Below are 60,184 nucleotides of genomic sequence, written 5' to 3'. Positions count from 1 at the left end.
CCTCAACATGTTTTTGGACTGTGTGGGAGGAAGCAGGAGAACCCGGAGAGAACCCACGCTGCACGGGGAGAACATGCAAACTCCACACAGAAAGATCCTGGGTGTCCTCACCGGGATGCAAACCGGTGACCTTCTTGCTGTGAGGCAACAGTGCTGACCACTGCTCCACCTTACAGCCCCTCAAAAAACCATGTTTTTACATTTTTTTTGGAAATATATTAAAAATCCTAAACTGAAGTAAATTATTGAAGTATTCCAACTTGTTGCTGTGGCTCCAAACTGTGCTCAGTTTCATGTTGTTTGTTTTAACCCTCTGACCTCCAAACAGTTCCTGGGTGTTTCTTTTTATTTGCTCCTGACACAGTTTTACTCACTGTGGCCTCATCTTTTGTTGCCTTGTGTCTCTATGAAAACAGCACAACCATGACTAGAAGGAAAGAGAACTCAAACATCTCCTTTGACACAAGTACGACGCCATAAAACAGGAAAATCTAAATGAAAGTTGGATTTCTTTGATTGTTAATTTCACACAAAAAAGAGAAAAACCCTGAGATTAACATGTAAAAGGTTAAACTAAAACAAAAAGTGACTCTACATACGACAGACGTTTTAACATTTCTTTTTCCATATTTGCCTCCGATCTGCTCTGTGTAAACACAGTTCAGCCAAAAAGTCCCAGAATCTTTGTCACTTGACTGTTGATGACAGCTGATTCACTCAAGGGGCTGCATCATTTTTTATTGTCTTGACAAAGCTGGTTAGAGCAAATGGTATATTTTAGGTAAAATGTTTTATTTGAGATGTGGAGAATAAAGTCATTTTAATGAGTAGTTCAAGTACCGCTGGGAACTTTCGTTGATGAAAATGCTTTATGGGTTTGTTACTCCAAACATCCCTTTTGCACAAAGTCGATTAAAAAGAAACGTTGACAATAAAGTTTGAAATTGTTCATTGTGCCAAAGAACAACTCACTTTAAGAGCTGACAAGAAAAGCTTTAATGTGAAAGCATAAAATTTAACACCTTATAAAAGCTCTTCTTGTCTTCCCGGATCTTCACTTGTCCTTTCAGTTAGACATTGAAATGAGCTTTTGTTGGTTTCTACGTACACAAAATGTGCATTGAAATAATGAATCCATTTTAAAAACTGACCAAAAGCTTGAACTTATATATATTTTACTTTCCATTTAGCCTTTATTTACCCAAGAAAAGCCTCACTGAGATAAAGAATCTCTTTAAAATGGTTTAAAGTTCTGACAGAAAGCCAGATGCTCTTTTTTCCTCCGGATCCCTCCGTTATCTGTTGGACTCTCATGGTCTTGAACTTCCTTTATTCTGCCGCTGTTTAGTTTTAGATAACAGGCAGGTTAGTCATACTTCACATTATCAGCTCACCTTTAATGTGACTCACCTGCGCTGCGACCGCTGCTGTGTGATCAGGAGTCGTAACAGTTTTCATGCTCAGTGTTTCCTTAACTGTTTAACTGCTGCAGTAACAAGGTGTGAGTCACACAACGTCATAAAATGTCCCCATACTTGTATAAGCAGTGTTAAATTTTAATGTTAGACTCTTAAACTGCAGTAAAGGAAATCGTTCAGGAAGTCTCTGCCCATAAAGATTCAGATGTTAGCTCTTGTTTCTGCCATTTTATGTATTATCTTATCAACTGGCTGCCTGGAAAACTGCACACCTGTCCCTACAAGCACAGAGAAACACATCCATACCCTCCTAATGGAAACAAAACAAGGTAATATTCTTTTTCATGTGCTATGTGATTAACCAGACAGCTTGTGGCTTTAGTCTCTGAAACCAGCAGCACAAGGTGTTACTGGGCTCACATTTTACATTGAAGCATCTTTCAGAACAAATAACCACTGGTCGGCCGGTTTGATTCCACTTAAAGAGATGTTGTGGAGTTCGCTGAAATCACATAAAGATCCCTTTCTCTGTCAAAAATATCAAACATTTGGTAAAAGAGTGTTTTGAAAAATTCCTTTAATCACGGTGGATGGGATGAAAGGTTTGCTACAGCTGACTCATTCACTAGCTTGCTGATATAAGCAATGCTTTTTTTTCTGTCACTAGATTTTTTTTGGGTCACTTGTTAAACATTTGCAGCGGTGGGAGAAGCATTTGTGACGGCCCAATGTCAGCTGCTACCACTGAGGCCTAGAATTCCGTTTACCTGTTGGTCCCTGAAGGCATCAGGACGGCCCATAAAGTTGCTCTCTCGCTCATTGATTCTGACCCGGCTCCGTTGGTGGTGACACGTCTTTCTCTGTTACCTTTTTGCTTTGTTTCTGCCCCACAACACCTCACATCCCATCATGTTCACTCATTCACACCAACACTACTGATACTACTGATAGCCACACGCCATGCTTATTATCATTTGTTAAATGGTTTGCTTTTGGTTATAATAAATGTCCTTATTTTGAGTTAAAGCTGTGTTCCTTGCCTTATTTGTTCTCACCCACGAGCCAGGTTATGACACATTCAAGGCCACTTCTGTCACTGTTGTACTATCACACATACTATTTTTTTGTTTGTTCTATTGTTGTTGTTGTTTGTTTGTTTGTTTCGTTGTTTTTCTTGGTTTGCAGATGTTTTGGTCATAGTGGAACATTTTCTTCACAATAACCACAGTGCCCAAAGTGAACATCTACACAATATTTCTTTTGTTTAACCAACAGTCTAAACCTCCAAAATGTAAGAAAAAAAAAAAAAAAAAAGCAGCTGAAATGTTTACAAAAAACAAGAAGCAAATCCTCACATTTAGAACAATGAAATATTTGGTGTCCTGACACGGACGTGAGTGACTGTGTGAGATCAGAACTTTCTATTACTTCTAAATTTCCTTCTTCCAAATTAAATTTTCCACCATTTTTGAACGTCCAACAATTCCCACAGAGCTCTGAACTGTGGCGATACCATTAAAGCTAATGGTGACGTTAGCCGCATTAGCTGCACAACACTAAGTCCAGCTGCTGTAGTGATGTTTCAATCCCAAAAAAAGTACCGTAATTTCTGGACTATAAGCTGCTACTGTTTTCACACGCTTTGAACACTGCAGTTAAAACAATGATGTGGCTAATTTATGGACTTTTACAATTTTTATGAATTTGCCTCAAGATGAAAGTGACATTGAGAGCGACAGCGAAAGAGAGACTGAGGAAGTGTGTGACGAAGTGATTCTGAGGCTGTTCAATTCTGACACTGAAGAAGACGACTTTAGCGATCAATGACTTTTTCTATTAGGCTACTGTATTTTATTTATTTTTTTTATGTTACAGGCACTGTTCGGGGGGAAAAAAAAGCATTTACTGTATGTATTTGTGTATGTTACTGGTAGCTATTTAATTAAAAGTTTAAAAAATCTTTCTGTGTAACATCTTTCTGCGTAAATATCTCATGTTGCAACGTGGACACCTGCGGCTTAATGTGCGACCTATATATGTACAATTATTTTCTTTTTAAAGTTAGTGGGTGCTGCTTATATTCAGGTGTGCTCATAGTCCGAAAATGACGGTAATCCACTGAGTCTTCAGTTCCTCACATGCCGAGAGTGCATGGAGACTCTTGTGACCACTCTTACAAGCAACATTTTGTGAGCTTTGAGATATTTTAGAGTTGAGTAGAAGCAGCTTGAATAGCAAATAAACCTGATGGACTGAGAGTGAGCTTTTCATTCTGAATGGCCAACAGAGAGAACAAACACCTCCCACCTCATCAAGAAGAACTTGTACTGCTGCACAATAAAGAGTGGGCTGACTTACAGTGTACATTCTGGTACTCAAGCTCTACAGAAAAGAAGCAGCACGTCATCGAGACGGCTCAGTGGATTGTTGGCTCGTCAGTGCAAAAACTGGGTCACATTTAGTCGAGCAGATTCTGCAGATGAACCGTCAACATGAGGAAAGAGCCCGGTCACCCCCAGTTCACCTCCCTCCCCTCAGGCAGACTCACACCCGGTCAAACCAGATATTATAACATTTTTTAATCTTAAGGAAATGTTTGTTTTCCTGGATGATGCAAAGGAACATTTTACTGCCTTAGAAGGACAATAAAGTTGATTGTTTTTATTCCCAAGTATGATAATGTGATTAATAGAGAAAAAGGAAAAACAGCCCTCTGATTACATGAGCTCCTCAGTAATCTGATAAAACACTGTAGTAGAGAAACAGTCTGCTGGACTGATTTACATTAAATTACAGTAACTGTGGCTGAACTCTGAGGTTCAGTGTGATGCTCATGTCACGGTGATCAGACCTCAGTAGCTTCACTGTTTCTGAAAGAGAAGGAATCATCTCAGCAGATATTTGTCTCAGTGAAATGAACAGAAGCTGTTAAAAACCAGAGAACAGAGACATGAACTGAACTGAGCTTCATTCATTGAACTGAGAGATTAACATCAATCAGTATCAGTGTTCTGTGGTATATGGTTAGCTTGGTTTAGTTTCTATCTGCTGATCAGTACTATCTGCAGAAACCATACCAACGGGTGACGTCACGGTAGCTACGTCCATCTTTCTTATACAGTCTGTGGGTCAAACAGACTGAGGAACAGCTTCTTCCCCAGCAGAGAGCCTGAACTCATCACTCTAAAATAAATAACTGAACAATGGACACTTTATAAATGCACCTTACTGCTCATTACATTACTGCTGCTATTGTGTACATACTCCTGTAAGTATTAGAGTTTATATATAGAGAGAGATATGTATAAATATAATGAGACATTTTCCAAACAGGGTCCACTATGATTCATACTGCCACTGTAAGAGATTGCCAACAGAGTTTCATTGCATTTTCATGTACATTGATGATGAAGGCATCTTTAATCTCTAATCCTTAGTGTTTCCCACCACTGCAGCATGTGTCAATCGCATCATAACAGAGTTTAAAATTATCTCAAGGCAGTTTACAGTCCAGTTTGAGCTCAACTCAGCTGAAATCATCACAAGCTAATGTCCTGCTCACCACACACACACACACACACACACACGCATATGCAGGTAGGATGTGTCATCGTGCTAAAATTAGCCACTTACCTCGGAATGCTAAATCACTTTCAGGAACAGAGAAAGACACGCTGCCTGTGTGTGTGTGTGTGTGTGTGTGTGTGTGTGTGTGTGTGTGTGTGTGTGTGTGTCCAATCAGATCAGTAATTGTCCCGGTGACATCACAGTGATGCAGAGCCAGGGACAAATGACGGTGCAGATGACACCCTCATCTATCACAGACACACATTTTATTTCTGTCTCAAGTGGCAACATCACAGATGTTTTCTTACACATCTGCAGCAAAACCTTGTGACTCATATGAAGTCATTTCAACACATTAACCCAAAACGAGAAAGCAACTAAAATTAGCAGTAAATCTAAACACAATTCCTTCTTTATAGATAAAAATATTTGAAGACATTAAGAATAATACATTGAGTTACAAATTAAAAGACAAACAAACATCATCTGTTAAATGTTCACCAAAAATAAAAATGCACAAAATAAACTAAAATGACCGACAGCAGAATTAATATGATAGGATCATCAGTGGAGGGTCACATGTTTGGCTGAGGTGTTCTTCTGTCACCTGTCTGCTTTAGCACACACATTGTTTTAGCATTTTCAACCAAATTAATGTAAGAAGCACATTGCAATGTTTCTGTGCTGTCTAACAACTCTAATCTGAATAGCTATCATCATCATCTTTATCCTCATCATTCTCATCTTCATCCTCATCATCCTCATTATCATCATCATCACTGGCATCAGTGTTGTCACTGTCACCATTATCGTCATCACCATCATCCCCATCATCATCATCATCGTCATCATCATCATCATCGTCATCATCATCGTCATCATCATCATCATCATCATAATCATCTGGCAAAATCTTTATTGGGACTTTATCTCTATTGTTGATGTATGGAAACAGCTTCCCATTGAAGTCATACCTGATTGAGCGTATGCGTATGTCAGTGTAAGGATCAGAGAAGGACAGCTTCTGTTTGTCACAGTCCAAACTGACTCTGATCTGCTCAAGTTTCTCCTCCACTACGAGAACTTTTGACTTTGCTGGCAGAGAGACAGTTTTATATTCATCGTTAGCAAATTCGATTCCCAATAGCTTAGATTGGATTTTTCCTTTCCTCTTGACAGACTTTGCTGTCACTCCCAGAGACCAGTTTGAACTGTCTCCAACATCAACATCCCAGCTGTGAGTCCCTGAAATAAAGCCCTCAGAGCCCAGAACAGCGGTGAAAGAATCAAACCTCTCTGGGTTTTCAGGAAGCTGCTGTTTCTCACCATGAGTCACGCTGGTCAGATCTTCAGACAGGATTAGTCTGCAATAAGCAGTGTTTGGATCCAGAGTCACAGGAGTGTTGGAGACCATCCTCTTCATCTTGTTCCAGATGTTGAAGCTCAGGTTGCCCAGATGTTTGGCCACATCTATCAGAGCTCCTGAGTGCAGCTGTGGATCATCCAGCAGGGGGCGCTGCTGGACTCTTTCCACTGCAGCCTTGTAGTTCTGCAGGAATGAGACGTCTTCAGCTCTCAGCTCCTCCTCTGTGGCTCTGATTGTATCTGACAGAGATGCTATCTCTCTGCTCAGAGCTTCAGTCTTGTCCTTCATCCTCTGACTCTTCTGCTCCTCTTCCTCCCTCAGAGCAGTGATCCTGGCCTCCTCTTCCTCTTGTAGAAACTGTTGAAGCTTCTTAAACTGCTCCTTTATCTGCCGCTCTGTGTGTAGAGCCTGGCCTTTAATGTGTTCTGCTGTTTGATCATAGTTTCCTTTAACTTTTTTAAATAGCTTTAGTTTCTCCTTTATGGGTTTCAGAGATTTCTGGAGCTCCTCTCTGTGATCCTGAGCAGCTTCATCAGTGGGTCTGAATTTGTGCTTGTTGTGTATTTTTGAGTCTCTGCAGACGACGCACACCGGCTGCTGATGATCCAGACAGAAGAGTTTCAGTTTCTCAGAGTGCAGACTGCAGAGAGCCTCGGATCCTGCAGCAGCTCTCTGATCTTGTTTCAGTGAAAAAGCCTCACACAGGTTCTTTAAAGCCAAGTTACGAGGTGGATTGCTCCTTGATGATCTTCTCTTACAAATTGCACACTGCTGTGTTTGCTTCTCTCTCCACCATGTCTGCAGACAGGCTTTACAGAAGCTGTGGCTGCACGTCAGGACGACAGGATCTTTGAAGATGTCGTGGCAGATGGGACAGGAAAAATCCTCTTCAGATTGAGAAGCCATTTTCAAAATGAGTGAAGCTGAAAACAAACCAGGCAAAGCACAAAAATAAAAAAAATAATTTAAAAAAAGTCAGTATGAATCCAATCCGCACTCTCATGAAGACTTTGATTTTGTTTGTCCTTAAATCTGTTTGAATTGGCAGCTGCTATTCCAGAGTTTCTGTATTCTGTCTTGCAGCTGCTGTCTTTCAGTAGCAGTCTGAAGGTTAGTCTAAAGGTGAATCACATAACATGCGCTTCTGCTGTCTCCTCCCAAAGGAGCAATGTTCATTTCCTGCATGACATGTCAATAAAACTTTTTCTGGTGTATGCTCTGTCTTTCCTGTAATACCCGTTTTCCACCAAACCAGTTCCAGTGCTAGTTGTGTGCTAGTGCCTGACTTGGCACCAGTCCTTTCTGTTTCTTGTAGAAACTCTTTGCTGTGCCAGAGCTAAAAACCGACTACATCAGGGGCTGGGGGCGGGGTTATCATGACCAGCGAGAATGATGGAAACACAGAATGGGACACACAAGTGGTGGTTTATGGTGTTTTTCACCAGGACATCCTGGTCCCATCGCAGATGTACTGGAATGAGTCCAAGGACACACGGAAGTTTTGCACAAACTGTTGCACAATGAAATCTGATGCAATTGTGCCCCACCAGCAGCACCACAGTGTTGGAAAACAGTGCTTTTATTACTTTGGTGTGCGGTCTTCTCATGAGCACACCAATGTAAGAAAACATCACTTTCATCTTTGACAAATCTGACATTAGAACGCCCTAGTTTACTCTTTTTAAAGTCATTTTTGGTCTGAGCACCGCGGCCACCAACAGCAGCTACTGCAGCCTGCTATGTGGGGCGTTCAGGGAACATCAGTAAATTGATATGTTCTGCTGTGAGAAGTGTGAACAAATGAGAAAGTTGGTCCCACAGAAACTTAGTCTGGAGTCCTGTGTGGACTTCCGTGTGGCGCGAGCGCTGTTCGATAAACAGCTACGTATGCAGTGGCGTATGTCGTGGCTCTAACTTGGCTCCTTGCCAATGGAAAAGCAAACAGGTTCTTAGGAGGTGCCAGGTTGGAACTAACTAAGCACTGGCACTAGCATCAGCACCTGGTTCTTCTTAGTGGAAAGGGGGCATGAGAAACCACTTTGCCAGGTACCGTGTTTGGACTTTTTTGTCAAAACGTGTTCTGTGCTCATGTTTTTTAGCTGCAGAATACTTTGACATTTTGATAAAAATAACACTTCTGTTCACAACTTTGTCAATGTAGAGATATTAATTTACACCATATATCACTGGAAAAGGTGCAGGGAAGTGATTCTGTTAGAGAAATGCAATTATATGTACGGCAACAATGTATTCATATTCTAGATATATGTTTATATGAAATCTAGTGAAACACAATACTTGAGATAATATCCATCCATTGTCTATACACCACTTAATCGTCACTGTAATTGCGGGGGGCTGGAGTCTATCCCAGCTGACTCAAGGTGAAGGCAGGGACACCTGGACAGGTCAGCAGTCTATCACAGGGCTACACAGAGAGACAAACAAGCACACTCACATTCTTTAGATAATCTGATTTTTTTAATCATTTACAATATTCAGCAAAGTATTACTGTCCAAAAAATAGCTTTAACACTTAACACACAAGACTAAACATTCACCTGGTTGTCTCTGAACCATTTCCATGTAACTTTGCCCGTATGCTTCAGGTTCATGTCTCTTTTGGAAAACAAATGTCCAAAGTCACATCTCTCTTTCTGACTGCATCAGATTGTCCTCCAGGATTTCCCTATACCTTACTGCATTCATTCGACCCTCTACCTTTATAAGCACTCTCAGTCCTCTTGCTGAGAAGCATCCCCACATCACGATGCCACCACCATGCTTCACCATGTAGGGGGTGGTGTGTTTGTAATGATGTGAAGTGTTTGTGTCTGCCAAACACAGCATCTAGTCTGATGGCCAGAAAGGTCCATTTTGGTCTCATCAGACAAAAGAACCTTCTTCCAGTTGACTTTACAATCTCTCATATGCCGTCTGGTGAACTCAAGCTGAAATTTAATGGGACCTCTTTTCAAGTGGACTTATCTTTGCCACTCATTCATAAAGCTTTGAACGGTGAAGAACGGGTAACAGTTGTTGTATGAACTGTCTCTCTCATCTCAGCTGCTGAAGCCTGTAACTCCTTCAGGGACTCATAAGGGTCTTGGTGGCCTCCTGTCTCTGTTTTTTATGGTCAGCCTGCTCGATGCAGATTTACAAGCACCAGATTCCTTCCATTCCTGGATGATGGATTTAACTGTACTCCAAAGGATATTTATACTGGAAGTTTTCCTGTATCAGTCCCTGACTTGTGATTTTTTTTTTATTTTATTTTTGTTACTTTTCACAAAGTTCCTTAAAATGTTCTATTGTCTTCATAATGTCACACCCAGGAGGACTGACTCACCAGTGACTGGACCTTCCAGGTACTACAATCCCTTGAGACACATTCACTACACTCAGATGATCTCCATTTCACTATTTATGTGTCTTCTAACACCAACTGGTTGCACCTGTGTGGGGGTGAATCCTTTATAGGCACTGTGCCCATGTAGAGCTGCCAGTACGGCCCTCGTTCTGTCATATATCCATTAAGGATCCTCATATACATCAATAAGCCACAACATCAAAATCACTGATGAGTGAAGTAAACAATATGATCTCATTTCAGCTGCATGTCAGTGGGTTCGATGTATTAGACAGCAGAGACTTTTGATGAGGACTAAACTGTGATGACTACACGACTGGGTCAGCGTATTTCTGAAACAGCAGCTATTATGTGGTGTTTCCGAGTGCCCATGCTAACCCCTGAACCATAATGATGATATTTATAGAGTGCTTTTTAAAAACATTTATACACTACAATAAATGTCTTACACATGTAGATAATATTTCCACCTTAGACCTTTCACTCATCGCTTATTGTCTACAATAACAGAACAGTAAACCAAAGTTCAGTAAGATAAGATGACTCTATTAATCCAAATGGAAATTCTTGTGCAGGACATTGCTCAGAAAAAATAAAATAACATAAGAAATGCAGGGAATAAAAGTAGAAACCAGTAAGACATAATGGCGACACAAACAAGACGACAATAGAAAAGCAATGCTGGCAGTCAGTGGACCAAAGAACTCTTATCTCTGCAAAAGATTAAATCAAGAGCCTGCAGACTCTTCCTGAAAGTCCTCAGCCTGCTAAACAACATATCCTCATACATGAGTACACACATGATCGACTGCAACCTTAACCTAAACTTCAACTTTCTTCACTCTAAGATGGAACGATTTATGTTTTGGGAACTTACTTTTCGCCCCCAAAAAGGCACTCTGCACGTCTTTATCAAAGGCCAGGACCACTGCAGGTTATAGCAGCAGTGAGATGTAAAAACTGAGGAATAAACAAACAAGTTTGGCATTTTGCTGAAGCCATTTTGGTCCATTGAAACTGCAAGTGGAGAGCAAGACGGGAAATCAGCTGAGAAGTTGAGGGAGTGAGAATGAGGGAGGTTTTCTAAGCAGAGCCACTGGGCCCCGGTGTGGCTCATTTACTGATGGCTTCATCCAGCGTCTGCAAAAGAAAACACAGGGACGCCTAGTGTCCTGGTGGAGCGTCACCACAGAGCCCTGTCAATGTGAATCCTGTCAATTTGAGTCCTGTCCATGCAAGTACTATCAATGCAAGTTGTGTCAGTGCGAGCCCTGCCAATCAATGTGAGTCCTACCAATGCAAGTCCTGTCAACGTGAATGAGTCCAACCTGGTTTTAACCTTTAATTGGAGTTTGAGCACCTGCAGAAGGTCTGAGCGTTTAACAGTAGTGATCAAACCTTGAACAATGACAGTTCTCAAGCAGAACATCTTGACAGTAGAAAGTGTACAAGGAAATCCCAGCAGAGGACATTCTCGTAGATTAATGGTAGCAACTGGACTTGCTTGAGTTCCTTGAAGACGTTTCACCTCTCATCCAAGAGGCTTCATCAGTTCTGACTGATGAGTTGGGAGCTCCAGATACTTATATCCTTAAGGAGCCATTAACACCTGAGTTTTGGTTTCAATTGGGGGTTTGTTGCTCCTCCCCCTACTGCCACTATGGGGTTCGTTGGGGTATTTTGTGGCTAGGTGTGAATGTCATGGAGGAAAGTGCATTTTGTTAAGCACAGTTTAAAGATTTTACTTGAAAACGTCCATATTGTGCAACTTTCTAATTCGGCTCTTGTACATACAGGTGTCTCCTGCCTTCACCCTAAGTCAGCTGGGATAGACTCCAGCTCCCCGCGACCCCAGTGAGGATTATGCGGTACATAGATGATGGATAGATGGATGTTGTACAAGAATATATAACTTTATTTGTCAACTTGCAGACATCTAGTTTTGGGGGTTATGCATTGTTTTGGCAAAACTGGTGAGTCAAGATGTAATTATTAATACTTTTTTTCTGTAATTTTACTAGAATCTGTGATTTAACAAAACAGGGACAATCTATAATATGTACACACACACACACACACACACACACATACACACACACAAAATTGTTGGTAGCCCTCGGTTAATGAAAGAAGAACCCACAGTGGTCACAGAAATAATTTGAATCTGACAAAAGTAATAATGAATAAAAATTCTATGAAAATGAAGCAATGAAAATCAGACATTACTATGGTTTAACTGAATTATTTTTTTTTTAAAAAGTAATGAAACAGGCAAGAAATTATATATATATATATATATATATATCATTTTCCAGTCTGTAATGTATTTTATTTTCTAATAATAATAATGGCAAATATCTTAATATCTTAAAACTACTGATATTTTAGATGGTTCAGATATAGTCAAAATAGTATCATTTTATAGTCAAATGTCAAATTATCATAAAAAATAAAATAAAATAAACTTCTGGATGGTTTGTCAAGCATGTTTTGTTTTTTCCATCTTTATTTTAACAAAAGAGATCATTTCTGGTTGTTGTTTTTTTGAACTGTAAAATAAGAAAATAATTTATAAGTGGAATGTTAAAAAAAAAAAAAAAAAAAGAGTTTTTAAAAAGAGTTTAAAACTATATATATATGTATATATATACACATATATATAGTTTTAAACTCTTTTTAAAAAATACTTTTACTTTTAGCTATGTAGTCAGTTGTAGAACTCTTCCACTAGAAGTCCATCACATGATCAGTGTCTCGGTTACACTGTGAGCACAGAGGCTGCAGTCGGATCTTTTTATTCTTGTTTCTCTGTGGTGAGTCATGAGCTGTGCATGGACGCTCTCAGGATGATCTCACTGTCATCCACTGAGTCATCAGCACACACACACACTTTATGTCAAAAATATGAACACAAACACACAGACGAGCACATTCTTGGGGATGATGGATGTGTCATATTTGTGATCTCTCTCATCATGTTGCAGAGATGAGCCTCTGTCATTAGTCACAGTGTGCATTTGTGGGGGAGGAGGGGAAAACCTCCAGAGGTGATGTTGCTCTCAACCAGCAGAGCAACCAGGTGGAGTTAGCATCAGATTACTGAGTCAGGAGGACAGAAAACAGTTCTACAACATAATAAGAACAAAACAAAACATCTACAATCCTAATCATCACATTTTTAGTACGATTCCTGCTCAGCCGTCTCTGGTTTGCCTGATTTTTATAGCATAAAATATGGACATTTTAAAAGACATGTATAATATTTAATCTGACATTTCAGATAGTTTCAGAGATAAAAGTGTTTTTAACAGTTGCTCTTTGACCCACTTTCAGCAAAGTTTTCACACATTGAAATTTGAGGTTATGTCTGAACAACAATATCTCAGAAACTATTAAAAATAAAACTGAATTTTTACTGTTATTTCTAACCGTGTCATTGATTCAGAATTTGCAATATTGCACAAGTAGATCAAATAATCTCTGATTACGGGTTAGAAAATTGAAGCTGCCATGAAAAGTCCCATCTTTGAGCACACTCTAACAAAAACATGACAGTACAGAAGTCAGCTAGTGGTGTTTTATGAACCACATAAAAACACTTTTAAATATGAAATACTTGGTCATAGAAATAAAAATGAAGTTATTTTTGGTTTTATTTTTGAAAGCACTTTGTCCTTTTATCATTTGCAGTCATTAAAACAAGCTGCTTGCTAAGTCTTAACAACTTAATGTTATAACTGGGAGACATTTTTTTACATAATTTGTACTTTCACTCATTTTTAGCTCATATAATATTAAAAAAAAATAATATTCAGAACTTTCATTGAATTAGGGTTTTGAACACAGATGTTTGCTCTCAATAGAGTATATTTAATTACATTATATTAGTGTGTAAGTAAAAGATCTGAGCGCCTCGTTCACTACAGCTGATGAAACTGGATGAAATAAAACCTTCTGTGACTTTGCACTCCCACTCCACCACAACTGAGAGGCAAACACTGTGCTTTTTATTCCACTACATTAGTTTGATCACTTTAACTACTTGTTGCTTTGCATATTCAGATTAATAACACAAAATGTCATCAGCAAATAAAAGATCTTTGATGTTAATACTTTTGTATTTAAGTAAAAACTTGAATGTGTGACTTTTACTTGTAGCTGAGTGTATCTATGTTGTGATGGTGTTACTTTTAAAAGTAAAAAATGTGTTTTCTAATCTGTGGTAGTGTTGCTTTTACTTAAGTACAAGATGTGAGTGCCTGGTGATGACTGTGTGTTTGGATGAGCTTTGTGTAGCTGCACTGCTGTGGCCTGTTCTGCCCTCTGCTGGTGCAGACAGGAACTGCAGCTGGTGCAACACCAGTGCAACACACTGGACACACACTCAGAGAGATTTGTGCAGAGTCACTGTGATGTGAGTCACTGAGCAGAGAGTCGGTCTCCTTCAGTTTGCGGGTCAGCGTGAGTCATCGCGTCAGTGTTTATGTAACCATGACTAAGCACTTCACTGGACCGACTCACCTGCTGCTCTGTCTGGTAAAAGTGAAGGTGACTCTGCCGGCCTGTAAACAGCCTGATCCCAACTCATCTGGATGAAGGAGTGTGAGTGTGTGTGTGTGTGTGTGTGTGTGTGTGTGTGTGTGTGTGTGTGTTTTTATGCTTCTCAGGACTAATTTTAGTTTCACAGAATTTCACAGCTTCAAATGGCTGTTTGAGGATTAAGACTTGGTTTTGGGAATCAGGTTCTGTTTGGGACTGAATGCGTCGTGTCAGTAGTCGCCCTCACAAAGACAAAACATGCATGTGCTTGTAATTTAAGCCTCTCGCCTGCCACCTGTTGCCCCTGAGCATCAGATGACTCTGAATAACACAAAGCAGGGCGAACAGAGGAGCGAAGAAAAGAGAGAAAGAATAAAAAAAATGAGTCATTCTGGTTGTCGTGATCAAAGGAGAAAGAAGTGAGTCACTCCTTCAGTCTGTCGTCTGGATGCAAAGTTGTTCAGCTTTGATCTGCATCCTGGAAGACATCAAGTTCAACTGTTCCAGGAAACATAATCATGAAAAAAAAGTGAAAAAATATACAGCAAAAGTGAAAGATGACAAAAATAGAAGTGGGAAAGTCAACATTATGTGATAACTCAAAGCTCTGATGCCACATCTGTATTTATACATTTTTAATTTTCAATTTGTTTTAATGGTGGAAACAAGTTTTTCCTCTTAGAAATGGAACTAAATATGTGAGACAAAAAGTGGAGATCTTTCCATTCTGCTGTCATTAAAGCCCAGACATTGATGAAGATGTCTGCACACCTCTTTCTTTAATGACAACACCATGTAGTGATGCCACTTCTTGGTCAGGGTGACGTTGATCTCTTAACAGTCACAATTCTGGCACTAATTTTTAATGATGCTCTTTCTTTTTGTCCTCTGAGACCAGACAGACTTTTGCTGCTTGTTCTTGTGTTCTGAACTGAATCAGTCCTGTACCTGTGATGAGGCTGCCTTTCTTTCAGTCCAGCTATGACTTGTTGCTAATAAAACCCGTCTTTGCTCGGAACAACACTCTGACTTTTGACACTTGTACTGACCTCTGATGCCATGTTTCCTATTAGTTACTGCATTACTAGTTGGTTATTGTGATTTCAGATGTTATTAAAAATTTGATCAGTTAGATGTTCAGTTTCTATGCCACAAGTCAAAACCAGATTAAAACAGATTTGTATCATTTACACTTTGTCACCTCCCGCCTGGAGCCTGGAGCCCACCTGGACCAGCTTCCCTGGACCCTGTAGTTCTCTCTGCCGCCGTGCTCTCTAGCGAGCAGCTCTGAATCATCTGTAGTTGTGTATTCTGAACGTTTGCTAGTCTCTGATGGTAGTGTAGTCTGTTGTGTGTTACTCTGTGATTTTTAGGTTTTCCACTCAAGTAGCTTGTAGTCTGTGTTGAGTTTGTAGTTGTGAGCTGATAAGTCCGTAGCTTGGTTCTGGTCGGTTTATCCTGGTATTTCATAAAGTTCTCTTATGTTCAGTGTTTATTTCGTTCCTGGTTTTCACCGTTCACCCACAGAGGTCGCTGTTGGACCGACTGAGCCTCGTCTCCTGCCCAGGCCAGAGCTCAGCAGCAGCTTTCCCAGTAGTAGTAGATCAGAACTGGGAATTCAGATACAAACTAAAGGACACACACATTTTGTTTTTTCAGCTCTAAGGAACCAAACAGGAAGACAAACCACAAGTGAACCTGACAGACCCCCACCTGCAGCGCATCTTGTCATCAGAGGAGATCATCAGGTTTGAGGGTCAGTGAGGTCGTCAGCATGTGTTAGTCAGATGGAAAACAACTCGTTGCTATGATTGTGGAGTGGCAGCACGTGATAACAGAGGAAACGGATCAAAACTCACTGCTGCTGGTGGCTTTGGTGGATTTGTTCTCCTCCCTGCACGGCCTAAATTACACCCCGAGGATCATCTGAGTCAGAGGAGCCTCATCAGCCCTGAAACTGATCTGATCAGGAGTTTGTGTTCTGTGTTTTCTAAGGTGGATGTTGGAGGTGGAGCCATGCAGAGGGGAAAAACAGCAGGCTGTAAATGATAAAGAGACTGTAATCAATATTTTTGTCAGATCAAATAACAATGTGGAGGATGAATCTCACCTGAATCTGCTTCAGTCGCTGTCACAGAGACTTTCGGTTTATTGTTGGCTGCAGATTCACTGTTTTGAGTCAGTGTCACTGCTCTTGTTGTCAGAAAATACTCTTAAAATAAATGATTAACTATGCATCATTATGTATCATCATTACATAATCAAGAAGTGTATATCATAAGTTGGGTAAATTACTGAAGAAAATGAAGTTTTGCTGTTTGTGACAGATGACAAAACATGAACCACTAATAACTTATGAGAGTTATAAACTGCTTAACAGTGTTTCAGCATCTTAGATCTGGAACTCATGGATCTGCTAGTCGTATATGATCATAAATCGAATACCTTTTGCAGTATTAATATGTCTTGTTGGGCATTTCCCCTTCTCTGCACTTTACAGATAAAACAGTTTAGTGTCTCAGTTATTAATTTGGGCTATTTTCAGCTTGAACATCCACTAAAACTAAACTCAGCCTTCAGTCAGTTCATCCATTCCCTACAACCTCCTGATTCCTTCAGACTCCTCTCAGCTTTGAGGTTTTTTCAGGGATCCACAGAGTTCCTGACCTACAACTGTCCAGCAGGTGGCAGCACCACAACACAGAAGACACACCTTCAGTTAACTCACAGGAAAATAATCAGGCTTTTTATGGTTTTAGTTTATAATCAGATTAATCATGTTTGAGACTGTTGTTCACCTCAGGGATTGTTTTCCACTGTGTTAGGACACTTTACAAAGAGTCAAGTATGAAAAAAAAGCCGTTCTCACACGTTGGATGTGTCACATTGCAGCGTCATCAGACTGTCAAAGTGGCAGCAACAGTACAAACAGTCCACCAGGGGATGTGTAATACACAACAGTTCACTAGTGAGTCCTAGTGAATCCTAGTGAGGACTAAGTGGTGTATAGATAGTGGATGGATGTTGCAATGCAAAAAACATAATTCGATCCATCTCATAAAGTATGACTGGCTCCATACTCTACATTTTTAACCCTATTCAGGACTTTCATGTTGGTACATGTAGAAGGTCTTTCGGGGTCCATTAGACCCCAAGAAAGAATATGTGCAGAATATTTGTTGGTATTCATTAAAAACTTTTATACTACGTTAAATACATTTTTCCTGTCATATCGCCTCTTTCGCAGCTTCAAGTGTGTAATTCTGGTGAAAAAACAAAACAAAAAACCATTAAAAACTTTAGGTTTCTGCCTCAAAATTGTAATTTCAAGATATTTGCTCTGAAAGAACCTATCATAAACCAAAAACGTAGATACAACTTATTAAGTTAGTGAAATTTTATTAAATCTATTTTTGCTACTCAGCCAGTAGTAGCTGAACTATTTCATCATCTATTATGTCAAACTATTTTTTTGACTTTTCATACGAGAAAAGACGACATTAGAAGACGATTTTATTAGTGCTGTTATTCTACAGGTATAAATGATGTTTGGTGCTGCAGCTATTTATCAAACTCAAAGGAAAGAATCCCAAAGAGCTCGAAGCAACAAACTAAACTGTCGACGTTTTGTCAAAACCCGGATTACAGTCTTCATTCATGAGTCTCGCCTGCTCTGTCTTCATCACAGTAAAGTTAGATTTTATGAAATGTAAAATTGTAGATGAATGTAAGAAAAGAAAAAAAGTGTTTTATGATTTTGGCACATAAACCGTACAGACAGAGTAAACACACGACACAAAGAGACGCCACAATCAGCTTTCATCATCATCATTGTAATTATTATTATTATTATTATTATTATTGATCCCACAGCGAACGTCAAAAGATGAAGAACAAAACATGTCTACATTCTGCTGGTTCATGTTGTCCATTAAGTCCTTCGCTCGCTCCAACAATCAGACGTCCAATCAGGCTTCAGATCCTCAAACATCAGGAAGTTCACCGCGTTCACTCCTTTAAAGCTTTGCTACAAAAATACGACGGCCGACAGCGGCGTCAGATCTGATCACATCGTCGGATCAAAACAAAAATCAACAAAAATACAATCAGGATATGTATACATACATTTGTATATATAGATTTCGATCTCTCCCGGAAATAGAAGCGCTAATATATACATACACGACTGCTGTGGGTCCAATCAGACAATCAGTCAACTGAACGGAGACGCTCTCGGGTGAATCACAGTGCAGCAGACAATACAAACACTCAGCTGCAGAATCCCAAAATACACACAAATTTATCTTAAAACAGATCAGAGCAACGGACCAGAGACTGGACTGCATTTCCCAGCATGCAGCTGTTCTCTGACGGGCAGCTTCACAGCAGGGTCGTCGCCAGAACTTGAGCAATGCTGATGACCTGAGCTCAAAGTGCAACCAAACTCTGTTACATTTTTTGAAAGTATTTCATAATGTACGGATTAAACTGAATGATGCTTCCTGTCAACGCTATCTTCCTGCATTACACCCTCTGCTGCCGCTTCAGGTGTGTAATTCTGGTGGAAAATGCTAAATAACTTTAGTTTTCCACCTAAAAAGTCAAATTTTAAGATATTTGGTCCTGAAATACGTCAGCAACAACCTGAAAAAACACGACATTAGACTGTAAAATGTAGAAAAAATAAAAGTTAAGGCAGTTTTAAAGCAGACGTGTGCTGGTTGTAGCTTCTTAACCAGTGTTCACGTGTGTTTCATCTTCTCTAATCTTAAACTCTGTTTTTTGACTGCTGACAAGAATAAACAAGACTGCTGTTATTAGTAATTTTGCTATTTTATAGATGAAATGTTTCATGGATTCAATAAAAGCCACATTTAATGAAATTCATTCGCTGCAGCCTGTATACTCTTGCTTGTCATTTTAACCTCTTATATTCCCCCAAAGTGTAACCGACACGGACATGAGCTCAGTTTCCAGTTGTAGCGACGACCCCGTTTCCCAGCATGCTCTGACAGCTCAACACGCCAAGTCAGCCGGCAACTTCTAGAGGCAGCACGTCTGTGTAGCTGCAGAAATCAGGCAATGGTTTAAAGTCGTTTAATCTAATCTGCATTCGTTTAATGATTTTGCTCTCACAGCTGAAACTATAGTGAGGAAATACGCTAATTCAACTACTAATAACCAACTCTTGTTCCTATTTCTTCTGCCTCTAATACATCGGTATAGTCACCTTTTTTTTTTTTTTTTGGCATTATAGCTTTTGTCATAAAGTCATTTATGCATTCTTTAATAAATAATCAAAGAATTCAACTTTTGGTTTGTAGTTTATTTTCATTTCAACTGTATCACGCTGCACAAAAAGAAATGTGGGAGTTCGTTCTCCTTCTACTGATTGTTGTTCTGTTTCCATAGAGGTGCAGGACTTTATATGACAGTGGAAATGAGCCCACAGTGAGGAGAAATGAGCTGCTTTGAGTTCAGAAGGTCTGGATACAGATACTAGAGAGGAAATCTAGCATCAAATAAGAAATATACGAGTATGAAGGGGGCTAATAATAAAATGTGTTGCCAACCTGGGACAGGCTCCGAAATAGAACCAGCTATTTAAGCCCAACTAAATAAATACAGTCTAATTTAAAGACAGTCCTCACAGTTGTGGACTAGGACTGGCTGTAAGCAGCATCGCATCCAATCCAATGAAAGTAACATCATCAGTCCTGTCGCTAAAAGAACAGAAGCGATAGTAAAGCAGACAGCTACAAGCAGAACAGGACAGAAAGGAGAGAAACATTCATTTAATTTACTGTAAGAGTAAAATGAATGTTGTGTGGCTTTACAAACATTTGATGGGCATTTTAATCATTGTGTTTTTACACACTTAAACAACTAAAGAAAAAACAACGGGCTCGTGGTTTGAAAATTAAAATGATTGCCAAATTACCATTCTAAACATTTATTGGCTCCTGATGTCTTTAAATAATCAAACTTAAAATAACTTTATTGTCATTGAATCCTATTTCATGTCCCTGTTCTCAAAACGACGGTATTAAATCGGTGTCATGTCCGTTCTGTCATTTTATTTGAGAGCCAGAACAAATGTCCAATATTCATTTTTAATTAAAGTACAAATTTGAATGATTCCTAAAATTGTGTTTGTATAAAATAATGGCCAAGTCTGCACATATGAAAACGGTTAAAATGGTCTATTGATTCCATTTTTCTCCAATTTTTGTAAAATGAACGATGAATAAAAATTAACTGTCGTTTTTTTTTCTCTTTTTTTATGATTTAAGTCGTTCTAACTTTGTTTTAGTACTCAGGAGACGTTTCCATAGAGGTGCCGGACTTAAACTGCAGAATTATTTAAATGTAATTGGAATATTATTACGAATCTTTATTTCTAGGTGGAGGGACTGTTTAATATCACGCATGTCAGCCAGGTACAACAAGAAATGCAAAAAAATGTTTATTTGGTAACTAAAAGAAGCGTCACTGTTGTAGTTTGTCGAGTAATTAATATCTTGGACACAATTTCTCATTTAAAAAAAAATAACTGATCAAGTCTTGAAGGAAATACATGTTGGTGCCAAATATCTTTAGTGGGTCTAGTTTTTACATTATTCTACTTTTAAGAGTTTGTTTTCTGTGGTTCAGTAACAAACAGGGAGGCGTGTCCCCTGTAAAACCGCCTCCACACGTCAACAGCTGGTGTTCTGCTCGTCATAGCCGGCTATGCTTTCAGAGAGCATGTAATCCACATCTCTGGAAACATCAGCGTTGCCTCTTAAAGTTGCCAACAAGTCGCTGTTTTCTTGTCGTTTCTCGTCACATTGAACAGCTAATTATTTACACGGTAAACCAGACTTTTGCTCACAGTAACAGCTTTAATCTCAAAGTAAAGAAATCGAAACTGTGACCGACAACATGTCATGAAGAAAAAAGATCTAACCTTGTCGAAGCTCTTTTTGTTCGAATATATTTACAACCTGTAGACCCGGTCGACGTTTCATTCCAGAATCGAGAGCGTCTGGTTCGACTCTATGAGATGATCAGGACCCAACCAGCCACCGTTCAAATTCACTGGACCAACACTGACCCACAGCCAGCAGATTACAGACTCCACACACCATGGTTCAACCGTGGAACAATGTGGAGCAGCTAGACTATTTAATAAACCCCACCCTCCTGGGAGTTTAGGCAAAAAAAAAAAAAAGCAAATCAAACACACCCAGGATTCGAGGATCTGAGACACTAACAGCTTCCTGGTCTGGCTAATCAACATTATTGTGACCAGGAATGGGCGCTAACTAAAACGATCAACAGTTCTATTGGTAAGACTGAGTCACACGAAAACCTTATCCACAATCGAAATGCAAACATGAACCAAAAGAAAAAAGGCAAAAGACGGTCGCTGCAACAACAGGAGATGACAACAAAAGTCTCAAAAACAGAAATCTAAATGGCCTAAAAGGAAGCAGAACGTTATAAAATAAAGCAAGACACATGTCGGGTTCCAGCGATATATCAGTATTTTCGCAAAAGTCCACAACCTCAAAATGTGTTTGACTTTGCTCTGTGCAGTCTGAGCTGACACACTCTGGTGCCTGGTAGGCGCGGAGCCCAGTAAACCTGACAGTCCTCCAGCTGAGAAGCAAAACAATCTGTCGTCGTAGCCTCATTTGTGATTGGGTGGAGGGGGCAGGAGGGGGGCGGAGCGGTCGTTGGTGAGGGTCCTTTTGAGCTTCACTCCTCTTATGAGGGTCAGCATATCTCCTCCTCCGCCTCCTCCTCCCTCCTCGGTCAGCTGCCCGTGCTCCTGGTCCTGGTTGGAGGGTGGAGGAGCCTGGGGCTGGTAGTTAGCGCTGTGGCCCAGACTGGGGGGCTCTCCTTGGGCAGCGGCGGCCTGAAGCTGGCCCTGGTGCTGCTGCACGAACAGCTTCTGTTTCTGCTGCTGGTTCAGATGTGGTTGATGCTGGTCTGGCTGCTGATACTGATCTTGATGATGTTGCAGCTGCTGGGGTTGCTGAAGCAGCGGCTGTTGAAACTGTTGATGCTGCTGTTGATGTTGAAACTTCTGCTGTAGTTGCTGCTGATGCCATTGGTGCTGCTGCTGCTGCTGAATCTGGAGTTGCTGGTTGTGCTGCTGTAGTTGCGAGCGTTGCTGCTGATGGTTGAGTTGTTGGGGGAGTTGGTGCTGCTGCTGCTGCTGTAGCTGGTACTGTCTCTGTTGTTGCTGCTTAATGTTGCTAACCTCTGGCTGCAGGGAGGGTACAGTAGGCACAGGAACCGGGATGGGCATCTGACCTGGGACCAGCTGGTAGTACGGGGAGGAGGAGGGAGGTAGTGCACTGAGGCTCTGGGTGGAGGTGCAGAGTTTACTGTGACCTAAACCTCCTGCAGCAGAGGGTGCAGCGAAAACGTTCTCATCACTGCTGCCGTTTCCTGCGAAGGCTTTAAGGGGAACCTGCGGGGTGCAGATGGGGATGGGAACCCCCCCACTGATTGTGCCTCTGCGATACGCCGGCTTGGACGACGGTTTGCGCCTGATGGTTGCCGTGTGGGACGGCAGCTGGCGCATGGACCCGCCGCTCATTTCGGCCTCAGCCAATAGGCTGACGGTGGAGGCGGGGCGTTTAGACTGAACAAACTCCCGGTACTGGAATCTGAGGTCAGAGTTCCTCGGCATGGTTGAAGACTTGTCAAAGTCTGATTGGCTGTTGCCGTGGGAGAGGTGATGCAGGGAGATGGAGTCAGCGTCTCCATGGAGAGAGATGGACTCGTAGTCGACTGTAGAGAGAGGCAAAAAAAAAAACACATGTTGGTTGGATGCTGGATTATCTCAGTGACATTTTGTGTTTTCATGTCATTTGACAGCAGTGACAGAAACACATAATCACATCAGTGACTCACTGCTCGTGTGAGTGTAACAGACAAATAGGGGATGCATCATTGTGGAAACTCTTATCGAACCAAAACAGGCAACATGCAACCAAATTACTTTTAGGTCATACACACAAACCCGCATAATGTTCCCATTAATGAAGTTAAAAACAGACGCACACTTCACTTAATGTAGATGACGTCAAGCTGTACAACACACAAACATAAAAAGAACTGAACTGTACAGAGCTAATGATGAACATGTGCCATATTTTCTGTATATTTTGGTTTCAATAATGAAGTAAACATGTCAAAAATGAGGACTTCTTGATTTTCTTTTTGCCTTCACTGTAAAAGAAATAATCAATTTCAGGACATCTAGTAGTTTCCAAACTTAAGCTGGGACTAAAAAGACAAACATCACCAGCAGAACACCATATCAACTGTCAATTAATGCAGGGCTCCAGACTCACTTTTCTAATGGTAGCACTGGTGTTTGTTTGTTGGTCGCACCAGCAAATGATTTGGTCGCCCCACCACCTTATATTGGTTGAGCATTGCCACAGCTATTGCAGCTGATGAATAGCTTTTTGTTTTTGTTTTTGTTTTGCATACCTTAGTTATGTTTGCATGGATTTTCAGTGATACAAGACTTGATATTTGTAAAATGTTTTAACCTGAAAATACATTTATTTTGTCACCAGTTCTTTTCTGATATCGGTCATTAACTGGGCACAGGCTTAAATAATTGCTGAAAATGCCCGTGGGTAGATGCTACATTTTTACCAATGTTCCCTAAACGCCTCACATGCTGCTACGGTGGATGCTACCAGGCAGTTGCAGAGCAGCTCCTCTGACAGGTGAGCGACCAAACATTTGCTGTATAACAGTGGAAATCGCGTTTTACATAAGTTTGCCAAAGTTGAAAAGTTTTCTATTTGCACAGTTTTTTATGAACTGACTTTTCTACGAGCTGAGCACATTTTAAATGTCCATATCACTGGTGATCATGTTTATAGAGTCAGAACTGTGATTGCTGTTAAAATGTGAACCTTCCAGATTGAATGTGGGGCTACTTCTTCTTCCTGACTGACTCAGTCGAGATCTGTCTGCCTGCACCTGAACACTTTGATCACCAGGTGTGTCAGACCTCTCCCTCTCCTCCTCTCACTTCGCTGTTTTTTTATTTATTTTTTTTAAACATAATTGGCTATATATCATTGTATCATTGGAACACAGTAATAGTGAAACTGTTTTACCCGTCAGACAGAGAGAGACTGAGTCAATATGGACAAAATATGACTATTTACAACCATAACATCTTGTGCAGCAGCTACCTGTGCCGACGGAAGGACCCTGATCAGCCTGATGATCATCATTCACTCACACAATGCCATCACGTAAAATTTTAACTTGCACGCTCACAAAAAAAAGGCTGCATTCTGGAGCCCTGAATAAATGCTAATTCAGTGAGCACAGTTCTTGTCAGATAACGCATTCTCTTTGGGTCTGTGCTTGAACAAAGCTTCACTCTGTTGCATCAAACCACAGAAACTTGACTGAGACCTTGTCCACACGTACATGGCTATGATGTAAAAATGCAGCTTTTTTGATGCATTTTTGCCTTTTGGCCACATGCAAATGCAGTTTTAAGTGACTGAAAATGGAGCTTTTGGGAAAGACAGATTTCATAAATGAATGCAATGCTGGATGCAGATGTGAATGCATGCAATCAAACCCTGACCCCAGTAGACAAGAAGACAAGCAGACAGACAGACAGGCAGGCAGGCAGGCAGGCAGTAGGAGACCTACCATAGAGGGGAGGATCTCTCTTTACAGCTGGAAGAGAAGGAAGGAAGTTTAACCAAGAAAACAAACACCTACTCAAAGAAACGCACCAGAGAAGCGCAAGTACAGCAGAGAAGAAACTAGGAAATAATTCAGGTAACAGAAACCCAGTTTTATCCAAACAAAGAAAAAAAAAAAAGAAATATGACTCAAACACACAACAGGGCACACCTGAGAGGTTCAGACAGTCAAACAATTTAAGTTTGACCTGCCTGTGTGAGTTTGTGAAGTATCACGTGGGTTCTCTGTACTCACTGTGTGTGTGGATGGTGTCCTCGGAGCAGGACGGGGTGGTGGTCTGGGTGCTGTAGCCACTCGAACAGTGCAGAGAGTCTCTGCTGCTCCTCGGGGCGTCTGAATTCAACACACCCAACGTCAACGCGAGCTGATCCCGGGCCGAGCAAGACTGAGAGAGGGAGGGAGGAGAACGAGGTGAGTTTAGGACAGGACAGAGGGGAGTAGATGGATGGTTCTGTATTAAAAGTTTATAGAGAAAAGTTGACGGAGAATCTAGACAGTTATAATCTTCATCTCCTCAGCCTCGCTCTACTGCTGTTGTTGACTTGGTCTTGTCCCTGCCTAGTCTTCACTTTTCCATTCGTCTGCTCTTTTCCTGCTCTCACATCACTCCACAGGGATGGTGTAAGTTCTTCGGAAAGACGGTCTTTGCATTTCAGCTGGTTAATAGTGTGACACAAGCTTGATTTAAACATCCATGCTGAATCTACGTTATAGGTACAACATAGCCTGATGTGCACCTTCTCCAAAACGTAACTGCACCTTGCGGCAACACAGACTGCAACAGCTGTGATTGCTCTACTTGGTAGCAAAACTGATTTAACACCATGGGAATCACTAGTCAAGTTTTAAATGGCTGTTAAGCTCTCTGGGTCGGGTCTTAGGACTGCATTGCAGGTGACAGATAAGTGGTGCCACTGACCACCTCTTCTGTTGGAATTATGTTTTTTCAAGTTGCTGTTGGAGATAAACCTTCTAAAATGAATAATAAATGTCACGTCATCTCCTGTTTGCCTGAACTGGCCTAACACATCAACAACAGATCAAGAGGAATCTAAAAGATGACACAGATTCTTTTGTTTCTCTGAGTCGTAACTAGGTTGTGGTACCTTCCCAGACGCAGACATGGCTCGAGCTCTCTCTCCGTGGTGCGTGTAGGCGTTGTGTGGAGGGGCCAACAGGCCGTTCTCCGCCCCTCCACTCCCCCCGGATGCCAGCTGATTGGTGGATCCAACTGCATCCTGTCAGAAAAAATAACCAGTCAGTCAATCAATGTGTACGATGAGCACAGTTCACAGAGTGTAGTGCCATCATAGAAGTCCCACATTCAACACAAGAACTGCAAAACTTGCTTTCTGTAGAGCACCTGTGACAGCAGGTACACAGAGGCTGACAGGTTGAATACAAGAGAAGCCTCTAACATGTGCCAGCAGATCCCTTAAAGGGGGAAAAAAAAAAAGGTTGGGGATTTGATTTTTAGGATTAAACTTAAAAAAAAACCCAAACATGCCTGTAATCATTGTATTGTATGAAGGACTTCTACAATGGCTGCTGGTCAACACAACATGTTCAGCTTGATTCACTGGTTTTGTTTGTTTGTTTTTTTCATGGCATTTGCTGATAATACAAAACATGCAGGATATCACTGAAAATATCATATATAATAACTGACAACAACATCAATAAAAGTGTCTCATTTAATGGCTAAATGAGGCATTGCAGAGACTCTTGTGATTCAGTAAACAATAAAAATGTTTTGTAATGAAGTGAAGTTTGGTGGAACTTTGGAAATTATCTCCTCAATTTAAAGCACACAAACGTTGTCACAGGAAACCACTGACACTGACAGTATCGACTTCAGCCTAAAGGAGCATTTCAGCAAATTTCAAAAACAGAGGGCATCTTGGTAAAAGGACAAAGATGCGACAAGGTAGATGACTGTGGGACGAGGGCTGGCTGAGGTGTGCACGTGTGAAAAACTGGATATACGGCAGTGTCGATTGAATAAGGGGGCAAATGGCTAGAAACATCTCTGGTGCTCAAACTATTTGACACATCGCAGCCTTTTTTAAAAAAATAGTTACTCAAAAGAAAAACACGCTGTAGTTGGGATGATTGAATAATTGTTTCTGTCACTTTTCAAGCCAAACAGTCCAACATTGTCTGGTTCCAGCTTCTCAAATGTGACGATTTGCTGCTTTTCTGTTTTATATCTGTGGAAACTGAACATCTTCCAGGTTTCAGACAAGCGAATTAGTGTGGTTATGTTAGGCTAGGTGAAATGTTAATAGACATTTTATACTACTTCCTGACATTTTATAGACTCGGAATTTAATAGAAAAAGTAACGGAGACTATTTGCTAAAGGAAATACCAGTTAATCAAATAAATCTAGAAGTACCAGCCCTTTCCGATATGGAAGCAGTTTTATTTCTCTCTTTAAAACAACCAGACTGCTTTGACAAAGACAGTACGTTTACGTAACAGAAGACAGAAGTTGTTGGTCTCCTGCTGTGTGACTTTAGTGTATTAAACATTCGTTTAGATCTGAACCAACGTGTTAAAATATCCTTCAGCTCACTGTCGGAAAGGTCGGTTTGACTGCAAGGTAAAGCAATGAACGCTTTCTAACTAAGGCTTCCATTAATTTCTTTTTTTTCCCTATGATTATAAAACTTTCTCCTGCCGACCCAATCCAAAGCAGTTTCCGGTCTTCTATGCTGATTATCTTTCTGACTCTACAATCTGGGGGTTTTCTAACCACCATCTACGAGTAAGTAATACATTGATTACTGATAAGTACCTCATACAACCTCACTTTAAAAACCAAACTTCTAAAATGTCCTATCTTGACTACTTCTTTGAGAAAACGCAAACAGATTTTGGACTTAAAAAAAAAAATGTGTGAGCTAATGTTTAGACTATTATCTGGATCGGTCCCAAGAATCCAGCATCAGTTGGGCTACCCCCTGACCACAGCCACTTGTTGCTCCAAAGCCTGGTTTTAGGGCAGTGCTTCAACAAATACTGAGGGATGTGGTCCTGGTTGTGTCTTACTGACTTCTGAAGAAAGGAAAAAAAAACAACCCTCTACCGCTTGGTGTAAGAAAAATAAATAATCAATCACTAATGATTTCTGCATCACTCTACAGGAATCAGGTGTAATTTAGAGACCGCTGGCCAAAAACAGCGGTAGCTAAAATTTACATCCATTGTCAGATATGTTCTGACAGACGAGCACAAAGCATCAAAAGAGTCAAAGACGCACCACGACAAATACAGATTATAGATACAAACAAACAAAAAACACACCAAAGACGACACTGGTAAGTCCAAAACTATAAATACACGTAACACTGACACATCACCTGTCACTGTACTCATGAACACACACACACACACATAGAAAGGTTTATGGCATTACATCAAGAATTAGATTTAAAATATCGACAAATTCAAATTTTATGGGATGAAGTCAGCGCTGGATTAATGACATATATAAAGTTTCACCGGAAACATTTACAGTGGATGAAATTGGTGACATTAAAAGTGGATTTAAATGCAAAGGGTTTGAACTCAGAGCCACGTGTGAGTTAATGATAAAAACAAGGAATAAAAAGGTAAAACCAGCTGGAGGAAATGTGAGATGGAATTGGAGACAAACGGAAAAAAACTCAGGACGGGCTCGGGGTTGGGACGAATGTAGTAGTTGTAGTTTTTTTCTCACGGTGATAAAATCCCTGCGACTAACGCGGCGGCTCTGTGCAGGGTGCTGGCCACGGGCAGTTGCGTAACCGTAGCGACCACGGCTGCCCTGACGACCGAGTCGAGAGGGGGAGTTCCCTTCACTGAGGGACCGCCCGCTTTCATCACAGCCAATCAGCAAATAGGGGGAAGAGCAGCGCTACACAGAGGAGAAGGTTAGAGCGGTGTGTGTTCTTGTGCTTCTGTCATTGTCAGGATGAAAGACTTTTATTTTGTAGAGTTTCATTTTACAGTGTGGGGAGAGTTAGCAGAAGGATGGTGAGCATGTGTGTGGGGCTGTGAGAATGTTATATTGGAGTAAAATGTACCTTTAGGATATTAAAACATATTTAAACTAAATTTCTGTGCTAGTGGAGTTTAAGTTTAAAAACAGAAACTTACTGCATTGTGTTGAAATCAGACATTGTCACTGATGTTCAGCATATGGCCAAAAGTATGTGGACACCCCAGTGTGGTAATTGAACACATGACTCCAAAACTGGGCATTAATCTGCTCCTTTAACAGCTTTTAGCAATGGATGCTGCATCTTTGCTTCCATTCAGCTAGAAGGGCATTATGGTGTAACACTGATGTTAGGCAAATTGCCCTAAGTTGCTGGATAGAATTAGGGCCGAGGCTCTGTGCAGACCAGTCAAGTTCTGCCATATTAAACCACAAAGAATCATTTTTGGATCTTGAATTGAGCACACTACAGGTGCAATGTTAAAACATGAGAAGGTAAACTGCTGCAACGAAGTTAGTAATAGGTGGTCTAAAATATCTTTGTATGGTGTCATTTAAGGTGTCGTACCACTTTAAATTAGAGACACAAAGCTGTACTAGAAAGAAACAACAGAATGTGAACAGCAGTGACCATGATGCACTTTTGACCATATGTTGTAAGATAGTTTGAAGGTAATCTTAAGAGCTGAGATACTGACAGATTTAGTTTCAAGTGTTTCAGTTGTGAAAGAACTTGTCTAAATCTAAGAAAATCACTATGAGCGTGTGTGTATGTGTGTGTGTCTGTGTGTGTGTGTGTGTGTGTTACCTGGATGTGTACTCCATCCACAGCACAGCTGATGGAGTCCAGGGAGGGAACGTGTCTCACTGATCCAGTCTGGTAGTTGCTATGAAAACACAAACCCTACGGTTAAGAACCGATGGCACAGAGGATGCTAAACAGATCAAAACACAGAGTTGAAGAGGAATGTCAAATCAAATAAAGAAAGAAGTGTGGTTGTAAAGCCTTGGGAAAACACTGAGGCTCTGGTCCCACTGTCATCTAGAACTATTCTGATTTTGGCCCTTCCACAGTTACACACTTCGAACACCAGCAACACCAACCAATACTTTCCTTTTTTCAGAACTTGAACTGTTGAGAAATATGTTTTCTGCAAAACTGTTAATCTAACAAAAGATGAACATTTTACATGTTAAACCATACGAGAACTCTGACTAAATAAACAAGATCATGAAATAGACCAGACACTTGATGTCAGCTTTCAGTACTTGTTATATGATCACATTGAGGTTGACACCAGTAGAAGAGAATAGACAAGAACTCCATTTGTCATTGTACAGCGTGCAACGACATTATGCAGCAATCCTGTCAGTGCATTCACACAATCAGAGATTTTTAATAAGAAATGTCAATAAAACATCGAGTAGGAAAAAATAGAATGTGTCAGTGTATCTATAAGAGCAGTGAGATAGCTTATTCTTTTAAAGACAGCTAATCTGGTATAAGGGGAATGTAAAAACAGTCACTGATTGCACTTTTGTACACTGGTAAACATGAGCGAAAAGTACTGTAGCACTGGATGGAGCCCTGTTAATAGAGCTGAAGGCGGTGTTACAGTCCATGAGAAGAGATTTGACTTTCTTTGTCATCCAGGGCTTCTGATTGGGCTACACCTGGATGTGTTTGTTGACGGTGACATTGTGTATGCAGTAGAGAACAGCTGATATGTACTCCTCCAAGATTCTCAAAGATGTCCCAGTTGGTCCTTTTCAAAGCAGTCCTGCAGCTGCGAGGAAGCTCCTTCAGGCCATGTTTTTACTGTTCTATGGCAGGTTGAATTTTTCTACTGAGGAGGGTGTATGCTGGGGTTAAGAGTATGGACAAGTGATCTACGTGTGGAAGCAGTGTTGATTTAAAGCTTATCTTGACGTTAGAATCAGTTTTATCCAGTGTGTTTTGCCCTGCTGTGACTGATAACAATCCACAGAGAGCACGGTGACCAGGCTATTTCCTCTAGTACACTGTACGAGTGCAGAAATTCACACGTAACCTGATTACACTGTAGATCTATGGTCAGAAGATCGTGTTGGCTGTAGGTGGGGCTTGCACGGATAAACTGGAAATTTAAACTAAACTAAAAACTTGCTAGCGATCACATTTCTAAACTGGTCTGATCAGAGTAAAAACAGCTACACAGCATTTTATTGAGCTATTTTCCACTTCACTGTTTCAGGGCAGCCCAAACTATGTGTGTTCTGACCACAAGAATTGTCCCGTAGACCCTCATCTGGGCTGCTTACAGAGGAGACAAGTGCATGTACTCAGGGGTTATTATGTTATCCTAATAAAAAATAAAAACCAGCCAAAAGCACACCATCTAAGATAAACTGTAAAAACTGAAACAACTGTCTGATTTTCAGTTTTTCGACAGTCCTTGAACTACTCATCTGTGACTTACTGCTTTTTCAGAAAAATTCCAAATCTAAGTTTAAATATTATTATTAGCATTTCCTCAAAAATGAACTTTTTTCCACTATCCAGATTCTGTACCAAACATAAAATTCTGCACTCCTCATCACAACCATGAAGCCATTACTGACTCTGCTGTGACCAACAGTCACATGACAAAAAATCAGGGACTTTTTGAATGACCCTGGTCTCTCATGGTCTTCTGCATTTTTAAATGGTAGAACTGAAGAAGCCTTCTGGATGAGAAGTGAAACATCTTCAAGAACCCAAAAGAAACGACCAGTTGCTGTTTACAGATGCTTCTAAGACTAGTTTGTAACTGTTTTTCTTTTCTATCTGAACTGTCACTTGTAAGTCACCTGTAAAACACTTTGAATTACATTAATCTGCATAAAATGTGTAAGTGTGTGTGTGTGTGTGTGTGTGTGTGTGTGTGTGTGTTACCTGCTGATGCTGCTCTTCCTGGACAGTGTGTTACTGGGAGAAGCTGGAGGTGTCTGATAAGTGTAGTTGAAATCAGAACCTTTCAGATCCAAAATCACCTGAGAAACAAACAAACAAACACATGAATGACAACCTTGGTGGCTTTATCCTTCTGTGTTCCGTCTTTTTTCTCTCCAAACTACCTGGTTTTCCGAGGTCAGTTACCTCCCATATAAGACATCAGACTCTTTCAGGTCTTCATAAAGACAGCACTGCCCTCGCTTCCATGTTGTGCTACATTCTAGCCAATGCATAAATCCCTGCATCAAGATAAGACCTGACCTTCTTCTTGACCAGAATGTAACATAGATGCTTCCCTGCCTACTGATAGCACAGCTTGCCAGTGTTCCCTAAACACCTCACTTGTAGGATCCCGTAGACTGCAGCTGATTTTTATCTTCATCAGCTGGTTTCTTTGAATGGAGCATCTTGAACGTCAACATCACAGTCGATCATGTGCGTTCAATTGTGCCAAATAGCTATCACGTTTGTGTACTCCCTCTGAAATGGCTCAACAATTTCCTCGAACAGCTGAGCACTCAAACAGGGGGAAAAGTGGATTTATTGGCACTACATTCAGCAGCAGATTAAAACACATTTGTTGCTCTATTGAGTAATGCAAGCAGCAAGACTGTGTGTGTGGAGCTGTGTCAAAATGACTTACAGTGTGTAGTTTTGAGGCAAAATTAGACCTCTTTGGCAAATAGTTATAGGATAAATTAATGGTAATAATAATAATAACAATAATAAAATATTGAATTTCCCTTCTGGGATAAATAAAGTATTTTTCATTTCATTTCATAATTCATGCTTTGGATAGAGACTTAATTCTTGTTTGTAGGGCCGATTCATTGTTGGTTTTGATCTTGTCTTGACATTTGTTAAAAATAAAAATATAAAAACCTGACTTACCATTGATACTATTATGAGCAGTAGAGCTAAAATTTAACACGAGGACTGAGGGTGGCGCTACAGAAGAGTTAAAAAAACAATCCCAAAATACGGAAGGAGAACAAGTGCAGTACCTGCTCACTGGCCGGCGGGAGTTTATTAGGTTCAGCCGTCAGGTTGGTCAGATCTTCCAGAATTGTTTGCAGGTGGGTCACTTCACCCAGCATGTTGATCTCATGGTCCTACAAACACACATTATTGATCAGCGCTGATATTGCAGTCTAGCAGGTTTCAAAGGCTGAAACCGTCCCATACTGGTGGATTTGATTCATCAAATGCTCATCACTGACCAACACAGGCTTCAGCATGTTGACAAAACTGCAGAAACGAGCTCTTTCCTCTACCAGCGCTCTGCACACAGCTCGTTTCTCCGTCTCCTCCAGGACAGCGTATCGTACGTTGACGTCCTGCAGTGCACAGTCCAGCTGGCCCCGAGCTTCATCTTTACCTGCAGAAAAACACACACACACAGCTGATGTTAACACACAGGAAATACCCACTGAGCTGAAGGGAATAAAGACAAGTATCAGTGTAAAACAAGATCCAGGTAGCAGCTTTCGATAAAGCCAACACAAACAGGTTGTACAGGTCGCAACATTTCCAACTTTCTCATCTTTCAATTCCCCAAATGTTATTATTGTAGCTGAAGCAAACGACTAATCGGCTTAGATTGTTGCCATGTTTGAACCGATGGTTTTCACAGATCAAAAAAGTTGTCTCACAGCAAGTCATGTCGAATTTTACCATAAAGCTGGATTTTTTAGCATCAGTGATGAAACCAAATACTGGTTAGGATGAGAGGATTAGTCAAAACTACAAACAGTGAAGTTTAATCTGCTACACACACGAAATAAGGTTCAAGGTTCAAGATCTTTTATTAGTCACAAACACAGTTATATGTGAAATGCGTTGTGCACCTGTTCCACACCGAAACAATAATAATAAGATAAATAAGAATAAAGACTAACACCTGTTTATTGTTTAATATTTCCCAGGTAAAGAAACAAAAAGGGATATGACAATAGAAACAGAAATAATCTTTTAAACTGATTCCTGATAAAATTAATTAATTTCCGAAACATATTATTTTGGCTCTGATGCAGTCGCCACTTTGTGGTCTGGAGCCTTATTTGACGGGTCAAATGTAACAGCCGATCAAAACTAAATGTTGAATATTTTTCTTTTGTTTAAACATATGGAAAAACGTAAAATAACGAGGGCATTTACGTACAAATTTTGCCACTTAAATTTTCATTTTTACTCCACACCTAAACCCTATTGAGCATCTGTGGGGCATCCTCAAATGGAAAGTAGAGGAGCACAAGGTCTCTAACATCCTCCAGCTCCGTGATGTCGTCATGGAGGAGTGGAAGAAGATTCCAGTGGCAACCTGTGAAGCTCTGGTGAACTCCATGCCCAAGAGGGTTAAGGCAGAGCTGGAAAATAATGGTGGCCACCCAGTATGTTGACACTTTTGGCCCAATTTGGACATTTTCACTTAGGGGTTTACTCACTTGTGTTGCCAGCGGTTTAGACATTAATGACTGTGTATTGAGTTATTTTGAGGTGACATTTCTTCAGTGTTGTCCCATGAAAAGATATAATAAAGTATTTGCAGAAATGTGGCATACTGTATGTCTGTTCCAAATATCAATATTGGTGTCCTCGATTACGATAAATCAGGATTTGTATCAGCCCTGAGAAAAACATATCATTAGACCCTTAATGGAAAGCACAACACAACGTCTGAAGTCCAACATCGTGTCATGTTATGACAATAATGATCATAGGTGGGACCTTCAAGTGAACTCTCATACAACTCAGTGTCTCTCAGGTCAGCAAAAAAAGAGGAAGCAAACCTTGAGAACAAACTGAGCTAAGTTCATGTCTTCACAAAACATTCAGAGAATGGAGACAATTTACAAAACTGAGGGAGTAATTGAAGTAAAACCCTTATTCCCTGTTAATAATAGTTTTCTCTCTCCATCACTGGTAACAGCTTCCTGTTCAGTAACACCCAGCAGAGTAACAAACTACATCCTGTGTTACCCAGAAGCTACCAGCAGGAGTCAGCACAACACAGCTAATATGACAGCAGTGAGGACACACTGGGCTGACTGGTTTCTGCTGTCTGACTCGTCCTACTGTCTGTGCTGAACACCAGCCCGTGAAATGTAGGAAAACTGCATGAGAACGCGGGGTTTCTATATTTAGATTACTCTGACTGATCAATTTATCTGTTCACTCAATAACATCAGAATCAGCTTTATCCTCCAATTATGTGTACGAGGAACTCAGCTCCATTTTTTCCCCCGTTGCGTTGAATGTACTGACACAGAAACGGACACAACAGCTGAGAAGAAGGACAACAAGGCTGAACAAACAAAGGTAAAGAGCAGATAGGACTGTTATGTACAAAAGTATATCATTAAAGGGTGCACATAATACATATGTTTATGTATAAATATATAGAAGAGGCTCTAATTACCAACGATACACACAGAAACATACAAGTAGTCTTAAATTGTGATCTATATGACAATGGATATACAATGGAGTGCATGATTATGTAATGTGTATGAATGTGCTGTAATCACATATATATAAAGTATATATACAATGTGCAGGATTTATATTAACAGTATATAATCACATGTACATGCTGTAAACAAAGTGGTGAACATATAATCTGTAATGCAAAACAGTGAAGGTTTCCTTGTAAAATACTGCTTTTATATTTGTAACTCCTTCATAATTTCATCCCAATAAACATCTGAGAAATTGAGAAGCTGTACAGAAGGAAACAATTGTCTCTCTGATGTGATTTACTACATTGTTTTCTAGACTCCACCACCAGCATGTGAAGCAGACCAGCCTCGCTGCACAAGTCTGTCCTCATAAGAGCACATGACAAACCATCAAACAAACATTCACCACTTTGAAAACTTCCACTCTTTCCAAGACAGAAACCGTCGTTACCAAGTCAACCAAGGGACGTTTGAATTGACTGAATTGGATTAAAGTGAATGAACTTTATTGTCTTCATACACAAGAGTACAACGAAACTCTGCTTGGTTCATCTCAGGTAATTAAAATGAACAATCAGTCACTAAAAAAAAGATAAATAAATACAAGTAGCGACAGAATAAAGTGCAGACTAACATGCAGATGACATTTTGTGGCTCTTTCATCACAACGTCAACACAATCCTCATCTCTACACTTAGGCAGACATTCACACTGTGTCCCTGCATTGCAAGACTCAATCCCTGCACCAGCAGGATGACTCTGAAGTGAAAGCCCTCCATCTTCACCACCACTGAGACGTAACTGAGCAGGACCCTTAACCTGCAGCATCCTTGTATTGACTGGCAAGGATACATGGCTGTACACCTATCGGGATGTCGCTGGTCAAATCAGACTTGGTGTCCACGACAAAGGCCTGCCATTTAGATTTGTCAGAGTAATGAGCGGGGCAGCACCGTGTACTTCTGTTTAAATATGACAGCCTAATTTGTTATTTCACTTTAACCAAATGAACAAAAACTAATAAATATTGCAAGAACAAGGCCTTTATTTCCTTCCTCTCAGGGCAGTGAACGCTGTGTTTAATATTGGGATAGCCATTAGACTGAAACCTCAGCCTGTCTTAATGGCCCTTGTTGGCGTGGACTTCACATTGGCTGTGGCTACATGCTGGAAACGTTACTTCTTCAACACACCGGAGTCGATCACTTCTGTCACCACTGGAGCTCCGTCACACACAGGTTACCTACAAGGCCACGTTCCTTCAAAGGTAAACACTTGGTGGGTAATGAGAGCTTCACTCCACCTCAGGTTTCAGCTTCTCTCATTAGTTAACCACAGTTGTAGCTCATGTCATCACGTGGTAAAGCAAATCAAAGAGTCATCAACCTGCTCTACTTTACCACTGAATTTAAAAAGACTGTGGTACATTATGAAATGCATTTTGTAACGTTAGATTTAAATGTGACCTCGGACCTACAGCTGGTTACATCTCCTGTGAGTCAGAGCAACTCCCAGTCTCTTCTATTCTCCACTCAAAACTATCACATGCTCCACATCACACTGACAGGCCGCACTACACAGTCAAAGCCCCACAATAACACCAATTTCTACTTAATCATCTCAGTGGACTTGCAAGGGAGGTCTCAGGTTTCCACGTTACACTTCTGTGAATTGCAGACTGGACTGTGATTTGCTCCCAGCTAGCTGTGACTTGACTAAATCCTGCGTGTACCTACACCTGTTAAACTCGTATAAGGTGAGCGAAGGGAAACTTTTCCCTTGACTTTGGCAGATCGATGTGAAAACAACCTTCTAGTGTCAAACTCTGCACATACGTCATTCTGAAGCTCAAACATTAAAGCAAAACACACTTGTGCCTGGAGGCAGACCTGAAATTTGAAATCATTTTAAAAACCGTTTTGACAGAAAATGACCCCCAGGATTAAAAAAAAAAAAAATAGATAAAATACTTTCAGGATATTGTTATGTTCTCCTCAGTGAGTGACCATGTGACTGGAGCAACAAACGCCTGAAAATTGCTTTTAAACGTCAGGAGTCATGTTTTGTGGGGAGACACTGGCAGAGCTGAGCGTTAACTGTGAGCTGCAGGTAGAGAAGACAGACGGAGCTCTGACAAGAGACCACCCAGCTGTGGAAACACACACAATAAGTGTAAAAATAAGTCCAGAGGTGAACAAAGGAGCACAGACATTCGTCAACGCAAAGGAGTTTAAGTACAGCTCGCAAAACTGCAGCCTCTGCAATGGTTGCATGTCCAGGGTCTCGTGTACTAATTCAATAAGGTACTTGTACCCCCGTCCTGTCCTACTTTAGACTTCCACTTCCTCCTCTGACACGTGTATTGGACCGCCACACTTATTAGCAACATTCCACATTAAGATGTCACATAAAAATTGAGAGCAGTCTATAAAATATGAAGCACTACGACAGAAACTGTATATAAATTTGTTCTAATTAGATCCCTCTTGACGAGCAACACTGTAAAAGGGAGGGAAAAAAAGTCCTGTTAAAAAGTTTAAATCTGGCAGCAAAGGTTCCAGTAAATTAAGAGTTACACATTGTAAAAGAACAACTTACTTCAGGTAAGAACAGAGATTTTTTCATGCGGACACTTTTTTTTTTTTTTTTTTAAATTTATCTATTTATTTCCTTTCTGTAATTTTACTATTAATCATCTGTAAGATATTAAATGGGGAGGCTATCAAATCTGTGACACTTTTTAAATATCTAGACATTATAGCTGACACAAACCTGTCTTTCAAACAGGTCAGTAGGGTCACCACCTACTTTGAATAATTATAAAAACACGAGGCCCCAGTTGTCCATATGGGCTGCAAAGGTCCTTGTTCCCACGCTTTTTCCAAACCTGTCTTACTGTATTACATCTTGGTCACAAATAGGTGTGACTACACTCAAACCTGTGGACTCACTGTATAAACAAATCCTTAAAGTATTAGAGAAAAAGCCAAAAGATTATCACCACTGCAAATCCTAAAAAAAACAACAATTTCTTTTTTTACTCTGATGCGTGTCTGATGTGTAAAATTATTCATAATCTAATCTCTCCTCTTAGAGAGGGCCTGGCTCACCCAGGCAGCAGCAGGGCAGGTAGGACTGGAGCACCTGGAGGTCGTTGGGTTCCTCAGCTCAGAAAGACGGCATTTGGTCAACCTGCTACCTCAGTTAAACTGTAAAGAAAGAAGTGGAATGCTATCCCTACAATAAAGATTTAAAATGCTTGGCAGTGTTTAAAACCAGCCTCAAGGTTTGGCTGAAGTCAGTCCATAGCTGTCACCACCAATGATTACATTTCATTTATTGTTTTTTCTGATATTGTTTATCAGCTCACAATGATGGACTTCTAAGTTTTGTGCTTTAAAAAAAATAGACTGTATGCTGATTGAAACACAGTAGTAAAATGTGTAATTGTACAGTGAAACACTGAGAATGTGTTACCATTTGTGAAAATACAAATTTTTGATGTGGAATGTATTTACAGTTTTGGCCTGGTGGTCTGTGTCTGTAAATTAATACATTTTTGCTTCTGTGAAAAAAAATCTGTAAAATGACAGTAAATCATTAAAAAAAAAACATAGTTAAAAACGTAATTTTTTTTACAGTGTACTACATTGAACGATATAACATTGGTAGAGGATATTGTACTGTGTAACGAGTACTTTTACTGTTGAGACCTCCATCCATCCATCATCTATACACCGCTTCATCCTCACTCGGGTCGTGGGGGGCTGGAGTCTATCCCAGCTGACTCAGGGTGAAGGCAGGGGACACCCTGGACAGCTCACCAGTCTATCACAGGGCTTCACTTAGAGACAGACAACCAAGCACACTCACATTAACGACAATTTAGAATCACCAATTAACCTCAACATGTTTTTGGACCTTGTGGGAGGAAGCCGGAGAACCCAGAGAGAACCCACACTGCACGGGGAGAACATACAAACTCCACGCAGAAAGATCACCGGGATGCAAACAGGCGACCTTCTAGCTGTGAGGCTAACCACCGATCCCCTGTTGAGACTTGTTATATTTTAATTCTACACTTCACACTGCAGTACTGACACCTTTACTCCAGTAAAGGATCTGAATACTTCCTCCACCACTGTTTCCACTGATAAATAAATACAGTGTGACTGTTTTAGTTGAAAAATTAAAACCTTGTAATACTTGAAATCACAGATTTTGACTACTGACAACATCTCATGAACTCTTCTCTGGGCTTATCTGTTCACCAGACTTCTGTTGAATTGACACCTAGCAAATTTTAAGATTTTTTTCAAGCAAACATGGCACAAACAAAACCTCTTTCTGACTTCAACAGAGACACGGACAGTAAATCCTGTGAAAAACACTGAGTAGCAGTTTCCACAGCCAAACACACACACTGCAGGCTTTGTGCCATTAAGCTCAACCTAAACACAGCCTGTTCACTCAGGTGCCTGTGCGAGAAGACAGAGGATAATTTCCACGTTGCTAACAGAAGCTCAGTGTCGGTGTGCTGTTGGTCTGACGTCTGGCCTCTGTGGAAACACACAGACAGGCTGCGTGTTGTCAGACTGTTTCTACAAGACTCTGGCTCGCCACCCACAAAAACACAAAGACCTGAACTCAGAAGCTCCATGCTGCACAGAGTCAACTCATTCCCTCTGTAAAGGTGAAACACAGTTCAGACGGAGCTAATTCTCCCCAGCTGGGAAATGTACTGTAAAAACATCTCATGCTTGTTTCCAAACAGGCTTTTTGCTTCACAATATGAACGTTAATGATCACTTTCTGGCTTGAAAAAGTTGATCATATGGTGATTTTAACAGTATTTTCTCAATCTTTAGATGCAGCTGGCTTGGAGGTAAATAATACAGAAGTGTTGAAAAGCTAATAAACTATGCCTCAGGCCTGCCAAAGTAACTCAATCCTAATCTAATTCTATTTAAGCCAGACACACGCAACCCAGCAAGTGATGACAAGAGGACTCTTGCTTCATTGCACTGGATTGTAATTCCCAGTGATCACCTGTCAGTCAAAAGGTGTGGTCAGACTAATTCTACAGCAATGACAGCAGCCTTGTTCTTTACAACGAAGCAACGTGTTACCCAGTGCAGCAATGTGACTCACTGATGTGCTTTTATTTTTGGACAACAATGGAGCACAGAAGAATTAGCTAAATCAGGTTTTGGAGACTAGTTTGTGGCTGTTTTAGTCTTTTCATGGAATTTGCTGACTAATCATCAGCCTTATCCTTTAAGACATACTGAATACCTGATCTTGAACGTAATGAGATTTTTACAATATGGTCATTATAGTCATAAATAAAGGTATTGTTGCTAAAAGTATTAGTAGAATTGATGCTGGCCTGTGTTTCAGGCAGTACTTTTTGTCTCTGATGATCTAAATGCTGCTTAAGCTTTGAAAAGGCATGTTGTATTTTTTTTAAAAATCTACAAAACTACACCATTTAGCGTGCTAGATGCTGCAAAAAAGAAAAAAGAAACAACTGTCAGATGTTCAACCTTCCAACTCCTGATCAGTGTGTTGTCATTCAGTCAGAGAAGCAAATCGAGGCTTAAAATTGTGATATTTTGTCAAAATGACTGTATTCTACATGAGTCTTTTAAAAATTCCCCAAAAGTAAACCATTTGCACGAGACAAGTGTTGTTAAAAACATTCTGCACTCCTTCTGCAGGCATAAAGCCAGAAGTGACTCAACTGCGAAAAGTAGGTATGTGGCAAAGATTCTGTGACTTTTGGACTGAACTGTAGGCTGTGTTGTCTGCTGTCCGCTCTGTTTACATAGAGCAGACAGCAGACAAACACGTTTAAACTCTATGTAGTAAAGAATCTATAGTATGTACAGTCACCAATGTGCAATTTGTAAAAAGAAAAATTCAACTTTTGATTTTTCTATTCCATCTACATACAGTACAAAAGGCAAGTTTGATTTCTCTCTACTTCAAATCATCAAACTTTCATGAAAATGTATTATGCAAGTTTCTCCTCTCTATGATGGTCGTATTCACAGAACAGTAAACAGCTTCAAATGAAATGTAAAACACCATAAATGTTTCTTAACCCGAGATTTAAGGCTGTCTTCTCCTTTACCTGATACGATATCTAGCAAACCTGTACACTAGCACATTTCTATTAAAAGGTCACATTAATTAGACCCACCTTCTTCTTCTAGAACAACTGAAACAACAGCTGTTAAAATCTTCCAAAGTTTCCTTGCAATTGTGGCTTTCTTATCAATGATCTGTTAAGCCACAGACGGTGGTAAAACAGTTTGCAATGACACGCGATGGCTGCAAAATCAATCAATTTAATCACAATGACTAATTCTGTCATGAAAAAATGACAAACTGCTGCTATCAAACTCTTACTCATCGAACAGTCTAGACCAGCTGTTCCAAACGCTGCTGATGTCATTGATGCGTGATCGGTGGCTGGGTAGTTTATCTCAGGTGATAAATGTATCTGTGACGCTCAGAGGCAGGTCTCGACGGGAAGCAGCTGTCTGACCAAATCACGTGAAAACTTACATTGAAACCGTAAACCTCCCTGCTCCTCACCTCTTCTTTCTTCTCACCTTCCTTCAACATCTGTTTTCTCTTTCTTGTCTCTTCAACATAATGGCCTTTAACTGCTTGTTCATCATATAATTTACTTTTCTCTGTGTTCTCTTCATAAGCCTCTCTGCTCCTCCTCTCACTACACCTCTCTCCTTCTAGCTTCTAAACACAGTAACCACAGTAGAGTCATGGAGAGGATGGATGACTTTCATCCTCCTCTTCTCTGTACAGCCACAGCAAGGAGAAGACTATCATCAATCTTTTAATCCCTCTATGCACTATATTTCTTCTTCATCCACATTTATACTTAAGTCTCAGTTCCACATAGGGCTCAAAGTAAGATATGACTGCCTCCAGCATCTCTAACATCCAATCCAACTAAGTCTGACTATTGCTGCTAACTTTGCAACTAGAACCCGATGCAGCACATCCTTCAAACACCTCCTTGACAGTCAAAGTGACGTGCTGGGACCAACTCAAACAAGCCTCACAAAAATGAAAGAACTGCACAAACTCTACACAGATTGCAATGCCAACACAGAGATGCTAACCCGGTTTTCTTGATTTCATATATTAGATTATAATTGCAACTTCTGCAATTTTCTAGATTGCTTTACAACTAACTTGAAACAACAGCAACCTTTTCAGAGTTGGTAGATAATATGTACTGTAACTTTAAGGTTCTAATCTACACTGTTTATTGTGATTTGTTCGACTAGCATGATTTGCACGCCAATTACACACTCTTTTGTTCATTGTCCTTTTGTCTACCTGCATGTCACGTGTGAGCTACGGGATACCTTGAATTTCCCCAAGCGGATGAATAATCCATCCATCCACCTACCTACCTATCTACCTACATACCGACCTTCCCATCCATCCATCCATCCATCCATCCATCCACCTACCTACCACCTTTACTGCTACTGTAAAGTGCTACATCAACAGCCTATTGGGATTCATCCAATATTTTTAGAGCGGGAGAAACAGACGACCGGTTTCACATTTTTAAACTCGTTGAACTTAGTTTAATGTTTCCTGAACATTCCCCTTAAGTTGGCTGCAAACTAAGTTGGCTGCAAACTAAGTTGTCGCGGTGGCTGCATTTCATTCAAATGGATGGCAAAAAGTCGAGTCAACAGCATAGATTGCAGATCATAAGCTAACTTGTCTCGCCTCAAAAAGGTTACAGCGCATTATTTCATGTTTATTTTAAAACATCGTAACCCTAATGTGTAAGTGTTGTTTGTCATCCATTCAGAGGAAGGCGATTTTAAAAAAAAAAAAAGAAGAAGAAGAAGAAGACAAATGGCACCTTTGTGTCTGCTTCTGCTTCGTCGACTTCCCTCCCATCATTTGCCTCCCTCTCTCTCAACAGTTGGAGATTCCCTATCCAGAAGTGGTTAAACACCACATAATGACAGAGCGTACACATTCATACACTCATCATATGGGATGATTAGTAGTGGAACAGATGTGCACTGTGATGAGGCCTTCTTTTCATTCAAACAAACTGTAGTATACTACACATATTTTTGCCCAACAAACTGAAGTGATCTGAGAAAAGAGGGATGAAGAGAAAGCTTTAAGAAAAAAACTTGAGCTTGTGAGGTTTTCAGGATTCAATTAGCCGAGAAAGACGACATGCAGACAGAAGAAAGCTGGTCAAACTACAGATCTAAACATGGTTTGATGTAACTGTGTGTCTGGACTATGTGTGTGTGTTGAAGAGCAGTGTAAAGCTTGTACTATAAAAATTTCAAACTAAAAGCAAAATAAATCTTGTTCCATAAGATGAGAAAAAGTTGAAGGCTGAAAAAAACTGACTTTTGTTAAGACTGGTTGTCTTTAACCAGCAAAATGCTACAGAAGTTAGTCCCTCAGTCTGCCCTGTCTTATTCTATGGTGTCCACACACACAGAGCACTGTACACCAGAGATAATTATACCGTGTAGCCCTGATTAGTGAGTGTACAGACACAGTTTTGGTGCGCAGTGCAAGAAAAAATTGTGTCCTTCTGGGCGTGTGTTTGTGTGTGTATGTATATGTGTATGTGCTCTGTCATTACGTGGTGACAACATGTGAAGCTGTGGTTCTGTCTCCATCTTCGAGTTTCTTTTGCTTACTTGTTTACTCACAGTATCATTTCTCTGAGCCTTGCAACCCTCACAGACAGTTTACGTTTTCTTCATTTGGAAAATTTCTATCTATCACAACTTATCAAATTTTTTTTATTTTTTATAATTTTGTTCATTATTAAGATCCAGTTTAATGCAAAGACAACTTTGACCTACTGCGCTCACCATAGGTGTGATTATACAGTTTTCTTGTACAAAGAGCCATAATTCCTGATATTTCAGTTGTTTTCACTTTCTGTTTGACCTTCAAATAAAAGTTCAGATCATGATTTGATATCCAGACTTCAAATAGGAATGAAACACAAATAGAGATTGAATATTTCAGCTATAATTATGACAGCAGCAAAAACTGAAGGTAGATGCATCAATGTATACATGCAGCACAGCGTTGTCGTTGCCAGTGTGGCTAAAACTATAAAAGTAAGACTTAAAGTATAATTAGCGAAAACTTTTTCTAACTTTTCCCTGATCATTTAGACAGCCCAAAACTATGCTGGTGATTTAGTTTGACCTCAGGAGTCATGACTGAGAAAGACGAAAAAATAAAAGAAATGGTGCAGAAAGAGACAGAAAGAGAGAAGAAAAAAAAAAAAGACACGTAGCAGAAAACATGTTGAGAGATGTTAAAGCCACATCAGACATCACTCTGTTTACCCTGGGCGGGTCTGCAATGAGACTTGTGATGTGTGCACAGACTATTTTTGTGTCTGTGCATTTGCGTATTGGATTTGCTGAGCGAGAGGACAGAGAGGATATTTGTATAAAGGCCTCGAGGTTTCATTTCAGTCTTTGTGCGTGCATGTGTGTGTGTGTTTGTGTGCGTGCATGCGTGTGTGCATGCATGAAAGTGTGTTTGCGCATGTGCTTGGGCGTTTCCGTTCCGCTTCTCCCGTATAAGGCCGTAGGGCAGTCTTTCCTGGCAAGCCTTTGGTCTCTTTGGTTATGGGATGTCAAGGCCAGGTGCAACCATGACAACTGAAGGGTGTGTAACTTTGATAGTGGGGAGGGTGCAGCCCAGGTGTCTGCCTGGCAGTGTGTTCATGTATCCATGGCAACAGTCAAGCTGACTGGCAGTGGAGTCCATAACAGGTCTCATTTCAATTGTAAAATTTAAATCAGCACACACTGTTTCAGTGTTGAGTCCTCAATCTTGTGCACTGCATAAAATTTCATTGCACCTTTCGCAAGATAACAAGTGACGCCTACTTTGACAAAATCACTGCTGACATGAACCTCGCATTGTTCTTGAAATAGAGCAAATAACAGAGAATAATCAGGGGCAACACGGTCAACGCAGGTATGCCAAGAGTCCCAAATAAAGGAAATAAATACCAATTAAAGAGCATCAACTCTCAGTTCTAGGACATAAAATCCTAAGTCCTGACAAGTGAGCCTTGTTCAAGACCAAATAGTTCGTGGTGAAGTCATAACGTCTACGTTTATGTCCCAAAAATCTGCTGGCCTGTACTGACGAAAGCAATTTTTATGCTTGCACTATGTGATTGGCTGCTGGGACATTGATTCTACGCTTATCTGTAGTCAGGCAAATAAAGATTTGTTTTTCTTTAGACCCTTGTGTCCGATACTTACATACCAACTCTGAGCTGTCATTTATGTCCATGTATTGTTGATTATCATCATTCTTCTCTGGCATCTTAGATTTCATAACAAACGGTTTAACTTTCCCGCTCTCATCGTTTCTTGCAAAATTCTGCAGTATTTTACAAGAAGGAAAAGTCTTGTGAAACAAGAACTAATATTTAACCTCCTCTCCAACACTGTTAACCTCCGTGGCACCCCTGATACTGTGTTCCTGACCCCTTCGATAAAAACTACTGCTGTAGTGTTATCTAATGCAAAATGTCTACTTGCCATTGAAAAAACAACTTGAGTAATTTTCAGGTGAGTTATATTATTGTAACCCTGAACTTGACAAATCCTTCACATCAGCTCAAATGTTATAAAATATGTATCAAGATGAGAAAAATGGAAGAATGATCCTTTATTACCAATATTGGAAGAATAAGCTTCAGTTCTCCTCTCTGTATCTGTGTCTCTCTGCTACTCTCTCCTTTACTGTCACACCCCAACACGTCGAGGCCGATGGCCGCCGACCCTGATTCTGGTTGTGCAGGAGTTTCCTACTGTGAAAAGGAAATTTTTGTTCCTCCTATTTGTCAAAGTGCTTGGATAATCAGATTTATTTTTTTTTATTAGCCGGGTTTGTCTCTATAAAATAATATCATAAGGTCTCGGCCATGCTATGTGAAGTGCTCTGATCATAACTTGCGTTTTGAACATGGCGCTGTTTATAGAAAACTGAATTGGAAAAAGATGTAGTGTCTGATAAAATCACCTATTTATTCTGAGTTACAGTAAATCTACATTCACGTAGATGTAGCAGTTATGGTAGCAGAGAAACATGCTTTAGAGGGATTATTTCTTCCCCCGAGGCGCCGGGTGACTGACAGGAGGCAGGACATAACATAAGGCAGCAGAGATCTGAAAACACTTATCTCAGCACAATGAGGGCAGGATCAAACAGACTCCATGTGCTCACTGTGGAGGATTACCTCACTCTGTGGAAGATGGTTTTCATATTCAACAGGTGGCTGCTTCTTCTTCAGAAGTAAACAAGCTCTGGTATCTGTATCTTTCCCACAGTGGTGAACTTTTCCCATCTTGTTTATACTGTTTGATAACGTAACTTTACGGACAATTTTATGTTCCAGTTTAACTCAGTGCTCCTGAAAACCTGCTGGATGAGCTGAAGGCGATTCGTCTTACCTTTCTTCACCTTCTTCTGCAGTTTGATGGTGTCTGATGATTTCTTCTTGATGTCTGCTCTAGCCCTCTTGTACTCTGAACAACAGGAAAAAGCTGAGAGTGAGGCAGAGCTTGTGCAGGTGAAAGTGTGCACATGTGTTGGCCTGCTAGCGTACCTTTGGCATGGTCTTTGTCCAGCTGACTGGCCACTTTTTTCCACTCCTCCATTTTCAGCTCCAGTGGAGTGACGAGACTTTCTGAGAGAGCTCTAAAAGAAAAAAACAGATTTAATGTCTCACGTTCTCAGCCATTGTGTTTAACCTCATTGTCTTGAATTAAGGCTGCAAGCTAAACAGGACTTCATCAATTTTCCAGTGAGTCTTGGATTTGAACCAGTAACTCTCTGACATGTTTGATCAGAATAGCACCTTTTATCTAATTACTCATTCATATGGTGCTGCAGCTACCACAGCTTACAGACAGCATTCGTTCTTTGCTGATTATTTTTAGTATTTTTCAGAGCCTGAGCTGACATCTTTACTTTGCTTGTTTTGTCGACCAAAATCAAAAACATTGTATTAACAGTGATATTGTCACTGCTTTGATGACTGAACTGAGTACACTGGTAAATAATAAATGAATTTATTTGTTATTACTGGGCTAGGCAGTTGGTTCATACAAATAAAGCACTACAGATTGACTGTTTGTGTAGTTAGATAGCTTCTCTCGTTAGAATATTTTTTTGTTTTCTTCTTAATAACATTCACAGCCATCTTAAGGCCCCCCTGGCAGCTCTCTGTGGCCCCCTAGGGGGCCGTGGCCCTCCTGTTGAGAAGCACTGGTTTAGATGATTGGGTGAAACTGGAGACGATGTTGCCTGTAGCGCTTAAAGGGCCCATAATATACATGTTTACAGGTTTAATGTTGTATTGTTAGGGTCTACCCAAACAGGTAACATGCTTTAATTTAAAAGAAACAAAAAACATTGTCTATCTCATACTGTTCATTGCTGCAGCACCTCTGCTTACTCTGTCTGAAAGCCCAGTCTGATCTAATTGGTCAGTTGCTAGATATGTAGTTACGTAGTGTAAATACAGGGATGCCGCTCTCGCAGAAGCTGCTTTAATGAGGAAATAATTGTTGACTGTGAGACAACTTCATTCTTATTCTGAGTGTTTGTCAAACTACATACTAGGCTGGTGTTATGCAAATGTGTTAGATGGTGATGCAAATAAGTAGCGGGAGAAAAGTCTAGACTTCGAAAGAAATGTTTTCAGGGTCACCTATCTAAGTTTACAGACCTTTGACATGCACAAAACGGCAGCTAATGGGAAAAGTTAAAAGGCAGAATATGGGCTCTACAATGTAAAGATGTATTAGCTTGGCAAAAACATGTATTCACTACAATGAGGCTGTAAAACAAAAGCTTTATTACATTTTAATGGGCAACAGTATTTATCTCAGTGACCCCTTTATATCACCTATGACTGCGATCATAGTTTGTGTTTTACTGGACTGCATCATCTCAAGAGGTGCTTCCATTTCTTTATACTCTTCATTTATATACAGTATATAGAGTATGACCTCAGTGACCAAACACCTAAGTAGACTTTATTATCTGCATTAGACTTTGCGTACCTAATAAAGTCACTAATGAGAGTGTATGTTGTGTGTCTACGTGCGAGTCACTGACTGACAACTGCTCAAATGACAGCAGACAGTAATGACAGAAAAGCTACTGTGATGTTGCACAAGTGAAAGTGATTACAGGTGAAACCAGGACAACACATAACTCTAACACACACACACACCTGTCTGCTTTGTCTATGACCTAATGTCAGCTGAGTGTAATGAACTGTCTACTTCCCATACTGTCAGATAAAAGGTGTTACCCAACATCTTTCACACCTCCACCTGTCTTCCCTCCCTCGAAAAGATACCATATAATAATACTGTCTTTTGTGTGTGTGAGTATGTGTCTCAGGTTGTGTGTGTGTGTGTGAAGTCAGACTGTATCTTACGTTGTGAACAGTTTGAGTTTGGACTCAATGCTGCGGTGTCTCATACACATCCTGGTTAGCGCTGAGCCGATTTCCTTGGTGGCGCCTGAAACAGTCAAAAGAAGAGTTTTAGTTTGACAAGAGACTGCAATGGCATTTCAGAATAAAGCTCAGTTTAGACCACTGAAACTACAAAATAAAATGCCTGCTCAAGGCAGACCATGCTTCTCTATTAGGATTCACATTCTGTAAGATTTCAGCAGCTAAAACAGAAATCTAAAACCATTTTTCTGGCTCTACGTGATTGTTTCCGATTTGTTTGCAACCCATCTAAGGCCGACTAAACGTGTAAATAACCTATGGCTAAATATATGTGGTAAAAACTTGCATTAAAAAACAAATGAAGCAGAAGGATATCACACAACATTACAGTGGGTCTCTGCTGCTCTTACAGCAACTGTGCATTTTAAAGATAATAACTGTTTTTTTTGACACTGTATTGAAGCAAACTGAGCTTGAGGCAACTAGTAATTGAATTAATGTAGTTCTTGCTTGTAGCTGTGGTCTGAACAACCAGACAACTACCACTACAACAACAGCAGGTGAACTAAAGCTCTGTTTTGTCTGTGTGCTATTGTTGCTTAATTAAATGGTATTAAGGAATCCATCTGATTAAGACCTTACAACAAGCATTGTAATGTGTGTTGAAACGATACGGGTGTGTGTGTCATTATATTAGTATATTATGTAAGAAAGAAACCACCTGCTTTTACAACTGGGTTGGGCGAATGTGATGTTACAATATCACACTTCACACCGACACAAACACACAGACAGGAGTGTTGATATAATAAAACACACGGTCCAGTGACACTTTGTGGCACAATGATAACTCATGTGTGCACACAAACACACACAGTGGCAATGATTTTTAAACCAAACACGTCTGCAGGTAATCTCACACACACACACACACACACACACACACAGACATGCTCACCATCTGTTTCATTGTCCCTCTTTCTCTCATATATACAGCTATCTAGCATTTTAAGAAAGGCTCAGTTTCTTGGACATTCTGAATTTGTGCTTCAAAAGACTAGACCTTGCAGAATTACTCTGAAAGGTCAAGTTGGTGTGTAGAGAAAATGTGAAGCAGGATCAGTTTGTCAAAGTGTCTATTAAAACTCGATTCATGTATTTCTTGTATTTCAAGTGGTGAACTGCGGCCCTGTTCACACACACACAGGTATTATTTAATAGTTATCAGTGAGCTTTCTGTGCACTTTGGTCTTTCGTTCTCATGCAAACACAGTTTCAGGTCAATGAGAACAGAAGTTTGGAAAACTCCTTCCAATGTGATATTCAGAAACTTTGTGTGCAGACAGAGAAAACCATGTGAGCAGCAAACTCTTCTTTGGTAACATGAGGCAGCTTTGTGTAACAGCAGACATGGGCAAAATAGTGCTAAACTTGCTAACAGGACTTTACACACAAACTGACAGTAACATTTTGACTATACTGAGAACAGTGGTCAGAGGTGGTGTCATGATCAGTTACCACCACTGAGTCTATATAAAGTGACAAGTTTCTGGAAAAGCGGTTTTTAAAGCTCAGTGTGGTGGCTCTGGTTGTCACCACCCCAGTGCCTGACTTCACCCAAACGACCTGTTGGTGTGACATGCTTATGACAGTGCTTTAATTGTGTCGTACATGTCAACAGAGATCTTCTCCTTTTCTTGAGAATGAAAAAGGATTTGTTTTTAAATAGCCATGTACATGTGGACTAAACTTCATAAAACAATGCTCTAACATAATTTGACACAGAAGCGCTAAGTTAATCAGTAGATGTAAAACACATGGCATATTAGATCAGAAAGCTAGTTGCAGAACATACTCTTTAATTAAAAAGTTTAAATACATTAGTTACTGTTTGTCCTGTTTAATTACACAGTAACCAGTTCAGAACACTGGACTACTGACTAGACACTGGTCTGATTACATGTCAGAGGGCTTTTAATTAAAAAACATATATTTAAAAATGTCATATGAATAAACTGTACTATTAGTGAGCGACATATGTCCCTGGTTGGTGGCAGTATTAACATGTTTTACAGGATTACAGAAGCTGTTTCTCTATATATAAATATGTTGTTATGATGTCTGCCATAGACATTCCACGAGCTCTGGAGGGGTTTTTCCAAACACATGCATTTCTGTCTAATTGACTGAACAATGGCTGTACACCCCCCACATATCCCCTCCACACCCACCACTTGCCCAAAAGGCACTCTGTACAATAAGTAAGTGTGGGTTTTCTGGTCATCTTTGAGAACTACACAGCTCATATAAACTGTCTGTCAAACATGTGTTAGAGATTGGTGCAACATTTGGGATGACCCGTAAATGTTGACACAGAAAAAAAGAGAGAATGATCTGGGGAGAAGATCTCCATCACTTCCACAGTGGGTCCTCTGTCATCCTCACATAAACGCAGACACACAGCCGAGCTCGTCATAATCATGTCTTTGTGTCTGTATGTGGACAAGACATTTCCTGCTAGACTGTAATCAGCAAACCAGAACATGTCGGTGTGTAAGTGATGAACCAACAGGACTGTCACTTTCAGAACATTTTGCATTTCTTTTGTTTCCTTTGACATTAAACTAATTTTTCTAAGGTGTGATTATGTTTGAGGTATGTTATTGATCTATTACTACTCATTTTTGCCACAGAAACCTGATGTTGACTGTCATACAAGAGTAAAAAAAAAATAAAATTACACAATATATCAGAATCAGAATCTGAGGAGACAGAAAGAATTGTCAGATTTCCAACTTTCCGACAGTCCTTGAACTACACAGCAATGGCGTGCTGCTCCATCAGGAAAATGATCCCAAATCCAAATTTAAAATTGCTCATAATAATCAACCTTTTTCTGCACGTCTCATTTGGAAAATTTCCAATAAATACACTGTTTGTACTAACCAGGGTTTGGAAAACAGAAAATAAATGTAAAAAGCCATTAGTGACTCAGCTGCAACCAACAGTCGTGACAAAAATTCAATGAATATTCACCTGAACTGCAGTCAATGTTTACACAGAGAAGATAATATAAAATTGTGGAAACAAGCTGAAAATGTAAGCAATAAAACATCTATAGCGTGCTTGAGTCACAACTGCTTTTTTTCCCATTATTGGTAACACCTACGAGCATTTGGAAAAATGTTCTACATGATGAATCAACATTTTTGCAATTTTTGTTAGATAAATAGCCACAGAAATGCACAGAAAAGAGTACTTTTCTATTATTTATGGCATTACAAGTGTGTCACCCTGAGTCCTTTCTCCTTCTAGTCATGGTTGAGCTGTTTCCATAGAGGTACAAGACTTTATACTGCAGTGAAAAATGAGCCCACTGTGAGCAAAAACGCAACGGGAGCAAAAAAAAAGCTCAAAAACTGCTTGGGATTCAGAGGGTTAAAAACATTCTTAATTGATTATCAGATTAGTTGGAGATCATTTTAAAGGGTGACAACAACAATGGATTAATTGTTGTAAGCTTTGGGTTTTAAAACAGTTGGTTGCACAAAACAAGCAATTCAAGATGTCAGAACGGTAATAAGCATTTTCCAGTACTTCAGGAACTAAACGACTATCAAATCACAAATAATGTAAAATAATAGTTTCAGTTATCATAAGAGACTGAGTCAAACATTCAGCACCACTTGATTTAATCCACCTCACTTAGCTGTGCTGTGCTGTGATGAGTGACACAGCAGACCTTCTCTGTACAGTCTGAACTGTGTGAGTTGACACTGACTCATTTCACATCATTTGAATACAAAAATCTGAGCGCTGCACAGGGAGGAAACAGGAAGGCATTCACACACACACATACAGGCTGCCAACCAAGCTGAGTCATGGCTGACATGCAAAAGACAAAGAACAATCAGAGCGACAGATCAGGTGTGCTTGTCTTCATTAAGTAATTCCAGCACTGACAGGAAGTGATCTCAGAGTGAAACCTGGACTGGCAATGACTGCACACACCAGCACTGGTTTGAATATCCCTCCTCCTGTACTGTGTGTGACACAGCGGCAGCTCCTTCTTTTTCTTTCCTTTTCTTTCCACTGATCCTACAAACCTGCCACCACTTCATCTGCCTCTTGACATTCTCCTTCATTCCTATCCACCTTTCCTTTATTGCCCCCTATCTGTCCTTCTTCCCCTCCTCTTCTCCATCATATCCTCTCCCCTCTGACTCATGTCCTCCCTCCTCTTCTTACTCCATTCTACTGTGTTGTGGAGAAACATTATCAGCCACGAACACACACACACACACACACACACACACTCTACATACGATGTGCGAGTTAATCGTGTAGGTGTGGTGAGGTGTGTTTGCCTTATTTACCTTCCCCTCCCTGTTGCACCTCCAGCTCCGAGCTCAGAGAACGTTTAAGTCATTAAAGTTGCAAGGATCCAGTTATTATCTTAATGCAGCTGGAGTGGATGTTTCAAAACTTTGTCATGCAATGTTTTGAAAGAGTGCATCTTAAATCCTGCCTGGTTTAAAAGCCAATCTGTGATTTTGCCTTGAAGTAATTAAAAATATTGCTTCACTGCATAATTTAACCTGCATTGCAATGATCATTGCAATGATTCTACAAAGTCGTTTTGAATGGCATTCAAAACGCCGAGGTAACTTTGTAGAAGATCACTAATTAACTTCTGCATATTAACAGCAGACCAAAGCCCTACAATTAACATGAAAGATGTCATGGTTGCAGCAAACACAAAATAATCACCATCTCTGTAGTTCCCCTCAGCTTCACCAAGTTTTGTAACTTAGGGTTAACTTTGGTTTCGGTGTCTGCTGGTCCACATGTTCTCCAACCAAATTCCCATTGGTCGGACAATTGCTGCTTAGTTTCATAAGGAGAACAGCTACATCAATGACATCCCAGGATTATTTTAGTGTTTTCTGGCTTATCTAAAATTTACTGAACATTTAGTCTGAGTTGGTTCCAAAGTAACTGACGCTGTGTCAAAGTCATCGTCGATGTGGCTGCATTTTGTTCAAATGAATGGTCAAAAAGTCAAACTTGTCAAACAGGAGTAGAACAACACAACTCAACAACCAACATGGAAGAACATCTAAAAACAAACTAACGTGTCTCTGGTATATTCCTCAGTAGCGCTTGTGCTCCGACCACTAGCTGATACAGTTCTGTTTGCAGGAGCATGCTGGTCTGCTCTGATTTGAATGTTATCATTTCAGAATAAAAGAACCAGGTTTAAATGATTAAATAAGTTGCTAACACTAGCTTTATCAGTGTTCATTAAGAGTTCATTTAGGCTAACCAAGCTAGAAGGTGGAGTACACTCAGTGCACTGTGGCCCATTTAGTTTATCTAGAGATACCTTTTTTTTCTTCTCACAACTAATCAACTGATTCAGGACTAGGTACAATTCCACTCAAATAAGATTTTCTTTGGTAAACTACTGCCTTGTTTAGGTTATCGTTCGCGCTTTTTAATCAGTCTTGTTTCCAGCAGCATCAGGCCGCTGTATTCGGCAAACAAGCTCTGATAAACCCGCCCACCAAACAGACAAAGGTAACGATTAGGTGGTGGAGAAAGTGAATTATCTCGGAGCTATACATTTACGAGGCCAAAATAAATTGCGTCCAGTTGGGTGGGGCATGTGGAACCTTGATACTTTTGGCACAGACTAGAAAGTGTGATGTATCTTGAACTGTCACATGCTGAAAGCTGTTTTAACTGTTCTGTCAGATCAGCAAACTTATTCCAACAAAGTTTTTTTTTTTTTTTCCCCAAAAACTGTTTCGGTACCAGTCGTGACGCTCTGGCATTAGCTTTGGTGTCAGCATTGTACTCTTAAAAGTACTTCTAGAGATGAAATGCTGGGGATAATGCCTGCTTGCTGTATGTCAAAGCTGAAGCAGGAGGTGCGTCTGAAAGCTGTGATTGATGTTTACAGCAGCAGCGTAGGTAATCATTTTTACCTTTAGCTTTCATTGCCTCTTGCACTGAACTTGAATGGTCCCTTTATGTCATCACTAAAACTATTACTATCATCATCTTGAAGAACTGCAATCATGGTACAAGAAAAAAAAACACAAGTTCCAAAAAACAAATGATCCTTTGGCTGTACACGGATACTGTTCTGACGTATCTGTTTTTAAAATGTAGATTATTCTTATCTGAGTATTTCCACAAGTTGTTTCTTTCACTTTGACTGAATGCATATTTGCAACAGCTTCATTGAGGACAGTGTTGTACAGTCTAAGACGTTTCAACATTTTTATTATTACAGCAGAACTGCCCGGCTCTGTCCTTTGGTGTGAGGATTCATTTGGCAACACGTAATTACAACATGTGTGTTGAATGCACGCGCGCCCGTGTGTGTGTGTGTGTGTGTGTGTGTGTGTGTGTGTGTGTGTGTGTTGCTGTCAGGTATTGAACATCGTAGGCGTTTCCTCGTATTTGTGTTCAGACTTGTCTGATAGTGTGGAGTGGGTATGACTTTAGAGAAAAATGTAACCTGACAAGATCGGACAGACTCAGTGTGGGAGTGAGATTGTTTTTAATTCTCACATTTTGTTTTGTTTTGGTTTTCATGTGCTGCTGATTAACGGCTCCAAAGAAGCTTGGTAAATGACCTGTTTGAGTTTATCATGACAGCAACACTAAAGGCCAAAAATATTTGCACACTTGAACGTTACAGCCACATGTGATCAGTGATCATCTCAGAAAACCACGGCCAGGAAACTGCTGCAGCAGTGTCCTTCTAATAACACTTTTGAAAACTTTTTTCTTCCCTGCATTTTGTTTGCATTTTGTTCCTTTACTTGGAATATTACTGCCAGATCTGTCTGTGGAATAGTGTGAAACCATTAGCAGGCATATGTACATCAAAGCATTGCTCCACAGCTCCAGTATTGGGTCAAAAACTACACAAGGAAAGAAGGCTGCTGATGCTGGCAGGGCTAACGTTAGCAATACTCAGCAAACCAATATGGCACGATTACTTTCAAACTAGTGCACTTTTAACTCACTTTATTTTCATTGCAATATAAATTAGCCTCTAGGAACATCCCTGTTTAGTTTTAGTTCATTTATACATGCATTACGGATGTGACAAATTCTTTACTACTATTTCTTTTTCTTATTGGCCTTGTTTGTTGCTTATTCCTGTGTGCTCATGAGTTTCTTTACCTTTGTAATATGATGTAAAATGTGCTGAAGATACAAAATGTCAATGATGCCACCAAAATCTGTTATAAACTTCCCTGAGTAGAAAAAAAAACGCTGAGGAAAATAAAAAGCAACTCATGTTGGTTAGAATTTCCCATCATTTTCCAAAGACCCAACGCCAGAGAGACACAGAAAGAGCTGTTCACCCTCCTCCTAAACCCAGATTTTCCAGCTTCACTGCTCATAATGTGGCCCTTTCAGAAAAGCCAGCAAGTGTGTATGTGTGAATGAATTCCCTGCTGTTTTTTTTCTGCTACCAGGTTGTTCCACAGCAGGAGTTTTCAGTGTGAATCTATGAACTAAACTCTGGTGTCACTCACATGGATGTCATCAGGAGACAAACTGCCATTAAGCAATACAATTTTACAAATGTCCAAACCGGACTGAAACTCTACGAAATAAATGTTGCAAAACTCTACTTGGAATTTGTCATATTCTGCATGCATCAGCGCTACACAGGTCACCATGGCTACGACTCTCGTCTGTAACAGCTCCCGACTCATTTACTCAACCTTTCACTTTGTTTATATTGACTTACTATGGATTACTGATAAATTGACCAGTTGACCAGTCAGTCAGCCGGTGGGTCAGTCAGGCAGGATGGAGCACACACTCTCCTCACCTCTGCAATCCTTCAGCAAACAAACACATGCGGTTGACCTTAAGAAACCTCTGCTGGAGTTATTCAGCACTTGGTGGGTCGTCTTGTGATCTCTGTGTATATGAGTGTGTATGCTTTGAAAGCCCCATGATGCCAAAGACGTCAACGCTTCCTCGGTTGCCGAGGAAACCAGTCATGAGGAATCACCAGAAAAGAGAAAAGAGGAACCTGCTTTAATCAGCTGATTGTGACACATTTTATGCCAAGATTTAACTCGGATACTGACACGTTTTTAGATCCGCACGCAACTGCACTGCAGGCATTAGCAGTCATGTCAATTATCCATTTTTGAGTGTCAGTATAATTACATTAAACAGAGAAGCCACAAATATGGTAAATGTGCAGCTTTTGCACTTTTATTGTGACAGAGAAAGAAAACAAAGTCTGGCTGTTTGAAACTACAAGTGCAAAAAAAGTAAGGGGAAAAAAGACTCAGAGGGTATCAGATGGAAGGATGAGAGCGACAATAAGAGCTACGAGGCAGCGCAAAGCCTTCATCTCTGATTACGGAGATATGACAGATGAAGTCACATGTGATTTCATTTGACATACAATAACTCAATCTGCTGGAAGCCCACACACACACACACACACACACACACACACATACACGGTCGGGAGGAAGAGCCGGCATCAGCTCGTGATGAGCAACGAGACAGAGTGACGCCTCACGACTTCTCTCTGTGGCACTCTGATCGCTCAGGTTTCAGTGTCCATAAAGCAATCAATGGCTCAATGCAATGACTTCACAGGTGGCCAAATTAGACTCGTACTATAAGTGATGGGGACTTTTATTGACAAGCTTGATAAAGGTTGTAGCGGGCAGAGCTCAGCAACATCTCATATTTTTCTGTGCATCAGTCAGGATTTAGCAATATTTGGTCACTGTTAATCCAATCAAAGCACACCAACAAACTCCTGACACTACTGAGTTTATTCTTTTTTATACGTTTATATGTGTATTTGTATACTTACGTTTGCACTATTTCTTAAAATATTTTCTTTCTATTGTGTGTGTATCTGTGTGTGCACTGCTGCTGACAACACTGTGAATTTCTCCACTGTGAGATAAATGAAGGCGTATCTTATCTGATAAGTGATAAATAATACCTAAATGTGTAATCTAGTTGTTGTTTATGTGTCCATTAATATTTCATACTACAGAGAAATACTTTGGTTTGATCTAAAGCCAAGTTTTCAGGTGCTTTGAAACTTGGCACTTAGCAAAGTAATCTGGTGATTAATAAGGCGCATTCATGCATTACTCAGTGTTGTCACTGCACGTTGTTGTGAAAGCCACTCTAACACTTTTCCATATTAACCTCAACTGTACATGCAAGGCATTTGCACGAAATCAGGCAGCCAGTTGAATCCTGTTTCTGCTGTTGCATAGAGACACCACAGATAATTTGCCTTTTATCTAAAACCCTTTGCAACGCATACACGCACTCACGCACACGGAGCGATGCAACGAGCTACCAAGGACAATTTATCTAAACAGATGATCATAAAAAATAAAAGTGATCTGATGAAGCCAGATGAGAGGAACAGGAAACATGTACAGAAAGGACTTTGGTAAACTATGAAATCATCGTCATCACTGCCAGTCTCCTGCTTGTTGCCGTTTTTATTCACTGATAATTCCTCGTTGCATCTGGGTTTTGCTGTAAAACTCAAAGAACGGATGGCTGTACAGTCATGCTGACAGAAGGCATGGGGTGATGCTTGATTGCAACAGTTTACCTGTGTGGATCATTTCCAGTAGACGCTGTTAAACTGTTGCCTCTGCCAAAGGTTGTGAGGTATTTTGGGAACACTGATAAATTATAACATCCTAATTACACCCTCCCTGCCTAAACTGCATGAGTCTCTTCATGCACATCTGCCACACTGCGCCACTACAAGCAAATTTTCAACCTGCTTCGAACACTGAGATATGACAGAGCAGCCAACATTTTGCATTGCATTTATTATAAATAATGCAACCAAAGTATGGCAGGACAAGGCTTTTGGTATCAGAGCACCAACACGCCAAAAGGTCTCCAGAACACTCCAGTGCCACAAAAGGTACTGAAAACTAAAGCAGTGAAGAAATGTAGCACTGCTTATAATATTACCAAAGAGGAGTCACCTTCTGCTAAGTTTCAGATCATCCTTATGAAAATCATTTACATAATGTGTTACGAACCTACCAATGTGTATGGGAAATGAGAGAAAAGGTAGCACTTAAAATGCATTATTCAGTGCTGAAGGGCGCACCTATATCAAAAAGTTAGGAACACCACTACAACCAATGTAAAAAGTCACTCTGGAGCCCTGTGGAAGTATTTCAGGGGACTTGTAGCTCTGGTTGCATTCAAACACTGATGCTACTTGTATTGACACAACACGAGAATGCTGTCATTGTCTATAAGACATGCACACTGACAAACTCCAATTAAAGTCAACTGACACTAAAGTATGTTATGACATGTTTTTCCACTCAGAGAAACATCCAGCATTGGTGGGGCATCACCACTGGCATGCCTTGGAGCAAGGCACCAGGCTGCCAGCTATCCAATGTTCGTCTGTTTATCCTGGTAAACAATTTTCAAACACACAGCCTCTTCCAGTTCCCACATCACAGAAAGCTGAGAACGTGGGCATTACCGTGGAAACCAACCACAGAGCCCACATACAGACCCACCAGACCGGTTCTGATGGAAACATTCACAGAGTCTCCTGCAGGTGTTGTACGGGGCAGAACAGGAGAAAACAATTAACTGGTTTTACCTAATGTCCACATTTGTCAACGCTGAGACTCAGTGTGTGTGCGTGCGTGTGTGTGTGTGTGTGTGTGTGTGTGTGTGTGTGTGTGTCTGTGCATTAAAAAAAAGAGGTAATAAGTGGTGCCCCTCTTTAGAGTCAGCTGTTCCACTTTTCTTTTGTCTGTCGTTCTCTCACACACTCAGCAGCTGACAGGCTGAAGAAGCTAAAAGAGAGCATGGAGGAGGAGACAGCTGTCAAAACATACTACACACACACTCACACACTCACACACATACACACAATAGTGGAATGTGCTTGGTCAACATGCAGTGTGGAAAAGCCATATTAGCTTTGCATTGAGCTAACAGCTAACAGATGGAGCAGACCTGTGTCCCCTGCAGGGCCAAACAAGGTAAACCCAGATATGGACCAAGCAGACTGGACTGGCACTTTGAAAGCAATTTAAAGGGAGATTTCTCATAAACTAATTTAGATTGTGTTTGATTCTGTGTTACCTTAATTAACACATTACGTGTATTCTTTCTAACAAACTGTGCAT

At 40.3% G+C, this 60,184-nt stretch overlaps 2 protein-coding genes across 2 annotated transcripts; both read right to left on the bottom strand.

Moving 5' to 3' along the window:
- Nucleotides 1–5,232: 5,232 nt before the first annotated feature.
- LOC103358867 (tripartite motif-containing protein 35-like) lies at nt 5,233–7,397 on the bottom strand. The gene has a single exon (XM_008284017.1). The coding sequence runs from the start codon at nt 7,255–7,257 to the stop codon at nt 5,683–5,685; it is 1,575 nt and encodes a 524-aa protein (XP_008282239.1). The 5' UTR covers nt 7,258–7,397; the 3' UTR covers nt 5,233–5,682.
- Nucleotides 7,398–18,077: 10,680 nt separating this feature from the next.
- Nucleotides 18,078–49,038, bottom strand: mtss1 (MTSS I-BAR domain containing 1; the record flags this gene model as incomplete). Its single annotated transcript, XM_008284021.1, has 11 exons — nt 18,078–23,047; nt 24,953–24,979; nt 25,244–25,394; nt 26,116–26,247; nt 29,802–29,880; nt 31,908–32,005; nt 32,972–33,079; nt 33,188–33,345; nt 46,954–47,028; nt 47,109–47,200; nt 48,954–49,038. Coding segments are annotated over 11 exons (2,117 nt in total), but the record flags the coding sequence as incomplete, so codon positions are not given.
- Between the last annotated feature and the right edge of the window lie 11,146 nt (nt 49,039–60,184).

Source organism: Stegastes partitus, unplaced genomic scaffold (assembly GCF_000690725.1).
Source record: "Stegastes partitus isolate 25-593 unplaced genomic scaffold, Stegastes_partitus-1.0.2 Scaffold338, whole genome shotgun sequence".
NCBI classification, from domain to species: Eukaryota; Metazoa; Chordata; class Actinopteri; family Pomacentridae; genus Stegastes; species Stegastes partitus.
Note: the sequence above shows the minus strand (reverse complement) of the source record. Positions and strands in the feature narration are given on the sequence as shown.

What these genes read in the sequence shown, in the direction of transcription:
- LOC103358867 (XM_008284017.1), bottom strand. Translation starts at nt 7,257, where the DNA reads ATGGCTTCTCAATCTGAAGAGGATTTTTCCTGTCCCATCTGCCACGAC.